At 42.5% G+C, this 72,089-nt stretch overlaps 1 long non-coding RNA gene across 2 annotated transcripts; it reads right to left on the bottom strand.

Annotated features, from left to right (window-relative positions):
- Window positions 1-18,999: 18,999 nt before the first annotated feature.
- LOC134346196 (uncharacterized) lies at window positions 19,000-64,830 on the bottom strand. 2 transcript variants are annotated; one of them, XR_010017857.1, is made up of 5 exons: window positions 64,733-64,830; window positions 63,767-63,834; window positions 42,095-42,146; window positions 37,121-37,266; window positions 19,002-20,211 (listed from the first exon to the last, which is right to left on the bottom strand). It is a non-coding gene; the product is annotated as an uncharacterized LOC134346196 (long non-coding RNA). The 2 variants fall into 2 exon arrangements; XR_010017858.1 differs by lacking the exon at window positions 37,121-37,266 and having other exon boundaries at window positions 19,000-20,211.
- Between the last annotated feature and the right edge of the window lie 7,259 nt (window positions 64,831-72,089).

Raw genomic sequence — 72,089 nt, 5'->3', positions numbered from 1 at the left:
AGATTAGAAATTGACAGCGGAATTGAAGAGCTACAATGTCAGATGGAGTGCCTTAAGACCCGAAGAATGTCAAGGAACTGAACAGCATGCACCACCTGCACCCCTAGGCCGGGATCCTGAAGATGGGTCACCAACCTAGAGGAAGAACCTGGAAACCGAGCATCGTGCCTTCCCAGGGAACCCTGATGGGGTGGGTTCATCCAGGCTTCCCAATCTGGTGTACATGCTGGAGCACATCACCCACCTCCCACATAGCCAGCACCAGGAAATGCCAGACACTACAGCCATGAGAGGATGGGCACCATCAATGCTGCAGGAGAAAGAGGATGACCAATGGTCCCCAGATATTAATGCCACACCGTGCACCCTGAATCTCCTCATATACAATGGTACCAACTGCCTGGAGCCTTACCTGGCAGAAACAAATTTACCACATGGCACAACAGGTCGATTCCCACCGATTCGGCAGTGCACCTTGCTCTGGCACTGGAGGGGATGCCCTGTGGGCCCTCGTTGACTGAACACCAGTTGAGCAGCGTGACTACAGGGCCACGGTAGCGGTGTTGGAGTGGCGTTTCGAGGCCATTGGAGAAAACAATATGGGAAGAACGAAGCAGCAGTTAGTGCCAAGTGGGAGAAAGCCTGGGGGCATTCACAGCAGGTCTCCACCTGTGCTTGGCACTTCATCCACAGTTACCTCTCATGGGCCAGGAAGAGCTTGCCCTGCCCGCATTTGTAAAGCTGCCGACACCAAAGCATCTTCGGTACCATGTCTGTCTGGCATTACCATCATCACTGGCTGAAGCACTGGAACAGGCAGAGAGGGTAGAAGGAATTTTAGGCCCCCAAGGCATTCCAGCATCACCCTGCATGCTGCAAGCTTGATCTTGTGTCACCGAGGCAGAGGAGGAATCTGACAAGGAGGAGTCCGTGAGACAGGTCCAACCATCACCACATTAGCCCCACCGCATGTCACAGAGCAATATCTTCTACCGGTGTGGTGAGGCAGGCCACACGGCCCAGGGCTGCCACGCACCAAAGCCCATTGCAGCCAACCAGAAATGCCGAGACTTCCAGCAGAATCCCTCCGTTGTCGCCTTCCCCGGTGGGCTATTTGGGGGGAAGAGTGAGGTTTATACGTGGACTGTGTGGTGGAAGGCATCACATACCATGTGTTGGTGGCCACGTTGTCAACCATCACTATCATCCATCCGGGTATCCACCCCAACATGGACCAGCCACCCCTGCCTGGGTGGAAAATGGCAGTGGTCATCTGGTTACTGTGTGGCAATGAGAAGGAAGAAGAGGCTACGCATGGCAGTGAAGAAAAACACAGCGGAGCGTGAGCTATGTCTAGCTGACATCTGTGACTCATGCATCATTGGCCTTGACCTGTTGTCCTGCTGGAGGCCCATGTAGATGTGCTGCATACAACACTCTATCTTGGCACTGAAGGCGTGGCTCTCCAACAGGGCATCTCCAGGAAGTAGACCAGATGGGCACAGCAACAACCACCACCGGTCTCGCAGCAGCTGCTGCAGTGCAGCACATCCCGCGGTGGCCCAACACAATGCAGAGCATCACGCCAAAACCTGCAACGGGGAGACGCACACCCCAGCGCAACTTACTGTGCCCCTGTCATCAGCAACAGCATCAGTGCAGCGCGACAACATCAGCGGCAATACTGCGGCACCCTCCAGTGAGACCAGCCAGGCAGTGTGGGAGCTGTGGCAGCAGAGTAGTGAGGGCTTGGATGAGACGCACCCAACACTCCAGGTGGGGTTGTCAATCACCACCGATACTTTCGGACTTTGTTGCGGACCCAGGGGTTGCTGAGGATGGCTGACCCCTCAGGTGGGGGCACTGTGGCGCTCTGAGAGCGTGGTCGACAGTTCATCCCAGCATTCCTAGCAGCCAGTGCTGCATATTTTTCTTGTTTTAAAATGCATTTGTGGTATGAGTGTTTAGTAGAATTACAGTGGGATGTTCATTTATTTAAGCTCGAGTTATGCAGTTGTTCGCTTGTGTGTTTGTGTGCCAACCTGACTGTAACTGGGGTGTGCGATAATCATCTCCCCTCTCTGTATGTGACTAAGTTGGTTCTCATCCAGCCATGTCATTCTCTCTGTTTTTGTGCTTGTCACAATAAAAACGGTAGTTGAGATAAATGAGCTGTTCTTCTCTGTCTTCATGGACCGAATGCTCAAACAATACTATTCTCTATTCTATTATTGTTTTACCTTTCTGTACTATTCTCATGCAGTGATCTGTATGGATGGCATGCAAAGACAAAGACTTTCACTGTACCTGTTTATTGACAACAACAAATCAATTCACCAATTTATCCAACTAACCTTTTATGGGAAATAGAAGGCCTAGGAAGTTATCAATTCCAAAATTCTGAGCACTGAGCACTTAACAGTCTTATAAAAGTTCATAATAAGTATCTGTAGTTGATTTACACTGGTGCGTCATGTGGGTGCAGATGACACTGGTGAAGTATTTCTGGTCTTCATGGAGCTATAATGATGATGGCTGTCGTGTATTGAGAGAATTTTATTTGGAAAATGACTAATCTAGAGGTTAAAGAAACAGGTATTACATCAACAACTAATTATCTGCAAATCAAATTGAGAGATGCCCATATGAGAGGCATAAATTAGCATGTTGGAGCTGAGATACAAGCAAGTAATGGAGCAAAAAACATGATCTTTCTCAACAAACTTAGTCAAAGCTGGTTTTACTTGTATGCGCAAGTGTGATGCTAAACTTACCTGCGGCAGCATCATAAGCACACAGTATCACATACACAGCATTTATAATAAGAAGGAAAACATAAATTAAGCATAAATTATACAACTACTTTTACATTACAGAACACAATTAAAAACAACAAATCCATTGTAGCGCAAAGTGATCAGAGTGGACATTATGCGGCAGTGATCAGTTGATTCAAGAACCAAATGGTTAAAGGGAAGTAGTTGCTCTTGAAACTGGTGGTGTTGGACTTCAGCCTTCTGTAACTCCTGCCCAACAGTAGTGATGCAAAGATGGCATGGCTTGGATGCTTTTGATCTTTGGTGACAGACGTTGGCTTCTCGAAGCAGCACCTACTGATGGTGGAGAGTGGAAGCAAAGTGAACATGACATTGTCCGGATGGAAGCAAAGAAGAAAACAGCATGTCTTTACAACTGATTTGGGATAGATGAAAGGCAGAATGATAGGCTGTCAGTGAATCAGGAATCAACATCTACTCAACAGCTCTTGGCAATAATGACCAAATTGAGCAGGCTACACTGCTTCAAGACAAAAACACAGGCTTATTTGTAACTTGTTGAAGGGGTCAGTCAACAACAACAGGACATTCAGAAAGTTTGTGACAAAAGCTTTCCATGAAAGGCAAAAGATAAAAACAAATCTCAGGAGGTGAGCATCAGTTGCAAAAATAAATGTGTACAAAGAATTAAAGAAGAATCTTGGAGCGAGTTGGAGGCAACACCTACTAAACAAGGGGGTTTTATTAGGTAGAGATACATAAAAGAAGAGTTCCCTTAAGAGTTTCTACTGTCTCTGCATAGATTTACAAGCCTGTGAGACAATGGGAGAGGTGGCCAAGTATGCCAATGTAGAGAGTCATAGAGTCATACAGCAAGGAAAGAGTACGACTATGACCAGTTTGGCCCAAATGGGCTATAGTCTATACCGACCAAAATTTCTCGTTTATGATTGTCCCTTTTGCCAGGGTTTGGCCCATATCCCTCTAAACCTTTCCTGTCCTGTCCAAGTACCTTTTAAGTGGTGTTAATGTACCTGCTCCAACCGCTTCCTCTAGCAGTTCATTCCTTATACTGACAGCTCTGAGTGAAAATGTTGTGCCTGGTTTCTACTAAATCCCTCCCCTCTTACCTTATATGCATGTGCTCTTTAGTTCTTGAGTCTGCAACCCTCTGGTATCAAAGGAACGATTGAGAATTTATTTAAAAATATTCAAATGTCAGTGTAAAGGAGCTGTAATTGAATAACATAGTAGAGTGTTCTACAACAATTGGAAGAAATAGTGGATGACTCATTTATGAGTAAATCCTGTTGAATTCAAGTCATGGCCTGAGGTTTTATCATATCTGATCACGATGGATCAGTGCTCACCATAATGATTTGGTATGGTAACTGTTCTGCCCATGACCACGAGAAACTACAGAGAGATGTCGACAAAGCTGAGCACATTGAGGAATTGAGTTCCAGTTCCTATGTGGACCCTGTCTATAAGTTATGAAGTTATGCTGTCTCAGTAACAAGTTCAAGTTCAAGTTTATAGTCATCTGACTGTGCATATATACAACGTTCCTCCAGACCATGGTGCACCCACACATTTGTCACATACAGCACATAGACCAAAATATTAAACTATAAATAAGTTAATAAAATATAAGCCAAAAATGCTTGTTGTAAAGCACAGGTAAATAGTAAACAGTTAAGCGGCTCACAGTCCTAGTAACGAGATGTCAGTAGTGGCAGGGTATTCATTAGTCTCACAGCCCGAGGGAAGAAGCTGTTTAACACTGTCTGGCAGTCCCAGCCCTGGTGCTTTTGTATGTCTTTCCTGACGGTAGAGATTGTGGGATGAGTGGTGGAGGTCCTCAACAATGCTTTGGGCCCTTCGTCTGCAATTTTCATGGTAAATGCCACAAATAGGGAGGGAGGGAATACCCAATGATCCTTTCAGTGGCTTTACTGTCCTCTGTAAGGTCTTGCATTAAAGCTTTCATACCGCACAAGGATGCAACCAGACAGGACACCCTCGATGGTGCTCCTGTAGAAAGTTCTTACAATGGGGGCAGGGAACCTTGAATGCCTCAATATGTAGATGCTTCTCTGCCTTCTTGACTAGTAAGGATGTGTTGTGGGTCCAAGTTAGATTATCTGTTATGTGCACACCAAGAAACGTTGTGCTCTTCACTCTCTCCGTGGCAGAACCATTGATGTGCAATGGAGAGTGGTCAATCTGGCCTTCCTGAAGTCCATAATCATCAATTTTGTTTTGTCCACATTGAGACTCTGTTGTTCTCACACCATTTGACAAGCCTCCTTACCTCTTCATTGTTGCTGATGAGGCCAATCATCAGTGAACTTGATGATACAGTTTGAGCACAGTCGTGAGTCAGATGACTGAGCACACAACCCTGGGAGGGGGCATCAGTGCTCAGCATGATGCAGCTTGAGATGTTGCTGCCAACATGGACTGATTGGAGACTTCCTGTCAGTCAGCCAGTGTGATCGAAGTGTCCACCCACACTAGTCATTCTTTCTCCTCCCCTCTTCTATTGGACAGAAGATGCAAAAGTCTGAAATCTCGTAATGTCAGTCTCAAAAACATTTTTTACTCTACTGTTTTAGGACAATGAAATAGGTTTCTAGTATGATGAGTTGGACTTTTGAACTCACAATCTACCTCATTATGGTCTTGCACCATATTGTTTACCTGTGCTGCACTCTCTCTGTCATTGCTGCACTTTATCCGACAACCTTGTTCCACCTCAATGAATTGAGCAATGATTTGATCTGTACAGACAATATACAAGACAAGCTTTTCTCTGTATCTTGGTATATATTACAATTCCATTTCCAGATAAGCTATTTAACTATTCTATTCTAATTAAGGTTGTTTACCCTCACTTGCTTATCTTTGCCAGTAAAATTTGGCAACTTGTCTATTGAGAGGCATTTTGATCTCCATACTGGGACAGATGGCGAAGTATCATGAATGGAGGGATTATTATAATTTCCAGCCAAACCCACTCTGAGAAGCAGGATGGCAAAGCAGGCTTTGTTGCTGTCTCACATGTCCAGTAGCCCAGGTTCAATTATGACCTCAGATGTGGGCAGCATAGAGCTTGCATGTTCTCCTTGTGACTGCACAGGTCTCACCTAGAAGCTGTAGTTTCCAGAGGTGATCCACAGTTTGTTATTTGACCGCTATAACTTTCCTTTCACGTAGTTAAGTAGCAAAAGAATTAAATGGGTGCTGATGTGCATGCGGTAGAGAACACGTTGCAGGAGTGCAGGGAAATAGGAGAGGGAATGGACTGCCTTTTGTGGATCCAATAGGCTAAATAATTTCTTTCTTCATCACAATAAGCAAATTAATTCTAATAAAGAGTGGTCTAACAATATTGGGATGATTTTCATAATTTTGCACCCAAATCCAAAATTTGAAAGATGTAGGAAAAGTTAAAGAAAGACAATTAAAATGATTGAACAATTGGCAAAAGTAATGGAGGATTGTCAGCCAAGTAATTAACATTACCGTTATTTCTTTCCTGAATCAGCATATGGAAGTTGTGATATTTCCGAGGAGAGGTTATGGCTGTCTTGTCATAAATAGTGTGCTTTTGTGCCTCTGGGAATAGATTATTACAAAGAATACCATTGTAATTCATAATCAGCCAGTATGCATGGAAATAGCAATGCAAACCAAAATTAATGATAAATTGAGGTTCTGTTTAGTTCTTGACCTTCCCATTTTGAAGAGTTAAGTGGTTGTCCTTCATATTGCTAATGAATCATGATCTTGGCATAGCCACTTTACAATTAATACCATTTGTATTGATTGCTTCTAGCATATAGTCAAAGCAAGCCAAGTATGTCATCATGTAAATCTCCAGGTACAGAATAAGAAAGCTTGATCTATGTTTCTTGCACATTGTGATATTTTGAGCTTTATTTTCAGCCTCTGGCTTCCAGGATATAAATTTACATGCTTTAGTGGGAATTTGAGTCTACAGTGCAGATTTGCTTTTCCATAAATGTCAAGTTAAAACCTCACACTACATAATAACAGGTATCTTGTACCTTAAATTCTGGAACTCATGGTCTAAAGTACAGGTTCAGACAGAAGTCTTCATTATATATAAAATATGCTTGGATGCATGCTAGATATGCTGTAACCAATATGAGTGTAAGTTTGTAACTCATATCCCCCCCCAGTCTTTCATCACATCCATTTAGTTCACACTCTTCATTCACTGGGATTACATTGGATGGTTCAGAGTTAGGGCTAAATTTCTATAAAGAAAACATTTATATCGCTGATGGGATCTTTTGCTATGATGTTTTAGTGGAGATTTACTGTAAGTGCATCTAGCACTCTGAGCGTGGATTGGCAACTTGGAGTAAATTATGTTTAGTGCCAGGGCTCAGTAGTAGTTACCTTTGGGAATTGGTGTCAATGTTGAATTTATTGCGATATGCACAAGATTATGTGTACACAGGAATGAAGAACACACCTGCAGCAGCATTACAAGCATACAGCATTCACAAGAAAAACAAACGTAAATTACACACAATTATTTTTTACAAGAAAGAACCTAAAATGGATTAAAAGAGTATTCGAGCAGTGGGCAAATCAGCCCTCTTGTACTTTTCGATCTCGTCACTTAAGATTCAATGTTATGCAACCCTGCCACTTTGATCTGCCCCTCGCCTTCATTAACCAGGTCCAACACTTGCCTTTCTTGGATCTTTCCCCTCCTGACACAGGTCATTGGGTTTGTGGGAGTGTGGCCAGGGTTAATCGGGGTGTGCCTAGGGTCAGTGGGGGTGTGTGCCCCTTTGGACCTAAGGTTTAGGTTTGAGGGCAGGAATGGCCGATATATATGTGGGGCTGGGAGAGTTGAGGTTGTGGAGTTTTGTGTGGCAAGGTATAAGGTGCTATGATGGATCGGGTATTGTAGTTTAATCTGGCCCATGCCTTTCATTATCGTGGTCCAACACCACTTGGTTTAATGAACCGGGTGTGCACTGGGACACATCATCCTCAGGTCATTGGGTGCTTTGGGTCTTTAATCATTAGACAGCCTCTCTGAGACAACCCAGCCAGGGTTAATCAGGCCCGGCTTGTGTTTATTCCAGGAAGAGCTTCTTCCCCTCTGCCATCCGATTCCTAAATGGATCTTGAAGCTTTGAACACTACCTCACTTTTTTAATATACAGTATTTCTGTTTTTGCACATTTTAAAATAATCTATTTAATATATGTAATTGATTTGCTTGTTTATTTATTATGTTTTATTTTATTTATTATTTTTTTTTTCACTCTCTGCTAGATTATGTATTGCATTGAACTGCTGCTGCTAAGTTAACAAATTTCACGTCAAATGCCAGTGATAATAAACCTGATTCTGATTCTGAAAAAATGTCCATTTCAGTGCAAAGTGATCAAATTGGTCATGGTATTGCTAAACTGTAATGGTGAGGATAACTCTAGTTGGTTCACGGACTGAATGGTTGAAGAGAAGTACCTGTTCTTGAACCAGGTGGTTTAGGACCTCAGGCTTCTATGTGTACTGTGAGAAGATGCATGGCCCAAATGGTAGAGATCTTCGATGATGGCTGTTGCCTTCTTCAGGAATTACCTTCTATAGATACTACTAATGGTAAGGAGGGATGTCCATGTGGGCTAAGACCACTACTCTCTGTAACCTCTTACATTCTTGTGTGTTTGAATTGCTGTACCAGACCATGAGGTGTTGCATGAAGTCACGGGTCGTAAGATTTATTTTAGGGATGTTATGATCCAGCAATGTCAAACTTTGCCAGCTGAGAAATTTAAACCAATTTGGAATTAAAGAAAAAAGAATCTCAATTAGAGAATCATTGAAACTTCCAGACTATCCTACCAAGTTCACTAATATTCTTCAGACTAGTTAGTAATTAACTTGCCTCATCGGCAGGACTCCAGACCTATCAACATTGTTGATATTTTATTGCCTCCTCAGTTCAAGACAATTAAGAACAATCAATAAATGTTGGCGTTGCCAGAGACATCTACATCCCGTGAAGAATAAATTTAAAAAGACTAAACTGCAAGTTTTTTAAAACTTTTATTTACTGATTGCCATCATAAATTTAAGATATTTACAATATATAATGTAAAGCATTGTGATTATATTTTGTATCATATTATTAAATGTACAATATGCCCCATGCAAGATGAATAACAGTATTATGCAAACTGCAATCATCACAATTAATTGCTCGTTTGGTGGAGGTTGCACAAGGTTTAAAAACAGCTTGGAGCGTTTTGAAACTTTTCTGCCAGATTTGATTACAGAGCTTGAAGTAAATTATTCCTTAGGATGCAGTTACTATAATATGATATATTTTACCCAGTAGTTTGAGAGGGAGAATATAAAATCACTATTAGAGTGGAGTAAAGAGAATTACAGAGACATGAGAGAGGATCTAGCCAAAGTTGATTGGAAAGGGATATTAGTAGGGATAATGGCAAAACAGCAATTTCTGGGAAGAATTCAGTGGGCGCGGGATAGATACATTCCAAATATGAAGAAGTATTCTAAAGGAGGATGATGCAACTGTGGCTGACTAGGGAAGTCAAAGACAACATAAAAGGAACAGAGAGGTCATATAATGGAGCAAAAATAGTAGGAAGTTACAGGGATGGAAGCTTTTAAAAAACAGCTGAAGGAAAAATAACTATAAAGAGAGAAAAGATGAATTATGAAGGTAAGCTAGCCAATAATAGATTTTTCAATGATTCCAGAGGACTGTAAAATGTCACTCCACATTTAAAGAAGGGAAGGAGGAAGAAGAAGGAAAATTATAGGCCAGTGAGCCTGACCCAGTGGTTGGGAAAATATTGGAGTTTATTATTAAAGATAAGGTTTTTGGGTTCTTGGGGGCATATGATAAAATAGACTAAAGTCAGCATGGTTGCCTTAAGGAGAAATCTTATCCGTTAAATCTGTTGGAATTCTTTGAGGAAATAAAAAATGGGATAGACAAAGGACTATTGAGGATGTAATTTACTATGGTTTGCAGAAGGCTTTTGACAAGGTGCTGTGCATGAGGTTGCTTAATAAGGAAAGAAACTATGGTATTGCAGGAAAAATACGAGCATGAATAAAAAAATTGGCTGACTGGCGGAAGATAAAGCGTAGAAACAAATGGGACCTTTTCTGGTTGGCTGTTGGTGACTAATGATATTTCGCAAGAGACGATGTTTTCACTGCTTATTTTCATGTTATATGTCAATGATTTGGATGATTGAATTGATGGCTCTGTACTCAAGTTTGTGGACAATATGATGATAGGTGGAGTGGCAGATAGAGTTGAGGAAGCAGAGAGTCTGCAGAAGGACCTAGTCAGATTTGAAGAGTAGGCAATGTAATGGCAAATGAAATATTTTTAGGGAAGTGTTTGGTCATGCACTTTGGTAGAAGGAGTAAAGGTGTAGACTAATTTCTAAACAGGGAGAAAATTCAATAACCAAAGGTCAAAGAGACTTGGGAATTCTCATTAAGGATTCACTAAAGGTTAACTTACAGGTTGAGATGGTGGGAAGGGAGGGAAATGGAATGCTACCATTCATTTTGAGAGAACGAGAGCATAAACACAAGGATGTAAAGCAAAGGGTTTATAAGGTGTTGGTCAGACAACATTTGGAGTATTGTAAGCAGATTTGGGCTTCTTATCTAGGAAAAATTGTTCTGGCATTGGAGAGGGTCCAGATGATGTTCACGAGAATGATTATGGGAATGAAACTGTTAACATGTGAGCTGCATTTGATGGCTTTTGGCCTGTACTCACTGGAGTGTAGAAGAATCAGGGGGAAATCTCTTTGAAATCTATTGAATATTGAAAGGCCTAGGTAGACTGTACATGGAGAGGATGTTTCCTTTAGTGGGGAGTCTATTTCAGAGGGCACAGCCTCAGAATCAAGGGACAGCCATTTAGAACAGAGATGAGGAGAGGGTAGTCAACCTGTAGAATTCACTCCAAATCATTGGATAAATTTAAAGCAGAGGGTCATAGATTCTTGATTAGTCAGGGCATGGAGGGTTATGGGGAGAAGGCAGAGAATGAGGCTGAGAGGGATAATAAATCAGCCATGATGGAATGGCTGAGCAATCACAATAGACCGAATGGACTAATCTTGCTCATATGTCTTATGATCTTGTGGTCTTATGTTATCCTTCAGGAGTTGAGTTACAGGGAAAGATTGAACAGGTTAGGACTTTATTCCTTGGAGCATAGAAGAACGAGGGGGATTTGATAGACGTTTACAAAATTATGAGGGGTATAGACAGAGCAAATGTGAGTAGACTCTTTTCACTTAGATTAGGAGAGATAAATACGAGAGGACATTGCTTTAGGGTGAAAGGGGAAAGGTTTAGGCAGAAACTTAAAATGGGGGTAACTTCTTCACTCAGAGAGTGGTGGGAGTGTGGAATGATCTGCCATCTGATGTGGTAAATGCGGGCTCACTCTTAAGTTTTAAGAATAAATTGAATAGATACATGGATGGGAGAGGTCTGGAAGGTTATGGACTGGGGGCAGGTCAATGGGACTAGCGGAATGAAGTTTCAGCACAGACTGGAAGGGCCAAATGGCCTGTTTTCTGTGCTGTAGTGTTCTGTGGTTCTATTGAGAAGGTACTACAAGTAATTGGGAAGACAAATTGAAGTTTGGTTTTTAATGGAAGAGGGTAAGAATAAAGTATTAATGAAGCTTTGGTACAATTTTACTAGGCTATGATGAAATCACACCTGGATTTTATGTATGGCTTTGGTCTCCTTATTTTAACCTGAGAGACAATAAAATATCTATTTAATGAGGAGTGATATAACAGAATGTTCCTCTCGCCTCTATAGTTCAGATGAATGAAAAGCAGTGTGGGAGTGTGGATGCTGAGAGCATATTTACATTGTTAAGGAATCTAGAAAAAGGGGCAAAACCTCAGGATAAAGAGGTGACCATTTGAAAATGAGAAGAGGAGGACATTCTTCTCTCGTATTCGATCCTTTCAATTTTCCAGAGGCTGAGACATGGAAAATTTTCAAAAATGAAATGAGCAGATTTGGATTATTAGGAAATCAAAGTAGAGGGTGATTAGCCAGGAAATTGAAGTTGGCAGCAAAAATCTGATTGACCATAATGTTATTGAATGGCAGAGTGGCTGTATGCTCCATTCCTGCTGCTCCTTCCCTTCCAATATTCTTGCAATATCATCTTAATCCATTTGAAGACATAAGAGGCCAGTCTAACGAGCAGGCAAATTGAGATTTTCTTCCGTTTTTGCAGCCCTCTGCTTCATATGAAATTTTGAATATTTTACAAAAACAAATCCTGCAGCAAATAGAATTAAACATTTAAATGAAAGGGGGAAAAAAAACCTCTAGAAATCATCTGGTGAGCATCTGAGGGATTAAGTGAAATATCATTCCATTGTCTGATTATCCTGAGTACTTTATTTAAAAGAACAGTTTGGTATGTGTAATATTTCAGTAAAGATCCAGCCAAATTGAACTTCTCTATTCTGAAAAAAGCTAAAGGATGCATTATGAACAACTACGCATTAACAATTGATGAGAAACACCAACAAAATCAGATGATTTGTAACATAACATTTTGATTATACAACTTGGCATCTTTTGCCATGATAACATTAGGTTTTGTGGTGAATTAATCATTGCACTGTAATTTGAGGTAATTTCAGACTAGCCGAATAACTCATGTTTCATGAGCACCTCTGGCTCAAATTGTTCAACATTAGATATATGTGTGGAGTTTGCACATTCTCCATGTGACCAAGGTACTCGGGTTTCTTCTTGTGTATCAAAGCCTGCAGATTAGTAGGTTAATTTCCCATCGTATATTGCCCCCAAGTGTAAGTGGGTAGTGGAATCTAGGGAGAGATGATGGGAATGGATTGCAGGAGAAATTAGTGGGGCAATAGAATTGCTTTGCAAGCTAGCACAGACTCGTGTGTGGAATAGCCTTTTCTCTATTGTAAAGAAATATGCAAAAATGGAAATTTTTCATATCATTATACAAAAAGACCTTGAGATCCACAAAACAGACAGTAGGAATAAAATGAGGCCATTCAGCCTATTAAGTCTGCTCTGCCATTCCATCATGGCTAATTTATTATCCTTTTCAACTCCATTCTCATGCCTTCTTCCTTTAACCTTTGACACTCCTAGTAATCAAGAACCTATCAACCTCTGCTTTAAATATTTTCAATGACTTGGCTTCCACAAGCATTTGTGGCAATGAATTCCACAGACTCACTACTCTCTGGCTAAAGAAGTTCCTCCTAATCTCTTATCTAAATGGGCATTCCTCTATTCAGAAGCTGTGCCCTCTGGTCCTAGACTCTCCAGCGACAGGAAAAAGCATCTCCATCTTAGCCTTTCAATATTTGATGGGTTTCAATAAGATCCACCCTCATTCTTAAAACTTCAAGCTAATACAGGACCAGATCCTTCAAACGCTCCTTATGTGTTAACCCTTTCATTCCCAGGATCATTCTCAAGAATCTCCTCTGGACCGTCTCCAATCCCAGTACATCACTTCTTAGATAAGAGGAACAAAACTGTTCTTAATACTCTGTGTAGTCTGACTAATGCCCTATAAAGCCTCTCTGCATTTTTGCATCTTTATATCCTAGTTTATATCCTAGTCCTCACAAAATGAATCCCAACATTGTATTTTCCTTTCTTATCACTGACTCAAACTGCAAGTTAAACTTTAGGGAATCCTGCACTAGTACTCCTAATTCACTTTGCACCTCTGATTTCTGAATTTACTCCTTGTTTAGAAAATAGTCTATGCCTTTATTCCTTCCATCAAAATGCAAGGCAGTGGGAAGATCAGTGGGAAGGAATGAATGGACAAGGGAGTCGCAGAGGGAGTGATCCCTGTGGAAAGCAGAAAGTGGGGTGGGGGATGGAAAGATGTGCTTGATGGTGGGATCTGGTTGGGGATGGTGGAAGTTGCGGAGAATTATGTGTTGTACGCGGAGTCTGGTGAAGGGTTAAGTGAGGACAAGAGGAGCCAGTGCACTTCCCTGCACTATATTCCATTTGCTACTTCTTTGGCGTTATCCTAATCTGTCAAGGATGATCCTTTAAAACAGAGAGGGAAGGTTATGGGGAGAAAGCAGGAGACTAGGGAAATAGCAACTACACTCAGTTTTGCACCCTGACAATCTTGAATTTATATTATACTACTTGTGTCTTCCACTGAAGGCATAAATGGCTTATTGAGTTCATCTAAAATTTCTTTCTCCCCTACTGCTACCTCTGTAGTGTATTTTGCAGTGGTCCAAAATCCACCCTCACCTCTCTTTTACTCTTTATATATCTGAAAATCTTCTTGTGTTTTATTTCATATTATTAGCTAGCTCACCTTCATACTTCATCTTTTCTTATTGCTTTTCTAAGTTTCCTTCTGTTGGTTTTTAAAGTTTCCCAATCCTCTAGCCACAACAATAATTTGTGAGCATTAATTCAACATTCCAATCAACTCCATTGTTTTTCAATAGATAACTTTAATTTTTTCTTGATTTCTCAAATCTGCATTTCCTGAGTACTGCCCTAACTAGTGGATGAATATTATCAGTGATTTCTTTATTCATATTCTTATTGAATAGATTATCTTTTATACTGTACGGTTCAAATAGAACCACACCCAGCTTCCCAACTTCATTTAGGTGACTATTTATTTTTATAGGTCATGCAATTGCAGAGCCAGATTCCTACAGCGCAGAAGTAGGCCATTTAACCCACCAGTCTCATGCTGATCACTGAACAACTACTTACACTCCCGCACTAATTTCACTTCATTCTCACCACTTTCCCATCACCTAACCCAAAACTCCACTGCTACCTGCAAACACTAAGGAGAGTTTAAAGAGGTCCTAAATAATTTACCATTCTGTGGGATGTGGGATCTGGGAGGACACCGAAATACCCAGAGGAATCTAGGAAAAGAGTACAGTCAACGTTTCGGGCCAAGACCCTTCACCAGGACTGGAGAAAAAAAAGATGAGGTGTAGAGTTAAAAGGTGGGAGGACGGAGGGAGAAACACAAGGTGATAGGTGAATCTGGGAAGGGGGAGGGGTGAAGTAAAGAGGTAGGAAGTTGATTGGTGAAAGAGATAGAGGGCTGGAGAAAAGGGAATCTAGTAGGAGAGGACAGAAGGCCATGGAAGACAGAAAAGGGGGAAGAAACATCAGAGGGAGGCAATGGGCAGGAAAAGGGATAAGGTGAGGGAGGGAAAAGGGGATGGGGAATGGTGAAGGAAAGGGGGGAGCCATTACCAGAAGTTCGAGAAATTAATGTTCATGCTACCAGGTTGGAGGCTACCCAGACGGAATGTAAGGTGTTGTTCCTCCAACCTGAGTGTGGCCTCATCGCAACAGTTGAGGAGGCCATGGATGGACATGTCGGAATGGGAATGGGAAGTAGATTTAAAATGGGTGGCCACTGGGAGAACCTGCTCTTTCTGGCGAATGAAACATAGGTGCTCGGTGAAACAGTCTCCCAATCTACATAGGGTCTCACCGATATACAGGAAGCCACACTGGGAGCACAGATACAATATATGACCCCAATTGACTCACAGGTGAAGTGCCACCTCATCTGGAAGGACTGTTTGGACCATAAATGGTAGTGAAAGAGAAGATGTAGGGCAGGTGTAGCACTTGATCTGCTTGCAAGGATAAGTGCTAGGAAGGAGATCAGTGGGAAGGGATGAATGGACAAGGGAGTCGCAGAGGGAGTGATCCCTGTGGGAAGCAGAAAGTGGGGTGGGGGATGGAAAGATGTGCTTGATGGTGGGATCCCGTTGAGGACGGTGGAAGTTGCAGAGAATTATGTGTTGTACGTGGAGACTGGTGAAGTGTTAAGTGAGGACAAGAGGAGTCATATAGGGTGGTGGGAGGATGGGGTGAGAGCAGACATGTAAAAAATGGAGGGGATGCAGTTGAGGACAGCATTGATGATGAAGGAGAGGAAGCCTCTTTCTTTGAAGAAGGAGTATATCTTCTGCGTTCTGGGAAGTAAAGCCTTATCCCGAGAACAGATGGAGGAATTGAGAGAAGGGAATGGCATTTTTACAAGCAACAGGGTGAGAGGAGGTATAGTCCATGTAGCTGTGAGAGTCCATGTGTTTACAATAGACATCTGTAGATGAGCTGTCTCCGGAGATAGAGACAGAGAGGTTGAGAAAGGGGAGGGAGGTTGATTGGAGTACTGTGCAGATGCAACAGGAGTGTTCCGACAAAGAGCTTGAAAAAGCAGCAAAGTTTTTAATGGGAGTTGTTGATTCGAGTACTGCACAGCTGCAACAGAAGTGTTCCCATGCAGGTCTGACAAGGATTTTCAATTGGAAACCTAGTCTCTATAAAGGAGAGGTACCGCCTAGCAGAGCAGTCAATGTGGGAGCGGTCATCATCAGAGTAGGAAAGCTTTGGCTCAACCCCAAGGCTTTGGTAAGATCAGGCAGAGACTAGGTAAGAACATACAGAGCCAATGTTCTACTCTGGGTATCAGATGTGCTATTTCCAGGAGACTCCCAGCCACCCCGATGGCCACATATGCGCTAGATGCATCAAGATGCAGCTCCTTAGAGCCAACGTTAGGGAACTGGAGCTGCAGCTCATTGACCTTCAGCTTGTTAGGGAAAGTGAGGCAGTGATAGACAGAAGCTACAGGAAGGCAGTCACCCCGAGGCTACAGGGGACAGATAAATAGGTGACTGTTAGGAGAGTGGAGAGCACCCCTGTGGCCAGCTCCCTCAACAATAAGTATTCCATTTAGGGGGATGACCTTCCTGGGGAAACAACAGTGGCCGTTCCTCTGGCACTGAGTCTGACCCTGTGGCTCAGAAGGGTAAGGAACTGAAGACGATGGCAGCAGTTATAGGGGACTCCATAGTCAAGGGGACAGATAGGCGATTCTGTGGATGCAAAACGGAAACATGGATGGTAGTTTGCCTCCCAGGTGCCAGGGTCGGAGATGTTTCTGGACTTGTCCACAATATCCTGAAAAGGGAGAGTGAGCATCTAGAAGTTGTGGTACATATTGGTACCAACGACATAGGAAGAAAAAGGGAGGAGAGCCTGAAAAAAATATTTACAGAGTTAGGAAGGAGGATCTCAAGGGTAGTAATCTCGGGATTGCTGCCTATGCCACGTGTCAGTGGGGATAGCAATAGAATGAGGTGGCAGATAAGTTCATGGCTTGGAGCAGGGCGGCAGAGATTCAGATTTCTGGATAACTGGGACCTCTTCTGGGGCTGGTGTGACCTGTACAAAAGGGATGGGTTGCACTTGAATCCAAGGGGGAAGCAATATTATTGCAGGCAGATTTATAAGAGCTGTTGGGAGTGGTTTAAACTAACACAGCAGGGGGATGGGAACCAGGATGATAGAACTGAGGATGAACCAGCAGGTTTACAAGTAAATGATGGGTATAACATGAATGTAAGGAAGGACAAGCCATTGATTGGGTACAAATGTAGACAGAGCAAAGAGTGAAATCATATCGCAGAGGCAAAATTCAAAAGTGTGAAAAATGCAGGACTTTAGTGCTGTATTTAAATGTGTGTCGCATTCGGAATAAGGTGGACAAACTTGTGGTGCAATTAGTGATTGGTCGGTATGACATTGTGGGCATCTCTGAGTCGAGGCTGAAAGAAGGCCATAGTTTGGAGCTTAACATCAAAGGATATACTTTGTATCGAAAGGACAGGCAGGAAGGCATAGGTGGTGGTGTTGCTCTGTTGGTAAGAGTTCAAATTACATCTTTAGAAAGAGGTGACTTGGAGTAAGAGAATGTTGAATCTTTGTGGGTGAAGTTAAGAAATTGCAAGCGTGAAAAACCATTATGGAATCATATATAGGCCATCAAAGAGTGGCCAAGATGTGGGTTGAGATTGCAAAAGAAGCGGGAAAAAGCATGTTGTAAGAGTAATGACTCAATTGTAATGGGGGTCTTCAATATGCAAGGGGATTGGGAAAATCAGATTGGTGTCAGATCGCAGGAGCGGGAATTTGTTGAATGCCTATGAGATGGCTTTTTAGAGCAGCTTGTGCTTGAGCCTATTTGGGTAAAGATGATCTTAGATTGGGTGTTGTGTAATAATCTAGATCTTATTAGGGAGCATAACATAAAGGACACGTTAGGAGGCAGTGATCACAATATGGTCAACATGCTTCTAGAAGACAGCGGCGCAGCTAATGTAGATGAACTGAACACACTGATGAGGGAGAGTCCGTCATTGTGCCCGACGCCTGCCCCCTAGGCCTGAGTCGATGTAGTAGTAGTAGAACATAATATGATTGAATTCATGCTGCAATTTGAGAGGGAGAAGCATAACTGACATGTATGCGTATCACGATGGAATAAAGGGAATTACAGAGGCATGAGAGAGGAGCCAGGTAGATTGGAGGAGGATACTGGTGGGGATGACGGCAGAACAGAGGTGGCTGAATCTTCTGGGTATAGTTCATAAGGCACAGGATAGACATGTCCCACAGAGGAAGTAGTTCTCAAATGTCAGGGGTAAGCAAACATGGCTGACAAAGGAAGTTAAGGACTGCACAAAGGCCAAGGAAATGGCATATAAGGCAGCAAAAATGAATGGGAAGTTGGATGATTGGGAAGTTTTTAAAATTGAACAAAAGGCAACTAAAAGAGCTATAAGAAGGGAAAAGATAAAATATGAGGGCAGTCTAGCCAACAATATAAAGCAGGATACCAAAAATTTTCTCAGTTATATAAAGAGTGAAAGGGAGGTGACAATTTATATTGGACCACTGGAAAATGATGCTGGTGAGGTAGTAGTGGAGGACAAAGAAATGGCAGAAGAACTTAATAGGTATTTTACATCTGTCTTCACCATTGAAGACACTAGCAATGTGCTAGAGGCTCGTGAGTGTCAGGGAGCAGGAGTGAGTGCCACTACTTTTACAAAGGAAAAAGTGCTGGGCAAACTCAAAGGTCTTAAGATGGCTGAGTCACTTAGGCCAGATGGACCTACATCTCAGAGTCCTGAGTGAAGATGCTGAAGAAATAACGGATTCTGTAAAATCTGTTAGAGTTCTTTGCCTGACAAATCTGTTAGAATTCTTTGAGGAAGAAAACAAGCAGGGCGGACATAGGAAAGGCAATGTATATATTTTACTTGGATTTTCAGAAAGCGTTTGATAAGGTGCCACACATGAGGCTGCTTAACAAAATAAAATCCAATGGTATTACAGGAAAGATACTTCCACAGATAGCGGAATAGCAGACAGGCAGGAGGCAGTGAGTGGGAATAAAAGAGGCCTTTTCTGTTTGGCTGCCATTGACTAGCGTTGCTCCTCAGGGATCAGTATTGGGATCACTGCTTTTCACATGGTTTGTTAATGATTCAGGTAATGAAATTGATGGCATTGTGGCAAAGCTTGCAGAAGATGCAAAGACAGGTGGAGGGGTAGGTAATGCTGAGGAAGCAATGCGATTGCAGCTGGACTTAGACAAATTGGAAGAATGGGCAAAAAAGTGGCAAATGGAACACAGTATTGGAAATGTATGACAATGCATTTTGGTAAAAGGAATAATAGTGCGGATTATTATCGAAATGGGGAGGAGGTTCAAACATCAGAGGTGCAGAGGGACTCAAGGAGTCCTCATGCAAGAGTTCCAGAAGGTTCATTTAGATTAGATTAGATTATGAGGACACTCAGCCCTTGTTTATTGTCATTTAGAAATGCATACTTGCATTAAGAAATGATGCAATGTTCCTCCAGAGTGATATCACAAAAAAACAGGACAAACCAAAGGCTAACACTGACAAGACCACGTAATTATAACGTATAGTTACAGCAGTGCAAAGCAATACCATAATTTGATAAAGAACAGACCATGGGAACGGTAAAAAAGAGTCTCAAAGTTCCGATCGACTCCCGATAGTCCCCGATAGCAGGCGGCAGAAGGGAGAAACTCTCTCTGCCATAAACCTCCAGGCACCGACAACTGTTGATGCATTGGAAGCACCCGACCCCAGCCGACTCTGAGTTCGTCTGAAAACTTCGGGCCTCCAACCAGCCCTTCGACACCGAGCACCGAGCACCATCTCTGCCGAGCGCTTCAACCCCGTCCCAGCCACCGAACAACAAGCAAAGCTAAGGATTCGAGGCCTTCCCCTCTGGAGATCCTGGATCACACAGTAACAGTGGCAGCGAAAAAGGCATTTCAGAAGTTTCTCCAGATGTTCCTCCGTTCTCTCACGTCTGTCTCCATCAAATCAGGATTGTGCACAGCATCCTACTTGACAGATTATAGATATCATTCACCGGAGTGTCTGCACAAGCTGCATCACGCCACCATCTTCTCCTCCTCCTCCACATTTACAGGTTGAGTCTGTGGTAAAGAAGGCAAATGCTATGTTAGCATTTATTTCAAATGGTTGTGTCCTGGTAAACCTCTTCTACAACATCTCCAAGGGCTTGATATCTTTCCTGTATGGGATGATCAGAACTGTATGCAATACATTAGACGTAGCCTAAACAGCAATATAATTGCAGTATAAAACTGCAATGTTGGCATTTATATCAAGGGGAATATGATATAAAAGCAAGGTGATAACGCTGAGGTTTTATAAGACACTAGTCAAGCTGCACTTGGAGTATTGTCAACAGTTTTGGGTCCCATATCTCAGAAAGATGTATTGTCATTGCAGAGAGTCCAGAGGACCTTCACAAGGATGATTCTCGGAATGAAGTGGTTAACATATGAGAAGTGTTTGGCAGCTTTGTGCCTGTACACACTGGAATTTAGAAGAATGCGGGGAATCTCATTGAAACCTACCGAATGTTGAAAGGACTAGATAGAGTGGATGTGGAGAGGATGTTTCCTCTGGTGGGGGTATCCAGAACTAGAGGGCACAGCCTCAAAATTGAGGGGTGACCCTTTGGAACAGTGATAAGGAAAAATATATTTAGCCAGAGAGTAATGAAACTGTGGAATGCTCTTCATAGACTGTGGTGGAGGCCAATCTGTGGGTATATTTAAAGTGGAAGTTGATAGTTTGCTGACTGGTCAGGGCATCAATGGATATGGCGAGAAGGTAGATGTATAGGGTTGAATGGGGTCCAGGAGCAGCCATGAAAGAATGGCAGAGCAGTTTTGATGGGCTGATTAGCCTAATTCTGCTCCTACATCTTATGGTCTTATGCTCTTATGGAAATGGACCAGTAAATTTGAGGGCAGGATGGAATTTGGAGGCAAACTGTTCCGCACGGATGCAGGAAGCTGAAGCAATGCAGTTATTGATGTGGCATAGGAAAAGTGCAGGACAGCCACCAGTGTAGGCCTAGAAAATAGACTGTTCCGTGTAGCTGATAAACAGGCAGGCATAGCTGGGACTATGTGAGAGCCCATGGCTGCACCTTCTGTTTGAATGAAGTGGGTGGAGCCAAATAAGAAATTGTTAAGAGTGAGGACAAGATCTGCTAGATGAAGGGGAACTGGTTGGGTCTGGAGTCCAAAAGAAATGGAGAGCTTTGAGGCCTTTCTGATGGTGGATGGAGCTGTATAGAGATTGGGCATCCAAAGTAAAAATAAGATGATGGGGGCAGAGAACTTGAAATTATTGAAAAGATCCAGAGTACGTGGTGTCATGGATGTAGGTAGGAATCGACTGAACTAGTGGGGGATAAAACAGAGTCAAGGTATGCAGCTATGAGTTCATTGGGGGCAGAAACAAGCTGAAACAATGGGTCTACCTGGACAAATGGGTTTGTGGATCTTGGGTAGGAGGTAGAATGAGGAGGTGCAGGGTGTGGGAACTGTGAGGTTGGTGACAGGTGGATGAGAGTTCCCCAGAGTTAATATGTTTGGTGCTGGTGTGGGAGACAATGGCCTGGTGCTCCTTAGTGGGGTCCTGTTTGAGGGGTAAGTAAGAGGAGATGTCTGAGAGTTGTTGCTGGGCCTCAACAAGGTAGAAGTCAGTCTGCCAGGCTACTATAGCACCTGTCTTATCTGTGGGTTTTATAGTGAGGATAAGATTAGTGTGGAGGGAGTGGAAAGCAGAGTGTTTGGAAGGAGTGAGGTTGGAATTGGAGAGAGAAGTCAAGACAGTAGATGTCCCATCAGCAGTTGGCAATGAAGAATTCCAGAGCAGGCAAAAGACCAGAATAGGGTGTCCAGGAAGAGGAGGAGGGTTGAAGTTGGAAGAAGGGGTCATCGGTGCGGAGTGGGGTGTCCTTGCCAAAGGAATAGGCTTGGAGATGGATGAAGCAAAATGAGACCTCAGTATCATGGAGGGCACAGAATTCACTGAGGGCTGAGCACAGGGGGACAAAGGTGAGGCCCTTACATTCAGACAGAACATTCTGCCTCAGAGAAAGGAAGGTCGGAGGGGATGGTGAAGACCTGGCATGGATTAGAGCTTGGATCTCAGAGGGGAAGGGGTTTAGTAGTGTCTAAGGGGAATGGAGGTTTGGGTTGTTCAGGGATGGTGGGGTGAGAGAAAGATGGAGATTCCAAAGGCCCAGAGCCGGTAGTGGGAATGCAGAGTGTTGGTGGGACAATTGTTAAAAAAACAAAAACTAATTGAGAAATGGCCAGAATTCCCTTTGTTTATTTGAGACACTATGCTGCTTAATTGGGGCCGGAGACTGTTGCTGAACAGATTCTAACTAGCGACAGACACGTGATCTTGTGTGGCCATTAGACACTACCCTGTGCTTAGAGCAAACAATTTTTAAATAGCATCAGTTACATACATTAGTGTTCTAAAAGCAGAGCTTTTTGTCACCGATGATTGGTGAGAAATAAGCAGTAGGACAATTCAGATCTGTTTTGCTTACTGTGGTTTCAAGCATTCAGGCTTAGAGATGCCAGAAATAGCTGGGAGTGAAAATGAAATGATTTCACTACTTTAAACAGTTAGGAACTATGAAGAATTTGAAGGTTATTGACAATCGTCTTGAATGTTGCAATGAAAATGAAGATTTGCAGGATGCAATCGTCGATAGCATTGTATGATGGCAGACCATAATCTACACTAGATGAAGATTTTGCGAATTTACAGTCAATCAAAATAACAAGTATATTCAATGAGTTCATCAATAACTATTAGAAACTAATACACAGTTTTATAGTACTGTAGTGGTACTGATAGTGTTCTAATTTGTTCTGTATTTCATTTAGATACATACAGTAATTCGTTACCCAGTTAAATGGTAGTTTGTCTTTTTTATGTCTTTTTAACCATATAATTGTAATTCATAGTTTTTTTAAAGTATTGCACTGTACTTGTATTGCATCATCACAGATCCCCATCACCCAGGTCATGCTCTCTTCTTGCTGCTGCCATCAGGCAGAAGGTACATGAGCCTCAGGACTCGTACCACCAGGTTCAACAACAATTACTACCCCTCAATCAAGCTCATGAATAAAAGGGGAACTACACTCAACTTCTCTTGCCCCATCGTTGAAATGTTCCCACAACCCTTTCAATGACTCTTTACCTCATTATCTTGTGTTTGCATTATTTATTTGCATTTGCACAGGATGTTGTCTCTACACTCTGGTTGACCTTTCACTGATTCAGTTATTCTTACTCTTCTATATATTTGCCTCGTGTGCCCACAAGTAAATGAATGTCAGGGTTATATATGGTGATATATGTGTACTTTGTACTGTTGCTGCAAAACAACACATTTCATGGCATAAGCCAGTGATATTAAACCTGATTCTGATTCTGAATCTGCAAATTGACATCGTCAACACCTGAGGTCAGGATTTAACTCTGGCCATTGGAGTGGTGAGGCAGCAGGTTTACCAGCTGTAGCACTGTGCTGCCTTTCCTGCTAATGAAATGTGAAATCCTATTGCACAGCTCTATAAATCACAAGTCTTGCAGAAATGTGTTGTATTATTTTCTGACAGTAGAAAAGAATTAAATGCTAACTCTAATACAGCTTAATTACTCAAATGCTTAAAGCAGAAAATAAACATTCTCATTACTGGGCTTATTGAGCATATTCCAACCTAAATTACTGCTTTACTTAGTGATTTTCTACTTGGGTGGCAATGTTTAATGTTTGTAGATAGTTCCCATTGCAAACTGCGTATCAGAAGTAATAGTGGGCAATGTAAGCTTAAAAGCCAGAAAGCAATTTTCCACTGCTTATTCACCATAAGATACTTGTGTGTATAGAACTACTCCCTAAAACAGCCTGTGATTTTAGAAGTGCTGGATGAACTCTGTTGTGGAAGGCAACATCAATCATAGAACCTACAGAGCAGTACAGCACAGGGAAAGGCCCTTTCACCCACAAGGTTGTAACAAAATAGTAAAGCTAATGACAGTTAATCCTATCTGCCTGCACATGATCCATATCCTTCCATTCTCCGCAAATTCATGTGCCTAACTACGAGCTTTTTAAACCCATCTATTGTATGTTCTTCCACCACCATCAGATTCTAGCATCATATTCAAGATACTTACCCTCTCTTGTCAAAAATTCACTCTACTCATGTCTTTTGAAGTTTATTCCTCCCGTTTTACATGCATGCCTTCTATTATTAGACATTTCTGGGGAAAAGATACCAACTAGTTACTCTCAGTCTCATTCTCCTCTCCTCTCAGTCTCTGCTGTTTCAAACAGAATGACTCTAGTATGTTCAAACCCTCCTTCTACCACATGTCTTCTAATCCAGGCTTCATCCTGATAAACCCCCTCTGAACCCTTTGCACATTCTCCTTATAGTGGGGTGATCATAACTGAATGCATTACCCCGCAGTCTAACCGGAATTTTATGAAGCTGCAAAAGACTCTTGAACTCCGAGCCTCAGCTATTAAAGGTAAGCTTCCCATATGCCTTCTTATCTACCATGTGAACTAGTGTGGCCTTCTCTTTCCACAGATGCTACCTGCCCAGCTGAATTCTTCCAGCATTTCTGTGTTGATTTCAGAGTCTGACTTTACAGTTTTATTTGTTTTGTTTTCCAGCCAGCAAATTCTTTTGGTCCTGATAAAAATAAAGTACCTGGATAAAGTACAGCATCAGGGAACTTTTCAGGGAGCGTCTGTTTATTGAATAAGCAATTGCAGAGTTAAAGTGATTCACTAGAAGTAAAATACATAGCCCAGTTGAAAACTTCAGAAAGTCACTAACTTTTATAAAGATCTGATAGTTTGACTTCATTGGTGGCTCATTCTTCCCAATTTCATTTTTCTCTTTCATTCTTTTGAAAGATTAGTTAAAGGAGAATCTCGTAATGGTAAGAATTGGCATCAGAAACTTTTCAACACTTTGCACCCATTCTAGGGCAAGAAGTACTATCCCACGTACTCCCACTTCCCAGGACTTGGTGGATAACCCTGGATGTTAAGATACTTTATGTGGTTATCCAGACTCTTTTTTTTTCACATTTGATAAGGGTTTCTACATTTGTCAGCATTTTAGGCCATGAATTCTAGTTCCCTAATGCTTGCTTGGTGAAATAAATCACCCTTCTTTAATCTTTCCACTTATTGTTCAAAACACATGTTCATTGGTTACAAAACCAGACATTTGGAAACCTAAAAGCAAAGCACATTTACTATAAAAGAATGTATAAATTATACACCTTGAAATTTGTCTGCTTAAAGGCAGTCACAAAGCAAGAAGCTCAAATAGCTCAATTAAAGAAAAGACCAAAAAATCACTATGCAGAGCATGAGAGAAAGAATAAAAACACATTGTGCAAGCCAACTGCATCATGAGCCTGACTGAGTCCCAGATCTGCTCCTGGAGCAGGCGATGCAGGCCCAAGCTAGGCGTCAGTCTCCAGTTTACACACCAGCAGGGAGGAATGCACAGCAGCCGAATCTGTTCACAGTTCCGGAGAAAGGAGTGAACATTTGCGGGAGAGTGAGCGAAATCAGCACAACCCTTGCCTCTGTAACCGACATGCTTTTGTGCTTATGCTTAATAGGAAGTTGATGGTCATCATGAAGTCAGTGGGCTTGAGTCCGTTTCCATGCTATATATCTCTGTAAATCGCTGGGAATCTATGCTGCTGAAATGTAATACTCACAGCATGTTATAATAGTAATTGCGCATTGTGCACTGTGATATCAATAACAAAAATCACCAGATACTACTCCAGCAAAGAGTAATTGAATCCACCATGGTCTTTAATTTAACTTTCAACCAACATCTTTGAAATAATAAATTTCACCATTAATACACACTTTTCCTCTGGAACCTGGCTATTTTGTTTTCATTTGGCACGGCAGCTACAAATTCCAGGTTCCTTAGTGACTGGCAACTATTCTGAGACATTCTGAGTTTATGAAGGCAGCACCTTCTCAGGGGTTATAAGGGCCGAGTCAATTCCAATGTTATGCCTGCTGCACATGTTTACAGGTCTGGCGAAACCAATGAGAACATCAGGTGTGGGCAGACCTGGAAATACAAACAGATCATGACATCATTCTGCAGGGTCTGTTGAGCTGATGACCACAGCAGACCTCGACACCCCAATATTACCCTCTGTTACCCTCTCTAGTTCCTCCTGTATTACCTTAGTCCTTGGTTGACTTGCTTTGACAGTTGCTATTGTTATACAGAGCAGATTCAGCAGATGTTTTGAATTACAAATCCTTCAGGGACTGATATACCAAGTGTGGAAAGAGTTTGCCTTTGCATCAAAGTTTCTGCACTTTTCCTCTATTTCACAGTTCCTAGGCATGAATGTGTTAGTCAGGGTTCAACTTAAAGGACAGAAGCCACAAAGGGCAGAAAAGGAGAAAGGGAGACTGGCTGTAAATCAGAGGCCAGATCTGTCGCACTCCATGGTGCAGTATATTCTGAGGGATGTACTGAAGCATGGTGCAGCCTCTTAAAGTCTTTGTGGGGGTGTTTATGTGAAGGACCATAGTCTGGGTTTGTCATATTGGACATTGAGCTGCTGGGTCCTGTGTAACAGTTGCCTTTCAACCATTGGTGTATCAGGAAAGGAGGAAGATTGAGTGGTGTTGATGCATTGTGAAAAAATATGTTATTGGTTCATTAACTTAGAGGAAGACCGTCATTAATTATATTTCCTGTTTATATTATTATGAATAAAGGATATTTAAAACATTTTTTTAAACTATGCCCACGTAGGGTGATCAGAGCAGTTTCCCTGTTTGAAACTCAGTGAGAATATTCGATGGGATGTTTTCAAGTTCAGGAAAGCTGCATTGAAATCTATCACCTGAGACAATCTTGCAGCCCCACCTTCCTATTGTCTGCAAACTTATTTCAATTGCTGAGGTTTTCTTCCAGTGCAACTAGAAATACTTGCAAACATCTCACAGACAGCAGAAGCACACAGTTTTGCAAGGATTTTATTTATGGTGTAGGTTGTCACCGATGGCAATGCATTTCAAAGATATACCTTAACAAATAGAATGCTATTTGGGCATATTCAAACCCAAATGAATCATGCTGCTTACTGTGTCGTTAATTACATTCCTGGCAGCAATTATGATACCTTTCTTCAGTGGCAATTGGATATGTAATCTGAATCTAGCACATCAAGGTCAGCTAAGAGGTAGCTTCAGGGAAGCAAGGTATATCCATGGGCAATACACCTTGGTCCCACTGTGGCACCAGCAGTTTCACGGACAGCAGAGGTACAAAAATGCCACATCATCACGTCAACTCATCACTTGTGGATCGGGACAAGAAGGGCAGCATGAGAGCTAAATTCTGAAGGAAGGCAGTTTTCTTTAAAAAAAAACTTCTTTGAGTACAAGAAGGACGAGTCTGTGCAGGCGCGTGACATAGACAGGACAGCACAGAGAGCTTAAAAAGAAAGGGGACTTCCAACGAGTGTTCTTTGGATCGGGACAAGAAAGGCGGCATGAGAGCTAACTTCTGAAGGAAGGCAGTTTTTTTAAAAAACTTCTTCGAATACAAGAAGGACGAGACTGCGCAGGCACGTGACATAGAGAGGACAGCACGGAGAGTTTAAAAAGGAGACCATCCTATACAGCGGGCTGCGGTGGGAGCGGGCAGCGGAGTGAGTGATAGCAGAGTGTAGGGCTTTGGTTTAACGGGCTTAGGTGGTAACGGGAAGAGGCGAGAACGAGGCACCAACTCTCTTTTTCCCCTTAGTGAATTGGCCGGCACAGATAGAGGAATAGCAGAGCTCACACAGCTAACGGTACGAGCTAACGTTTTAAAAAGTTTGTGTGTTTGGCGAGGTAAGTGGGTGAGTAGACTTATTTTCCCTTTTTCATTCCTGCAGAATTAGATAGCATGCCTGCAGGGTTAGTGCTTTGTTCAGGGTGTCAGATGTGGGAATCCTGGGAGACCTCCAGCCTCCCTGATGGCCACATCTGCGCCAGGTGCACCGAGATGCAGCTCCTCAGAGACCATGTTAGGGATCTGGAGCTGCAGCTTGATGACCTACTGCTTATTAAGGAAAGTGAAGAGGTGATAGACAGGAGGGAGGTAGTCATCCCGAGGCTACAGGGGTCAGAAAACTGGGTGACTGTCAAAAGAGGGAAATAAAATGCCCGGATAGTGGAGAGCACTCCTGTGGCTGCCCCCCTCAGCAACAAGTATCTCATTTGGATGCCGTTGAGGGGGATGACCTGACAGGGGACAGCCACAGTGACCAGATCTCTGGCACTGAACTTGGTGCTGTTGTGCAGGAGGGAAGGAAGGAGAAGAGGAATATGGTAGTCATAGGGGATTCCATAGTCAGGGAAACATACAGGAGATTCTGTGAGCCTGATAGAGATACCTGCAAGGTGCACTGCATCCCAGGTGCCAGGGTACGGGATGTTTTGGGTCGGGTCCAGAATATTCTGAAGGGAGAGGGCGAGCAGCCAGCTGTCTTGGTACATGTTGGTACCAATGGCATAGATAGGAAAAGGGAGGAGGTCCTGAAGAGAAATTTCCAGGAATTAGGAAGGAAGCTGAGAAGCAGGACCTCCAGGATAGTAATCTCAGGATTGCTACCTGTGCCACGTGCTAGCGAGGGTAAGAATAGTAGGATCAGGCAGATGAATGCATGGCTGAGATACTGGTGCAGGAGGCAGTGCTTCAGGTTCTTGGATCATTGGGAACTCTTCTGGGGGGAGTATGACCTGTTCAAACAGGATGGGTTACACCTGAACTCGAATGGGACCAATATCCTGGCGGGAAGGTTTAATAAAGCTGCTAGGGAGGTTTTAAACTAATTTGGCAGGGGGATGGGGAACTGGAATGATAGAGCGAAGGAGGGGAAAACAGAAATAAATCTAAGATAGTGAGCAGTAAAGATGTCAGGAAGGACAGGCAGCTGATGGGGCAAATTTGCAGCCATTGGGATGAGTTGCAGTGCAATCAAAACAAAAAGTACCAAATACTGGACTTAAGGTGTTATACTTAAATACATGCAGCATAAAGAATAAGGTGGATGATCTTGTCCTACAGCTACAGATTGGCAGGTATGATATTGTGGCCTTCACTGAGGCATGGCTAAAGGATGCATGTTTCTGGGAGCTGAACATCCAAGGATACACGATGTATTGGAAGGATAGGAAGGTAGGCAGAGGGGGAGGCGTGGCTTTATTGGTAAGAAATGATATTAAATCATTAGAAAGAGTTGACATAGGATCAGAAGGTGCAGAATCTTTATGGGTTGAGCTAAGAAATCGCAGGGGTAAAAGGACCCTGGTGGCAGTTATATACAGGCCTCCTAACAGCTGCGGGGATGTGGACTACAAATTAAAACAGGAAATAGAAAAGGCTTGTCAGAAGGGCAGTGTTATGATAATGGTGGGGGATTTTAACATGAGAATGGACTGGGAAAATCAGGTCGGCACTGGATCTCAAGAGGGAGAATTTGTAGAATGTCTATGAGATGGCATTTTAGAACAGGTTGTTGTTGAGCCCACTAGGGGATCGGCTGTACTGGATTGGGTATTGTGTAATGAACCAGAGGTGATAGAAACATAGAAACATAGAAAATAGGTGCAGCAGTAGGCCATTTGGCCCTTCGAGCCTGCACCACCATTCAGTATGATCATGGCTGATCAACCAACTCAGAACCCAGTACCAGCCTTGCCTCCATACCCCCGATCCCTTTAGCCACAAGGGCCATATCTAACTCCCTCTTAAATATAGCCAATGAACTGGCCTCAACTGTTTCCTGTGGCAGAGAATTCCACAGATTCACCACTCTCTGTGTGAAGAAGTTTTTCCTCATCTTGGTCCTAAAAGAATCCCCTTAATCCTCAAACTGTGACCCCTCGTTCTGGACTTCCCCAACATCGGGAACAATCTTCCTGCATCTAGCCTGTCCGATCCCTTTCGGATTTTATACGTTTCAATAAGATCCCCCCTCAATCTTCTAAATTCCAATGAATATAAGCCTAGTCGATCCAGTCTTTCATCATATGAAAGTTCTGCCATCCCAGGAATCAATCTGGTGAACCTTCTTTGTACTCCCTTTATGGCAAGGATGTCTTTCCTCAGATTAGGGGACCAAAACTGCACACAATACTCCAGATGTGGTCTCACCAAGGCCTTGTACAACTGCAGTAGTACCTCCCTGCTCCAGTACTCGAATCCTCTTGCTATGAATGCCAGCATACCATTCACCTTTTTCACCGCCTGCTGTACCTGCATGCCCACTTTCAATGACTGGTGTATAATGACACCCAGGTCTCGCTGCACCTCCCCTTTTCCTAATTGGCCACCATTCAAATAATAATCTGTTTTCCTGTTTTTGCCACCAAAGTAGATAACCTCACATTTATCCACATTAAATTGCATCTGCCAAGAATTTATCCACTCACCTAACCTATCCAAGTCACCCTGCATCCTCTTAGCATCCTCCTCACAGCTAACACCGCCGCCCAACTTCGTGTCATCTGCAAACTTGGAGATGCTGCATTTAATTCCTTCATCTAAGTCATTAATTTATATTGTAAACAACTGGGGTCCCAGCACTGAGCCTTGCAGTACCCCACTAGTCACTGCTTGCCATTCTGAAAAGGTCCTCTGTATCTCTGCTGCTACCAGGGGGCCTATAGAATACCCCCAGTAGAGTAACTGCTCCCTTCCTGTTCCTGACTTCCACCCATATTGACTGAAAAAAGGATCCTGCTACATTACCCACCCTTTCTGTAGCTGTAATAGTATCCCTGACCAGTAATGCCACCCCTCCTCCCCTTTTTCCGCCCTCTCTATCTCTTTTAAAGCACTGAAATCCAGGAATATTGAGAATCCATTCCTGCCCTGGTGCCAGCCAAGTCTCTGTAATGGCCACTACATCATAATTCCATGTATGTATCCAAGCTCTCAGTTCATCATCTTTGTTCCTGATGCTTCTTGCATTGAGGTACACACATTTCAGCCCTTCTACCTTACTGTCTTAACACCGTTTATTTTGCTTCTCTTTCCTCAAAGCCTCTCTGTATGTTAGATCTGGCTTTACTCCTTGCACTTTTTTCACTGCTCTATCGCTCTGGATCCCATGCCCCTCGCAAATTAGTTTAAACCCTCCCGAACCATGCTAGCAAACCTACCTGCAAGGATATTGCTCCCCCTCGAGTTCAGGTGCAATCCATCCAATCTGTACAGGTCCCACCTTCCCCAGAAGAGATCCCAATGATCTAAAAATCTAAAACCCTGCTCCCTGCACCAACTCCTCAGCCACGCATTCAACTGCCATCTCCTCCAATTCTTACCATCTCTGTCACGTAGCACTGGCAGCAATCCTGAGAACGTCACCCTTGAGGTCCTGGTCTTCAGCCTTCTGCCTAATTCCCGAAACTCACACTTCAGGACCTCATCCCTCTTCCTGCCTATGTCGTTGGTCCCAACACGTATCACGACTTCTGGTTGCTTTCCCTCTCGTACCAGGATGTTGTGCACCCGGTCAGAGACATCCCGGACCCTGGCACCCGGAAGGCAACAAACCATGCGGGTATACTTCTCACTTCCACAAAACCTCCTGCCTGCTCCCCTGACTATAGAGTCTCCAATGACGACAGCTCTCCTCTTCTCCGTCCCACCCTTCTGCACCACAGGGTCAGACTCAGCGCCGGAGGCCCTGCCACCATGGCTCACACCTGGTCGGTCGTCCCCGCCAACAGTATCCAGGACGATAAACCTATTATTCAGGGGAATGGCTACAGGGGTGCTCTGCACTACCTGTCTGCTCACCTTCGCTTTCCCCCCTCTGACTGTCACCCAACGACCTGCTTCCGACAGCCTAGGTGTGACTACCTCCCTGTAGCTCTCATCTATGACTGCCTCATTCTCCCTTATGAGTCGAAGGTCATCCAGCTGCTGCTCCAGATTCCTTACACGGTCTTCCAGATCGCCCAGCCGTATGCACTTCTGGCAGATGTGGCTCTGCAGGAGAGGGGCGCTCCCCCAAGACTGCCACATCTCACATGAGAGGCACATCACCGTCTCAGGGGACATTGTAAAAACTAACTGCGAGCTAGCTTGTCCTCCGTCTCGTCGAAGCCTCTCGAGTCAAAGCCTCAAAGCTCCACTCCTTCACTGGCCCACTCAAGCATAATTTGTATGCTTCTTCTTTGGAATTGATACTATCCCTAATTTCCCTTGCCAGCACTACCTTCCCTGATTTATTCTTTTGCCAAACTGGGATGAACAATTGTTGTAGTTCATCCATGCGATCTTTAAATGCTTGCCATTGCATATCCACCGTCAACCCTCTAAGTGTCATTTGCCAGTCTATCTTAGCTAATTCATGTCTCATACCTTCAAAGTTACCCTTCTTTAAGTTCAGAACTTTGTTTCTGAATTAACTATGTCACTCTCCATCTTAATGAAGAATTCCACCATATTATCAAGGGGCCTCTCACGACAAGATTGCTAATTAACCCTTCCTCATTGCTCAATACTCAGTCTAGAATAGCTTGCTCTCTAGTTGGTTCCTCAACATGATTAGAGAGATTGAGGTGAAGTAACCCTTAGGAGGCAGTGATCATAACATGATTGAGTTCACTGTGAAATTTGAGAAAGAGAAGCCGAAATCCGATGTGTTGGTATTTTAGTGGAGTAAAGGGAATTACAGTGGCATGAGAGAGGAACTGGTCAAAGTTGACTGAAAAGGGAGACTAGCGGAAAGGACAGCAGAGCAGCAGTGGCTGGCATTTATTTGAGAAGTGAGGAAAGTGCAAGATAGATATATTCCACAAAAGAAGAAATTTTCAAATGGAAAAAGGATGCAACCGTGGCTGACAAGAGAAGTCAATGCCAAAGTTAAAGCAAAGGAGAGGGCATACAAGCAAGCAAAAATTAGTGGGAAGACGGAGGATTGGGAAGTTTTTAAAAGCTTACAAAAGGAAACTAAAAAGGTCATTAAGAGGGAAAAGATGAACTATGAAAGGAAGCTAGCAAATAATATCAAAGAGGACACTAAAAGCTTTTTCAAGTATATAAAGAGTAAAAGACACATGACAGTAGATATAGGACCGATAGAAAATGATGCTGGAGAAATTGTAATGGGAGATAAGGAGATGGCGGAGGAACTGAACGAGTATTTTGCATCAGTCTTCACTGAGGAAGACATCAGCAGTATACCGGACACTCAAGGGTGTCAGGGAAGGGAAGTGTGCTCAGTCACAATTGCGACAGAGAAAGTACTCAGGAAGCTGTATAGTCTAAAGGTAGATAAATCTCCTGGGTCAGATGGAATGCGCCCTTGTGTTCAAAAGGAGGTAGCTGTGGAGATTGTGGAGGCATTAGCAATGATCTTTCAAAAGTCTATAGATTCTGGCATGGTTCCGGAGGAGTGGAAGATTGCAAATGTTACCCGCTATTTAAGAAGGGGACAAGGAAGCAAAAAGGAAATTATAGACCTGTTAGCTTGACATCGGTGGTTGGGAAGTTGTTGGAGTCGATTGTCAAGGATGAGGTTACAGACTACCTGGAGGCATATGACAAGATAGGCAGAACTCAGCATGGTTTCCTTAAAGGAAAATCCTGCCTGACAAATCTATTGCAATTTTCTGAGGAAATTACAAATAGGCTAGACAAGGGAGATGCAGTGGATGTTGTGTATTTGGATTTTCAGAAGGCCTTTGACAAGGTGCCACACATGAGGCTGCTAAACAAGATAAGAGCCCATGGAATTACGGGAATGTGACATATGTGGATAGAGAATTGGTTGATTGGCGGGAAACAGAGAGTGGAAATAAAGGGATCCCATTCTGGTTGGCTGCCGGTTACCAGTGGTGTACCACAGGGGTCCGTGTTGGGGCCGATTCTTTTTACGTTGTACATCAATGTTTTGGATTATGGAATAGATAGCTTTGTGACTAAGTTTGCTGATGATACAAAGATAGGTGGAGGGGCTGGTAGTGCTGAGGAATCAGAGAGTCTACAGAGAGTCTTGGCTAGATTGATAGATAGGTAGATAGATAGATAGATAGATATACTTTATTAATCCCGAGGGAAATTTGGTTTCATTACATCCGCACCAACCAAGAATAGAGCGTAAATATAGCCGTACAAAAACCCCCAACAATCAAGCAACAAAATGCAAACTATGCCAGATGGAAAATAAGTCCAGGACCAGTCTATTGGCTCACGGTGTCTGACCCTCTACGGGAGGAGCTGCACGTTCGATGGCCACAAGCAGGAACGACCTCCCATGCCGCCAAGTTTTGTATCACGGTGGAATGTGGCCGAAGTCCAAAGTAAAAAATTCAATATCCAGTCTGCAAACACGTTCCTCGATCGTAATATGCCCCGGATTGCACCATCTGTTGTTAACCAGATCAGTAAGCAACCAACTCCTTTACGCTTACTGCTCTCAGTGCACTTCCGGTCAGCCGGAACGGTATTATCCACCGACCTCCTCTTCTCCAAAAGTCTCTGTTGTCTCGACCCGGTCCTCTTTCCTTGGCTTTGTGATCCCCCTCTGCTTCCTCTGTGTGTTTTCCTCCAGATTTCAGCACGGGTGTCCACCACTCTGCTCGCTAAACCAGTCGGCATTTGCTGGTCATGGAATGCACAATGCGACCTTGCTTCTGTCCCATGTGTTGGGATGTAACCATTTCCAGCGCTAAAAAAAACCAAGTAAAACTCTCTCTACCAGCATGTTAGAGAGGGTGCAGCTTCGACGTGTTACCGTGAGAAAAAAATACAAAAAAATAACGTAATTTAAAAAGTAAGAAGAAGAATGTAAGAATAGATCTGAACGGCTGTACCAGGCTGCATGCACGACCGGTGCATGCGCACATATTGGGAGAATGGGCAAAGAAGTGGCAAATGAAATACAATGTTGGAAAGTATATGGTTATGCACTTTGGTAGAAGAAATAAACAAGCAGACTATTATTTAAATAGGGAGAGAGTTTAAAGTTCTGAGATGCAATGGGGCTTGGGAGTCTTCGTGCAGGATACTCTTAAGGTTAACCTTCAGGTTGAGTCGGTGGTGAAGAAGGCGAATGCAACGTTGGCATTCATTTCTAGAGGAATAAAGTATAGGAGCAGGGATGTGATGTTGAGGCTCTATAAGGCACTGGTGAGACCTCACTTGGAGTACTGTGTGCAGTTTTGGGCTTCTTATTTAAGATTTGATGTGTTGACGTTGGAGAGGGTTCAGAGAAGATTTGCTAGAGTAATTCTGGAATGAGAGGGTTAACATATGAGGAATATTTGACTGCATTTGGACTGTACTCCTTGGAGTTTAGAAGAATGAAGGGGGACCTCATAGAGACATTTCAAATGTTGCAAGGCATGGACAGAGTGGTTGTTTCCCATGGTGGTGGAATCTAGTATGAGAGGACATGACCTAAGGATTGAAGGGCACCCATTCAGAACAGAGATGTGAAGAAATTATTTAGCCAGAGGGTGGTGAACCTGTGGAATTTGTTGCCACGGGCGGCAGTGGAGGTCAAGTCATTAGGTGTATTTAAGGCAGAGATTGATAGGTTTCTGAGTAGCCAGGGCATCAAAGGTTATGGTGAGAAGGTGGGGGAGTGGGACTAAATGGGAGAATGGATCAGCTCATGATAAAATGGTGGAGCAGACTCGATGGGCTGAATGGCTGACTTCTGCTCCTCTGTCTTACGGTCTTATGGACTGAAGCAAATTCCAGAGATTCATCACTCTCTGCGAGGAGAACTTCTTACACACTTCAGTTTTAAGCAGCATTTAAGAATTTTACATAGTTTAAACTGATTTCATCCCAAGGCTTTAAACTGTGTGTACTCTCCAAAATGCAGGCAATCCCTCAGTCACAACAGGGTTTCATTCCTGAGAGCAGCTTGTGACAGATCAGGACAGTGATAACAGGAGAGCAAGCGGGCACGGGGACAGTGACCACCAGACTCAGTGAGTGATCAAGTGAGTCTGTTTAATGCATCCAGATCCGTTGGGATACATCCAACCCTTAATTGCGTGGAGAGTTAGGGTGAGAAGGCACATGGAAGTGCTCCCTTCCCAGTTGGAAGAAGATCCCTGTATCTCCATAACAACCAGCAAATGCATCCCTATCAAACGCTCAGATTATCCCTAACGCTTGTTTTTATATATGGATCATCCATAAATAGGCTATTTTTAACCTGGTGAGGACATATACTCAGTTCTTGAAGCTGTGCATTGAGTATTAACTGTAAATATTAATCCCCTTAACTGAGAGATGTAAAACAAGACATATTCTATTATATCTTTATCCACAGTGCTTTAAATATTTGAATATTTTTTGGTTGACAGGTAAAGGTTAAAAGCATTCTACTGTAATCTGCAATCTTTAAAAGACCATTGTTCTTGCTACTGTTTGTAATGTGAGTGGATGTATTTGAAAATTATTTTCCTTTGATTTCCAAGGGAACTCAAAGAGCAGTATTGCTGATATTCAGAAACTATTTATAATTCACAAAGGGAAAGTAATTCACTTGAAACCAGTCCAGATGTGACCCAGTACTGTAAATAATTTGGAATCTCTTTTGATTTATCAAGAATACATTTTGTCCACCGACAGAACCTATTTGTTCAAAGATCTTTGGTCTAAAAGCAAGAGTGCTGCAGATGTACTCTTGCAAATTGCAAGAAAAAAAGAAGACAAATTATGGAAAAATACAACCACAAGATCAAATGCCAGAGGGGTGCTTGCATATAACTCCAACAGGGGATGCAGATGTTCGTTATTAGTAATCAAAGCCACGCTTTCAATACAAAAATTAACTCTGACAGTTAACATGACACTGATCACAAGATGCAAGTTTTAACATGACTTCTAAAATATTAAGGCAAGTAAATTAAAAAAAATGCTGGAAATGGATGTGATTACAAGAGCTTGATACCTTATTTATTTTGTATTAGCTTGGTTTTTAAATTCAAATGGATGGTTCCTATTACTCTTCCAGTAATGTCATGGTCATTGCAAAGGAATCACCAGGTATATCTTTGAACATGCTTGCACACCTGTACTGCATAAGTCGATTCCGGCCTGTAAGGAATAGAAATATATGCTAGACAACTAAACGAAAGGTGAAAATGTGAAAAATACACATTAGACGGAGCAAAATATTGGAACAAATAGTAGGTTACCATCTTTTTCTCTGAAGTCCATCATTTACCTTGTTTCCAATTGTGAGCTCAGATATATAACCATTAGTTGTAGAATACAGCTTCTGGTGCTACTTGGACACGTCTTCAGTGATGAACCCGGGGTCATAGGGTGTTTCGGGTCTTTAGTCATCAGACAACCTCGACTGGGCAACCCAACCATAGTTTGCTTCTGTTTCTAATTTGTTTTTGAGTATGGGAATCTCTCTGTTGGCTTCACTGTTCATTAATATTTCTTATTTCTTAAAAACATAAGATCTGAAGGATTACAGAAACTGACCTGGTTTTCTTTGCCTTTTACAGAAATGTGGAGAAGAGAGACCATGGAGTCATACAGCACAGGAGCAGGCCTGCCGAGTCCATGCTGACTATTTAGCATCCATTTACACTAATCCTACGTCATCCATTTTGTTCTTCCTTCATTCGCACCAACTCCTTCCTGTCCATTAGGGTTAATCAGCCTAAATAGACCTTCCTGCCTTCGGGATATGGGAGGAAATCAATGTGGCCTCAGGGAAAGCATGCAAACCCCACACGTGCTGCATCAGAGACCAGAACTGCACCTGGTTTGCTGTTGCTATGAGGCAGTTTATCTACTCACTGACCCAGCGTACTATCTGAAATGTTTGGGGATGAGCTGACAAAAATAAATGATTCTGTGACAGGTTTCAGGTTACATTTATGCCCTGTTTAACTAGTAAAATTTGGAGCAGTTTGTGGCAACCAGGGCACTTACACCCAATCATAGTCTGAGGTAATGAGGTGTTTGTTTGACAACATAAACAAGGCAATTTGTTCTTGTGTCAGGGAGTGAGGAGAGATGAATATGCCTCTAAGTGTAACTTTGACTGAAACACTTTTCTTTGTGTTCTTTTCCCGTCAGTCGTCAGGAAGCTGGTTAAATAATATGTCTCTGAAAATATATTCTGAAATATTGTCAATGAAAAATTAGCTACCTATGTTAAAAGCATCTCACCAAACTGCGAGGACAAACTCGAAAGGTCAGAGAAAATACCATAAAGTAGTATAGTAAAATTATGTTAATCCAGCATCTCCTGCCTCTTGGTTTGCACTTGGAGGTTCTCCAGACTATTCTTTGTGGCATGGTGTCAAGGTAATAACCTTTCCTTCACAATTAGATACACAAATGAGCTAGTCATTGACTTCAGAGAGTGGGGCAAAGACACAAAAGCTTGTAAACACCCAGCATCAGGCTCAATGACAGCTTCTATCACGCTGTTATAAGTCTATTGATATTTTGTATTGTTACGTCAACGTTTTATTTTACCCCATAAGTGTCATTTTAGGCGCCTGTATGAGGCGGGTGGATGATGTCATTAACAAAACGTGGAGAGGTTGCTGGAACATTGGGACAGTGGACTGCGAGCTACCAGCAGGACAGCGAGCTGAGTGGAGTTAGTTGAAGAGTTCGCTACACAGTGGGTGAGTCTAATACTTCTCTGTGTCCAGAATAATGTGATAATTAGTGGCACACAGTGCATATTGGATGCGTGACTGTCACTTTGTAGGGTCCGTACTTAGATTTCTGGAGTATCCTGTGGCGATCACTTTTTGTTAATTTTTACATGGATTCGAGTGTGTTAAGTGGCGACCACTTGACTGTCACCTTGTGATATCCCTACGGGGATTTTGGAACTTAGGCGTCACTTTGTTATCCCTGCGTGGACTCTAGTATTTCAGTGACGACAACTCGACTTCTGGAATTTTCTGTGACTGTCACCTTATGTCATCTTAAGGTGGATTTATGAGCTCTCCCTCACAGACACCTGTACCTGTTCCCGTGGATTTCTGGAACCTTCTGGATTGCTATCCGAGGACTTTGTTTGAGTAAGACCTAGGAAGAACTGTTCCTAGACCTCCGCAGTTTGTGAGCACTGTTAATTTTTGTTCAGGGGAGTAACTTGTTTAATCGTCTGTATTTGAGCAGATACTGAAAATATAGTTGTTTAACATTAAAAACTGAGTCTGTGGTCTATTGCTGCTGGCACATAACATAAAGTGAGGGCTCGTCCAGGATCTGAACCCGGGACCTCTCGCGCCCCAAGAGAGAATCATACCCCTGGACCAACTCTTTGTCTCACAGTCTACTTCATCATGGCTCTTCCACTTTATTGCCTACCTGTACTGCCCTTGCTCTGTAACTATAATGCAAAATTCTGCATTCTGTATTGCTTTTTCCTTGGGCTACCTCAATGTTGTTATCTTTCGAAACAATCAGTATGGAGGGCGCACAGAACTAATTTTATCTCTGGATGTAACAACTCTAAATCAACTACTGATCCTCTATTCCCCACTCTGACCTTTTGCTTTTTCTGCCCTGCCTATTACTTCTCCTATTGTCCACTCTCCTCTTCTATCAAATTCTTTCTTCTCCAGCCCTTGAACTTTCCCATACATCTGGCTTCACCTATCACCTTCCAGCTGGCTTCCTTTCCCTCCCCTCACCTCTTAATTCGGACAAGAGCCCACAAACCCCTCCCCCCACCTTCCATGTCAGTCCTGAAGAAGGGTCTCAGCCCAGAGTGTCAGCTGTTTACTTTTTTTCCATTGATGCTACCTGAACTGCTGAGTTCCCCCAGCACTTGTGTGCATACAGTTTAAGGTCACTTTTAATATATATATATAAAAAGGCTATTACAGTATCATTCAGTACTCCCAGCAAATTTGCAGGAAACAGATCCAGGTAACTTTTTATGGGATAGCAACCAAAAGAACCTGAAGCTTAAAGGGAGCATGCGAACAGAAGCACTGGTGAGGAATGGGGAGCACAGCAACAGGATGTAAGTGAGTAGATAGGAAACGTGGGAAGTGGAGCTGGGGCAAGTAGAAAGCAGAAACATCAGCTGGTGAGTCAGACGCTGATCCATTTGGATTTTTGAATGGTCTATTGAAAATTTACTGTACTGTTATATTATTTTCATTGTTATGAGAATTGTATCCTATTTAAGAACATTGCAAGTCCTTCCCTGGATACAGCAGGGCTCTGTTCCGACGAAACAATCTGCAGATTGGAAATACGGCCTTGAACTGAGTTCCCACATTGCAGAAAATACAAGCAGCCCAAAATAGCTGGTAATCCACTCCACTGATCTCCCAATCATATGTACGGGTTATATATATACAGTAAGTCAGGAGTTCATAAGCTGCTGAGGACTGTATGCAGTGCTGTGATGGTGTGCAGTTGCGGTGGTGTAGTGTGAAAACTGGTGCCACAATATCTCCATTTTACTGAGCAACAATGTGGGTATATGCGAATTCAGTTTCTAATACAGGATCCGAATCACTGGTGTTCACAGAAAGAATATTACAGCACTACATGGTGTGGGACTGAATGATTTGTTTCTACCCTATATGACTATATAAGTCTATAGTTTTGCATATGAGACCACATGTACATTGACAGCTTCAGAATAAAGGATCATTTGGTGCAAAAGGTGTAGCAAAATCAAAATCCCATTTAGAAATAAGGTAACAGCACATAGAGGAACTGTGCATCATCCCAATATGGTGTTTGAAAACTTAGATCTATTATCTGGTTTCTTCACATATTTTCTTCTTCCAACTCTATTTATTTATTTCGGCCCTTGTGCTGCCCAGCAATTCCCCAATTTCATCTGAGCCTAATCACGGGACAACTTACAATGACCAGTTAACCTACCAACCAGTACATCCTTGGACTGTGGGAGGAATCAGGAGTACCCGGAGGAGACCCATGTGGTCAGGAGGAGAGTGCACAAACCCTTTACAGGCAGCCGTAGGAATTGATCTTGGCTCGACTACACTGTAATGCATTGTGCCAGACCTATTCAAATTACAGAACTCCAACTCCATGATTTCAGCATATTTTTCTTTTTATTATTTTGGAAGTTACGTATTTTTAAGTTACAGGTAGGAGGGATGGGTTGAAATCTGTCTTTTGATTTATGCACAAAGTGATCCTTTTAAATGAGTGGTGGATTAAGTTTTTCTCACAACTAAATCATTGTTCAGTCTCTGCAAGGAAAATTGGAAGGCGGATGAAGCCTCTGAAGTTGTTAGCACCTCCTGCTTATTCTGTTCCCTCTGGCAGAAATAAACTACAATCCCTAATGCCCTGAATAATGTGGTGGGATTCTCCCTACAAGTGTGTATGTCACTGTGTGTCACTATAAAATCAGAGTAATTGCAGACTTAAATATCATAAGTCAGTGTATGTAATCAGGACACATGCTGGAGCCTCTAAAGTTATCATCTTGCCAAGTTCTCCTTATGTATCAAATTCCTTGTGTTACTTTTTCTGATGAATTCAAGCGCGCAACTCAAATTTAAAATTCAGGCATTAAATGTTACATGAACGCAAAGTTCTGGAATGCCGAACAGGCTGATCAATATCGGTAAAACAAATAATGTCAGTTAGATTTGGCTTTGAACAAAAGCTACCATGCATTTTTAATCTTTACTGATTAAATACAAGATTTCCAACTTTTACGTGCCTGTGTTACAATGCAGAATACGTTATTCAGGGAGTATTAGAAAGGGTATGTTTAGTGACCACATTCATCCTGTGTCTGAGATGAGGTTTCCACTTCTTATAATCTTTAAAATGCACTAGTGCGTTTCAAATGTTCCAGCGGAAACATGATAATCAAAAGTTTGTGAGATCAGCAGTAAAATATGTTTTTAAAATTGTTTTGAACTGGCTTACTTACATACAATACATCTGTTATAGAGTGCGCGGCTTGCATTGCATCATCTACATTCCTGAAATAGAAGATAGCAGAACACAAGATGGTAACAATTTCAAAAGATTACATCAATGCTTCCACAGTACAAGTATACTTTTGCCACTGTAATTATATTGTTTGCACAATTAGTCATGGCCTTAATACACACATTGCGATATTAATCAGAAAATATTTAACAGGTAACCGTAGTCCTTTGCCACTGTTCTCTCCAAGTAAGGTAAATCATCTGGTTTTTTTAGGCTCTAGATGGGTATAATGCTGAATGGGTGTTGGTCAACACAGATTTGGTCTGTTGTCTTATTTCCGTGTAGATAGATGAAGCACTTAACTGCAAATCTTAACCTCAAATAGTCTAACTATTTGAGATGTTGCCTGTAAACAACTAGTTTTGAGATGCAATACAAATATAATCACTTAATTTCTCCTCTGGAATCCTGAATTCATTTAGGATTTTGTTGTAGAAGAAATGATAACCCATGTATAAGTGATGCTCAGTTCTATTGATTTAAAAGAAACTACTTAAGCTGATTGGGATGATTTCCAGTATAGTTACGATCTTTGTAATTATCAGCTGTGACTTAGTATATTGTTAACTTGCTTTTATATACTCAAATGCTTGAGCATAAAAATCTAAGCTGAGACTGTAGACCAGTAGTAAGGAGATGCTGCACAGCTGGAGATGTTGAGACTTTAAATCAAGCTCTTTTCTGCTCTAAGAATAGTTCCACCAACTCTTCAGAACATTGGTGGCATCCAGAATATCACAATCCACCTGATTAATATCCCACTTAGCAGTCTAAGCCATAGACAGAGTGGTTACAATATGTTTTATTTATAAAATGCACTGGAGTTACTTGTCTAATGTTACCCTGAAAGCATTTCACAAAGCTCGTAACCTCTACTATCAAGTGGGGCAAGGAAGGCTAGTGCAGGCAGGGCCTTCAGGATGCATACCATCCTGCCTTAGAAATCTATCACCATACCTTCATCATCTTCGGGTCTAAATCTTGGTACTCAGCCTCAACAGAACCATGAGCCTACATTCAGAGAAGTACTGCAATATACAAGAAGGTCTTTCACCAAGACCTTTTCAAGGACAGTTAGAGGTGGGAATTAAACACTGACCTAGCCATAACTTCCATATCCTGAAGCACTGAGATCTGTTACTTTGTTCATCATGGACATCATGGACAGCAGTATATTCATGAGTAACTCATCACCTGCAGTTAATTAATACACAGTGTAATGACTAATTCTTCAAAAATATTTTAGTCACACCTAAGTAGTTACTCTCAGGGATCATAAACTTTACCATGAAATTGCCTTTCAAAACTAAGATGTATATTTCCTCTGTTCCTTAAATAAAAGTGGATTTTTTAAAAAATCAAATAAAGTAACATAGATCTGAATACAGCAAACATTATTTCTAAAACAAAATCAGGTGAAAATACTTGCCCAAGATTAAGGCATTAATTTCTAAAAGGTTTTTGAAAATGTGAATTGGTTCTTAAATTTTCCAAACATTATGGTCCAGCATGACGAGGGGAGTGGTAAGACCCCAAAAATTTTATAATTTTTCCCTCAATGTCAGCAAAACAAAAGAGATGATCATTTCAGTACATGTGACAGTAATAATGTGACTTAGCTGCAACATTGAATCCTGTCATCTGCAGAAATTCTCTAATGAATCAGCAATTGTTGGGTGTATAAAGGGAGGACGGGGGGGGATGAATACAGGGCCCTGGTGAAGGTCTTTGTCAGACAGTGCAAGCTGAATTATAGTAACAAACTAAGACAACTACTCTGCTCCAAGGAGCGCTATATGCGAACATTCTTATCTTCAGCCATTAGGCTCTATAATAATTCAACCTATGGCCGGGGAGGTGATGACCCCCTACTGTTAGACTGTTTGAGGTACTTATTTTCTATTCTTCCTTACTTTTTTATGTATATTTGTGTATCTGTGCACTTATAATGCTACTGTGACATTGTAATTTACTTTGGGATCAATAGAGTATCGACCTGTCTATCTATCTATCTAATCAACCAATTACCAATTACTCATTGCCAATTCTGTCTATTACTCTGCTTCATTACAGTACTCCGCAATTTTACTATATAAAGCAATCTTTTTTGCAGGAGAACTTTCTGGATGTTTTATTGTTTTTTATGGACTTTCAGTAACAAATGTGTTTTATTTTTTATGAAACTTCTGATCTCACAGCAAATGTATACTAATTCTACATAATCTCGTTAACTCTCATTCACTAATATCACCAAATATTTCAGCATTAAGCAATTTTCACAAAGATTTAACTTGGGGCAACGCTCAGTGGATAAAAACAATAAGTTCCTTAAAGGGGAACTGTTGTTACGATATCAAACAAGAGAAAATCTGCATATTCTAGAAATCCAAGCAACACACACAAAATGCTGGAAGAACTCAGCAAGCCAGACAGCACTGATGGAAAAGAATGCTGTCAACGTTTTGGGCCGGGACCTTTAATCAGTTATCATGAAGGGTCTCAACCCAAAATACTGACTGTACTCTTTTCCATAGATACTGCCTGGCCTTCTGAGTTCCTCCAACATTTTGTGTCTGTTGTTACAATATTATCATTCTTGGGTCAGTACAGAGAGAATTATTAAGTACAGTTTCAATTCCAGTAAATGACTTTATACAGAATGACTGTTGAAAGAGCAGATAGCAACTTCAGTATAAACGGTTGCGATTCGAGGGGAAGTAAACTGGTTCAGGAAATATTTGTAAATGTTGATAGTAAAACAGGATCTAACTACTTCATACATGTAGTAATGGCAAAGAGGGGGGAATATGATTTGATAAATGACAATTTTGACAAAGCTCTTCCTAACTGTAAAACAATTTCACAAGGTACCCCAAACCACACTGTTATCACCTTCAAACAATGACAGAATCCCGCTTAATTCTCTGCCTTCTCTGAATTTTAGTGTATGGCACGATAGGAAAGTGTAACCACGTGCCTATCAGTTCTTGCAAATATGTCGTGGTTTGTGGTTTAATTTTCAACATACTTCTTATAGTCAGGCTAAGGAAGTTAGTCCCAAAGTTCTGTTACAACTGCAGTTATGTTTATGTTGGTGATTCAGTAATTCATTCACACAAATTGTACCCAACATAAGCATCAAATGTCATCTATCAAAGTGTTTTTTTAAACGTATTTGTTTTTCCAGAGCCTGGGCATCATTGATAAGGCCAACATGCATTGCCCATGAGATGCTGTGATAAGTCTTTTACTTGAACCATTGCGGTTCCTCTGCTGAAGTTGCTACCTGGCAAGGAATTCCAGGATTTAAGCCCAGCAACAATGAAGAATTAATGATATATTTCCAAGTCAGGACAGTTGGCAACTTTTAAGAGAACTAACAGGTTTTGGTGCTCCCCTACAGCTCTAGCCCTGTACTTCTTGACAGTAGAGTCATAGGTACAGGAAATGCTGATAGGGTAGACTAAGTGAGGAACTACTTTGGCAACTATTACGTACTGGAGGTGGAGGGAGTGAATATTTACCAATGGTGGATGGGTATAAATCGAACTGTTTTGTCCTGGATAACATTACGCTTCTTGACAGTAATTGGTCTGCACTCATCCAGACAAGTGGGAAGTGTTCCATCACACTTTTGACTTGTGTTGGCAATATATAAAGTGTGTGTTGTTCTGAGTCATTCACTGCAGGATACCTAGCTTATGTCCTACTCTTGACCCCCAATATTTATCTGGAAGGGCCAGCTGAGTGCTTGGTCAGTGATGTTGACGGCAGTGGTTAAAAGGCAAGTGGTTAGATTCTCTTTTGTTGGAAATAGCCAATGCTTGTCATTTTCACGACCCAAATTCTACTTGCCAATCATCAGACCATCCTTACTTGTTGCCTAAGCTCTTGCTGCACACAGGGATGGACTGCTTCTTTTGTCAAGGAGTTACAAATAAAATTGAAAATTGTGCAACCATCATCAATCTTCCCCGTTTGTGACTCATGATGGATGGATGGTCATTTGTGAAGTAGCTGAAGATGGCTTGGTCTAAGGCACAGCCCTAAGGATCTTCTCCAATGAGTGAGGCTGACATCTGACAACCACAATCATCTCCTTCTATAATTCCACCCATCATATTTACCCTTAATGCCCATTTTACCAGGTCACCTTAACTGCACACACGTGGCAGGCTGTATTTGTGTGGTAGTTGTTCATAATACACCTACCTTGAACTAAAACTGTAGATTTTGAAGCCCTGATTTCTGGTTACACTTGCTTATTCACTGAAATTGCATTAGAAAATACACAGAATTTGGAAGTCAATTGACTTAATATCTAGGAAAATGTTCCAAACTTTTGCTCACCATATTCGTCCTACCAAGAGTGGTGAATCTCTGAAATTCTCTATCTCAGAGTTTTGGAGGCAGGATAATTGGGGCCACTTAAGAAAGAAGTAGATGCATTTTTAAAAGGTCAGGGAATTGAAGACATTTGAGAACTGGCAGAGAAGTGGAGATAATGCATAGGGCAGATTGTTGTTGATCAAATTGAATGGTGGACAGGTTTGAGGGGTGAAGTGATCCCTATTTTCTCATGATCTTATTTACTTAAGTCAAGTCAAGTCACCTTTTATTGTCATTTCAACCATAACTGCTGGTACAGTACACAGTGAAAACGAGACAACATTTTTCGGGAGAATGGTGCTACAAGAACAATAGAAAAACTACACTGAACTACATAAAACAACATAAAACTACACTAGACTTCAGATCTATGGAGGACTGCATAAAATGCACAAAACAGTGCAGGCATTACAATAAATAATAAACAAGACAATAGGCACAGTAGAGGGCAGTAGGTTGGCGTTCAGTCCAGGCTCTGGGTATTGAGGAGTCTGATGGCTTGGGGGAAGAAACAGTTACATAGTCTGGTCATGAGAGCCCGAATACTTCGGTGCCTTTTGCCAGATGGCAGGAGGGAAAAGAGTTTATATGAGGGGTGTGTGGGGTCCTTTATAATGCTGTTGGCTTTACGGGTGCAGCGTGTGGTGTAAATGTCTGTAATGTTGGGAAGAGACACCCCGATGATCTTCTCCGCTGACCTCACAATCAGCTGCAGGGTCTTGTGATCCGAGATGGTGCAATTTCGGAACCAGGCAGCGATGCAGCTGCTCAGGATGCTCTCAATACAACCTCCGTAGAATGTGGTGAGGATGGGGGTTGGGAGATGGACTTTTCTCAGCCTGCTGGGTTTCTTTGCTATGGAGCTGGTGTTGAGGGACCAGGTGAGATTCTCCACCAGGTAAACACCAAGAAATTTGGTGCTCTTAACGATCTCTAGGGAGGAGTCGTCGATGGTCAGCGGAGAGTGGTTGTTCTGTGTCCTCCTGAAGTCAACAACCATCTCTTTTGTTTTGTTCACATTCAGAGACAGGTTGTTGGCTCTGCACCAGTCCGTTAGCCGCTGCACCTCCTCTCTGTATGCTGACTCATCGTTCTTGCTGATGAGACCCACCACGGTCGTGTCATCGGCGAACTTGGTGATGTGGTTCAAGCTGTGTGTTGCAGCACAGTCGTGGGTCAGCAGATTGAACAGCAGTGGACTGAGCACACAGCCCTGGGGGGCCCCCATGCTCAGTGTGATGGTGTTGGAGATGCTGCGTCCAATCCAAACTAACTTTATGTATTTATATGACACATTCTTAACTTGAATTGTGTTTTAGCAACTTTCCTGCACCTTAACATTCTTTCTACTATCATACTATCAACAGACCTGTATAGCAGCATAGTGTTGGAGTTACAAGATGACAGGCAGAAATTTGTACCACTAAGTGGAAATATGAGTTCAAAACAACGTACACAAAATGCTGAGGAGCTCAGCAGGTCAGGCAGCTTCTATGGAATTGAATAGACAGTCAATGCTTTGGGCCCAAACCCTTCTGCAGGAGTGAAAAGGAAGGGGGAAGGCATCAGAATAAAAAGGTGGGGGACGGGAAGGAGGCTGGTTGGAAGGTGATAGGTGGAGCCAGGCAGGTGGGAAAGGCAAAGGACTGGAGAAGAAGGAATCTGATAGGAAAGGAGAGTGGACCAGAGGAGAAAGGGAATTAGGAGCTGACCCAGAGTGGAAATAATAGGCAGTTGAGATGAAGTAAAAGGCCAGAGTGGGAAATAGAAGATGAGGGGAGGGGGAGGCAATTTATTTTACCGAATGGAGAAATCGATATTCATACCATCAGGTTGAAGGCTAGCCAGACGGAATACAACGTGTTGTCCCTTCAACCTGAGGGTGGCCTCCTCCTGTGCCGACATGTCAGAATGGCATTGGGAATCAGAATTAAAATGTTTGACCATCGAGAACTACCGCTTTTGGCAGAGGGAGCAGAGGTGCTCGATGAATTGTTCCCCCAAATTACAGCCGGTCTCACCAATGTAAAGGAGGTCACATCGGGGGCACCAGACACAATAGACGACCCCAGCAGATTTGCAGGTGAGTTCATATCTCTCCCAGGCTGTTGAAGTAAGTGAATTTCAATTACATCTGTTATTAAAAACTAATATCAGGAATGGTAATTACTGCGTTTCAGTATCATCGGGACCGGATTATTGAAATATTTCAGGGGAGGAAATCTGATATTCTTATCAGAGTATGATTTCTGACCAGTCCCATCAATGCAATTGACTCTGAGCTGCTTTCTCAATGTGGTAAGTAGTATGATTGCTTATACAGGTTGTATATCAATGTGGACCAAGCATTAATCCTTCTGGTAAACAATCAGTCACAGCCACAACTGACCTGCTTAATTGTATTGGTGATCTTCTCTATTGCTATTTCCTCAATCCATACTGATATCTCAGCCCAAAGAACACAGCCTCTTATGTGCTCTCTACTGAAATGCTTATGCTCAGTCCAAATATACTACACTTGTAGCTATTTTTATATAGAAAACTGTTTGTTAGACATTGTGCTGGTATTTAAAAAATACAAAAGCACATCTAGGTTCTTGCATCATTTTGCAACATGTTTATGTCATTTTGTTCATATTAATTTATTCTATCTGCCAAAAATGATGTTTTATATTTTGAAGAAGCAAGAGATGGTAAAGGCAGTCCAAGTGAAAGGTACCAAACTGAAATACTTACTGTTCATTTCCCTCCCCGATTTGCAGCTTTTATTATCTATTCTCATCACACTTTGTGTTAAATCTGAGTGCATGCCTTTCCATTTCAGTATTCATCAATGTTTCTGAAGACTTGCCTCTTTCCTTATTATTTACAAATTCCATGCTATCTGCAGACATTGATCTTGTGATTAGTTTCTTGGTAACCTGGACAGCTCACAAGTCAGAAGTGTGTCCACAAACTGAGTTCCCACACAGGAAAAGCTGCCTGCTGACCCAGAGTAGCTGGAATATCTATCCCAATGGTTTCACAAACACTTACACTTACGTATAGTATAGACTGTTTATAAACCTGGCATTCTGAAGCTGGGGAGGACCTGTACTGGCTGCTTCTCAGATTGACATACCGGTAATTCAGAAGATAATTTATAAGATTAGCACTCAGAAGAGGCTTGATCCAACAAACAAGTTGAAATCCCTTTGGACCGCTGTGAAATTTCAATCCATTTATTAATCTGAATTTTGAAAAGTACTTGTCATCAGCAATGGTGATCCTTGCAGGACTGATCCCTCAAGGCTGGCAGTACAGCGCGGGCAAGTGTCCCTGGGAGTTCTCAGCTTTGACTCCGGACTTCATCAAGTCCTGCTACATCTATATATTGACTTTCAGTGACATACGGTATGTATGAAGGAACTTTAAAGATTCCAGATTCATATACAGTAGTTGATTTTTGAATGCCTGTCTTGCAGCATGGTAACAGCCCTTTCAGCATACGGAATCTGCATGGTTTTTCAAACAACACACACAAACCGCTGGAAGAACTCAGAAGGCCAGGCAGCATCGATGGAAAAGAGGAAGGGAAGATTTAAACTTCTTTCATGGTAAGCATCCCTGGAAGAGACTTCACAGTGTATTCTTCAAGCACCCATTTGTCATAAGTGCAAACACTGCTGCAGAGTCTGAGTGCTCTCGCAGGCAGGCAGCTGAAAGAAGCTGGCAATCACGCATGTGAAAATGCACACATTCCAGCCAATTAAAGTTTCTTTGAAATTGTATTTAGCTTTTTTCCTTTTGTTTCAATCTTGTCAAGTCTTGATCAGAGCCAGCAATAACAACACTCCCTGCTTACCGTAGTCTACTTTCCGGAAAGAAGATTACTGATTTAGACAGACACTATTAAAAGAACAGTACTAATTGAGTTCTAGGTTACTGCTTTTGAACCACAGTGATAGCATTAGGTTTAAGCTAATTTGAAAGATTTGCTTAGCGCTCTTTTTTGGCCAAGAATCTATCATTTTCCTTAGTTTTATACAGTTCTTATTTAAACTTAGTGAACAGTTCATTCCATGTCTTTGTCTCTCTCTCTGCATTTGGGTCGTCACTGAACTCCTGTCAGCAAGACTTGACCATTAAAACTCCCCCTGGAGAGAGAACAGCTGAAATCAGCCCTGATTTTTGTTGGTCAAGTGAAGTAGAGGTTAAAGTCAGTGGAGGCTGGTTTGGTGAAAAAGCCTTTTGCAGTGTGACAACTTCTCTGTTAGTGGCAACCCAAGTTCAAGCTGGAAGAATAGGTGTCAGTACTCACAGCGATGGCTCAGCAACTCCCAACAGACAGCCAGAATCATGTGGCAGTCATTATTGCTCTCACTGCCACTATTCAGTAGCTGCTTTCCAGGACAGCTGCACTTCCAGCAATGGCATCTTCTGCATCCTCCTCTACTGCAGTCTCATCAACCTCAGCCACCAATTCCCTAATTCTCTTGGCTGCTTCTGGAACTGAACTGAGCGTTCCTCCACCAGGCAGGTATTCCGGTGTCCCAGATGGCTGTAGGATATTTATTACCCATTGTGAGCCCAGCCAAGTCGGTTCAGTGCTGGTGCATGGAAACTGGCTTACATGGTGAATCTTTAGACAAACCCCGACTCAGCCTGAGAACAAGGTTCTGCTGCAGCCTAGTCTTTCTAGCAATTTGTAGTCAAGTTCAATAGAGTGTTTGTCTTTCCAGTACAAGATCAGGAGGCTGCCCACTGAATCCCTCCCCTGTGCCATAGGGGAGAGTTAGTGAGGGGCTATGCAGTAAAATTCCACACTTTTATGTTTCAGATGGGGTGGAACAACTGATCTCTCATCACTGCTTTCCATTGTGGCTGAGCATAGAGATCCAGCATGAGACTGCAGTGCAGGATTAACAGGACAGCCTAGATAACTTGATAAATCTGGGCATTCGGATCCATCTTCCTCACCAGCAGGGGTGGGCTTCTTTTGTGAGCAAGAAGGATGGCAAGATCTATCCCTGCATTGATTATCAACAACATCATGGTGAAGAACTGCTACCCTCTTCCCCTGCTTGCCTCTGCATTTGAACATCTCCAGGGAGCAACCATACTTTCTAATAGATAACTGTGCAATCCTTACCACCTGGTTCTCATCCAAGATGAGAACAAGAGGAGGACAGTATCATCACCTCCACTGGCCTCTATGAGTACCTTGTGATGCCATTTGGTCTGGCTTGCTTTTGTGTATTTTGATTACATTCTTAACTATTCCTGTTCTTGTCAGGAACACGTTCAGTGTGTTTGGAAGGTTCTCCAAAGCCAACTCAAGAATCACCTATATACCAAGCCGGAGAATTGTGAGTTCCACAAAAAACAGGTGCCATTCTTGGGCTACATCCTCACTGCTTCCAGTGTGGAAATGGACCTGTATAAAGTTTAGGCAGTCACGGTATGGCAGAAACCGTCGACGATCAAACAGATGAGGTGCTTCATGGGGTTTGCAAACTTTGATCGCTGCTTCAGAAGAAACTTCAGTTCCATCGTGGCTCCCATAAATGCACTCATCAAGGAGATCTCTGCAGGACTCCTGTGGACAAGTGAAGCAGACCAAGCATTCTCGCAGCTGAAGCGGAGCTTCACCACTGCCCCAGTGCTGCAATATTGAGACCCATCCTATCCATTTATCATCAAGGTTCACGCAGCAGATTTTGGTATTGGAGCTGTACTGTACCAGTGCTCTACTGTAGATAATTGCCTCCACCCTGTGCTTTTCTTTCCCATCGCTTGACTCCTGCTGTGTGTAAATATGACTTTGGGAACTGAAACTTCAAGCTGTTAAGGAAGCCCCAGAGGCATAGTGGCGCTGGCTTGTGGGCGCAGAGCACCCATTTCTGGTATGGATAAACCACAAAAATCTTCCCTACATTTGTGACTTAACTCCCATCAAGCGCTTTGGGCCCTCCTCTTCACCCAGTTTAATTTCACTCTCACCTCCCATCCTGTCGGCAAAAATACCAAGGCCAATGTTCTCTCCCACCAGATGGACATCTCTGAGGACGACACCAATCCAGAGCCCAACCTCCTCTGCAGGTGATTTGGGAGATAGAAACAGAAGGGAAGGCAGCCCAACAGTTGGATACAGGTTCGAGAGGGAGATCTGCCAACAGGCTGTTTGTCGTTGCCACTGTGCACCCTAGCGTCAGAAAGTGGTTATTCTTCCTATATGGTCGGCCACCCAGGGATTCAATGGACCCTGGAATTTATGGAGATGATTTTGGAGGCCGTTTCATCCTCAAGATGTCCACGACTTTGTCTCACCCTATGCCACTTGTCCGAGAACAAGATGTCACGTCATCCCCCTGCTGGTCTGCCCTGCCACTCCCTGGTCTCACCTCTCTGTGGTTTTCATCACTGGTGCGCCTCCATCAGATGAGAACACTACCATTCTGCAAGCTGTGGGTCAGTTCTCTGAAGCAGCCCATTTCACTGCTCTCCCCAAGCTCCCTTCGGGATGTGTTCAGGGCAAGTTCACATCCCATTTCTGGAAGGCTTTCTGTTGCCTTTTGGGAGCCACAGCCAGACTCTCATCAGGTTTCCACCCCTAGCCAAACTGAGAGACTGAATCAGTAGCTGAAGACAATTCTGCACTACCTTTTTGCTTCCAAAATTTCAAAGGTTCATTTATTATGAAATTATGCATCCATATAAAACACTGAGATTTTACTTCCCCAGATAGCCATGAATCAAAGAAAAAGGATGGCATTAGTTCAAAGAGAATCAAACACACTGCCCCATACAAAAAAACAAGAAAGAACAGGAGGAAACACCGAATATAATAACTATAAGTCTGAGAAACTCCACAGTCCATAAATGTGATTTTGCCCGATCCATAACGCAGAACCACGGTAACATCATTCTTCATCATCAAAAGAGAGGAGCAGCACACGAGAGTCCTACTCACCTGCCACAGTAATTCACTCAGTGATAGGCTGCTCACAGATTCATTCCTCTGGCAGCGATCAAAAGGAACGCAGTTGGCTGTGAACTCTCACTTGCCTTCTGCATTTGTCTTGACGACTCAATCTTCCTTGACACTTTAATCAGTGATTAATAGATGTTTCAATCAGTGAAATGGAGTCGAGCATTGACTTGCACCTTGTCTCTTCGCATCGAGGCCGTCCAAGTGCGTGCTCGCTTCCTGGGATCTTCTCAGAGACAATGAAGTGCTGCATCACTCAATCGATCTCCAGACTGAAAATCACAGGCTCTGACAGCTCCAGAAACATATTTAAGATGAAATACAGATATAAACGAAGTAAAATAGATATTTTCATTGATTGCCTGAAAGATGTCAACTGAGACAGTGTTGGACCTTGGTGCCATCTTAACCAGAAGAGCCTTACAACCTGGTGCTCCTGATTGGTTTGGGAAGAGATTGCCCACAATAACCTCCAGTTGTACTCCTCTGGCAAGCCCCCCACCTTTGAATGACAAAAGGGATTCCAGCCCCCAAACTTCCCTGACCAAGAGAATGACATGGAAGTTCCTGCTGCTGAACAGTTGGCCCAACGCTACAGGTGCACGTGTAGATGGGTCAGGGCTTCTCTGCTGTGCACCAGGAAACAATCTGCTCGGCAGGCTGATTGGCTCTGCTGGCAGGGTGGGGCTCTCAACCCATGGGAAGAGGTCTACCTGGTGTCTAGAGATCATTCACTGAGTGTAGAGAGCTGCAGGTTGTCCCTATGGAAACTGGGCTGGTGTCTAGAGATCATTCACTGAGTGTAGAGAGCTGCAGGTTGTCCCTGTGGAAACTGGGCTGGTGTCTAGAGATCATTCACTGAGTGTAGAGAGCTGCAGGTTGTCCCTATGCTAACTGGACTGGTGTCTGGAGATCATTCACTAGGTGTAGAGAGCTGCAGGTTGTCCTTGTGGTAACTGGCAGAAGGTCATCAACAGAGCCTCCTAGAGACTGAACCTACCATCATCCATGAAGATTCACCCAATGTTCCATGTTTCCCATCTCAAGTTAAAGACTTCCCTCAAAGTTCATGAAAGTGAGTCCACAGCCACTTAGCCAATCACAGCCAATCCAGGAGCCCATTAGTTGCAGGCCACAGCCTCAATTTAGAGCAGAGAATAGTAAACCTCACTGAGCAGTGAGCTGAACACCAGCCCATCCCTGGCCTACGGATCCTGACAAATTGACCTTTTCAATATGGCCCAGCGCATTAATCAGCCAAACCTCGGGTCGTTTCTTGCTCTCACCCCTGGACCCTTCTGCTTCGATGTGCTCTCACCCCTGGGCCCACCACCTCAATTCAGCCCGTACACACCGTGCTGCATCTTTGAAACTCCAGTTCAGACCAGAAAAATGACAGGTCATGCAGGCGGTTCAAAAGCTCAACTCCAGAAGGTAAGTTACAATCTATTGATCGCAGTGGCCTTCTTGAAATGGTGAGTAATAAACTAATTAATGGTTGTGTTTGCTGTCAGCAAGTCATCAATTTGCTTTACCAGAGCCATCTTAAACCAGAAGCATTCTCCCCACGTCCTTATCAGCTCTCCTCAGATTCTAGCTCTCACCTACATTCTTGGGGAAATTCAGAATAAACAAGTAATCAACAAACCTGCAAATATTTGGGATGTGAGAGGACATGGGAGTACCCTAGGAACCCTGCCATTGCAGATGAAAATATGAATGGGTTGCTGGAACTGTGCAGCAGTAGGTCAAACAGTTGCACCACAGTACCACTGTAAAATGTCACGGAAAGCAGATCAGCTTGCCCTGCAATTTGATATGATCCTGGCTGCTCTATGCTGGCCTCATCTCCTCTTCTGTGGCAGATTTCCATAACCCTCAGTTTTTTGATCTTTCAAATATCTGCCATATATCAAATTCTCTGGTTCACATCATCTTGAGAAAGCAAATTTGCTGAATTTGCCTGCTGGAAAATGAATCCCGGGGTTGTATATGGTGACATATATGTACTTTGATAATAAAAAAATATATTTTGGACTTTGTACTTTAAACAGAAGGGCAATTTGGGATATACAGTAAACACTGTCTTTGCAGATGATGCACACAACTGAAAAAGGAATGAAATGACAGCCAGAGGTTGTGGTACATATTGATACCAATGACATAGGTAGGAAAAGGGAGGAGATCCTGAAGGCAGACTCTAGGGCATTAGGAAGGAAGTTGAGAAGCAGGACCTCAAAGATAGTCATCTCGGGATTACGCCTGTGCCACGTGACAGTGAGTATAGGAATAGAATGAGGTGGAGGATATATGCGTGGCTGAGGGATTGGAGCTAGGGGCAGGGATTCAGATTTCTGGATCATTGGGATCTCTTTTGGGGCAGGAGTGACCTGTACAAAAATAACAGGTTGCACTTGAATCCGAGAGGGACGAATATCCTGGTGGGGAGGTTTGCAAAGGTTACTGGGGAGAGTTTAAACTAGAATTGCTGGGGGGTGGGAACCGAACTGAAGAGACGAAGGAAGGAGCAGTTGGCTCAGAAATAGAGAAAGCTTGTAGACAGTATGAGAGGGAGGATAGGCAGGTGATAGAGAAGGGTCATGCTCAGATCGATGGTTTGAGATGTGTCTATTTTAATGCAAAGATTATTATGAACAAAGCAGATGAGTTTAGAGCGTGGATCAGTACATGGAACTATGATGTTGTGGCAATTACAGGGACTTGGATGGCTCAGGGGGCAGGAATGGTTACTTAGAGTGCCAGGCTTTAGGTGTTTTAGAGGGAGGTAAAAAAGGTGGGGGCATGGCACTGCTGAGCAGAGATAGTGTCACAGCTGCAGAAAAGGAGGAAGTAATGGAGGGATTGTCTACAGAGTATCTGTGGGTGGAAGTTAAGAACAGGAAGGGGTCAATAACTCTACTGGGCATTTTTTATAGACCACCCAATAGTAACAGGGACATCAAGGAGCAGATAAGTAAGGAGACAGATTCTGGATAGGTGTAATAACAACAGGGTTGTTGTGGTGGGAGATTTTAATTTCCCAAATATTGATTGGCATCTCCATAGAACAAGGGGTTTAGATGGCGTGGTGTTTGTTACGTGTGTTCAGGAAGGTTTCTTGACACAATATGTAGATAAGCCTACAAGAGGAGAAGCTGTACTTGATCTGGTATGGGGAAATGAAACTGGTCAGGTGTCAGATCTCTCAGTGAGAGAGCATTTTGGAGATAGTGATCACAATTCTATCCTCATTGAAGAGGGAGAGGAACAGACAAGTTAGGAAAACATTTTATTGGAGTAAGGGGAAATATGAGGCTATCAGGCAGGAACTTGGAAGCATAAATTGGGAACAGATGTTCTCAGGGAAATGTATGGCAGAAATGTGGCAAATGTTCAAGGGATATTTGTGTAGAGCTCTACATAGGTACGTTCCAATGAGGCAGGGAAAGGATGGTAGGGTACAGGAACTGTGGTGTACAAAGGCTGTTGTAAATCTAGTCAAGAAGAAAAGAAAGGCTTACGAAAGGTTCAAAAAACTAGATAATGATAGAGATCTAGAAGATTATAAGGGTAGCAGGAAGGAGCTTAAGAATGAAATTAGGAGAGCCAGAAAGGTCCATGAGAAGGCCTTGGTGAACAGGATTAAGAAAACCCTAAGGCATTCAACAAGTCTGTGAACAGCAAGAGGATAAGATGTGAGAGAATAGGACAATCAAGTGTGACAGTGGAAAAGTGTGTATGGAACCAGAGGAAATAGCAGAGACACTTAGTGAATACTTTGCTTCAGTATTCAATATGGAAAAGGGTCTTGGCAATTGTAAGGATGACTTACAGTGGACTGAAAAGCTTGAGCATGTAGATATTAAGAAAGAGGATGTGCTGGAGCTTTTGGAAAGCATCAAGTTGGATAAGTCACTGGAACTGAAGGAGGTGTACCTCGGGCTACTGTGGGAGGTGAGGGAGGAGATTGCTGAGCCTCTAGCAATGATCTTTGCATCATCAATGGGGATGGGAGAGGTTCGGGAGGATTGGAGGGTTGCAGATGTTGTTCTCTTCTTCAAAAAGGGAGTAGAGATAGCTCAGGAAATTATTGACCAGTGAGTCTTACTTCAGTGGTTGGTAAGTTGATGGAGAAGATGCTGAGAGGCGGGATTAATGAACATTTGGAGAGGCATAATGTGATTAGTAATAGTCAGTATGGCTTTGTCAAAGGCAGGTCATGCCTTACGAGCCTGATTGAATTTTTTGAGGATGTGACTAAACACATTGATGAAAGTACAGCAGTAGATGTAGTGTATATGAATTTCAGCAAGGCATTTGATAAGGTACCCTATGCAAGGCTTACTGAGAAAGTAAGGAGGCATGGGATCCAAGGGGGCTTTGCTTTGTGGATCCAGAATTAGCTTTCTCACAGAATGCAAAGAGTGGTTGTAGATGGGTCATATTCTGCATGGAGGTTGGTAGCCAGTGGTGTGTCTCAGGAATCTGTTCTGAGACCCCTACTCTTTGTGAGTTTTATAAATGACCTAGATGAGAAAGTGGAGAGATGGTTAGTAAATTGCTGATAACACAAAGGTTGGGGGTGTTATGAATAGTATGGAGGGCTGTCAGAATTTACAGTGGGACATTGATAGGATGCAAAACTGGGCTGAAAAGTGGCAGATGGAGTTCAACCCAAATAAGTGTGAGGTGGTTCATTTTGGTAGGTCAAATATGATGGCAGAATATAGTATTAATGGTAAGACGATTGGCAGTGTGGAGGATCAGAGGGATATTGGGGTCCAAGTCCATAAGACACTCAAAGCTTCTATGCAGGTTGACTCTGTGGTTAAGAAGGCATACAGTGCATTGGCCTTCGTGAACCATGGGATTGATTTTGGGAGCCGAGAGGTAATGTTGTAGCTATATAGGAACCTGATCAGACCCCACTTGGAGTACTGTGCTCAGATCTGGTCACCTCACAACAGGAAGGATGTGGAAACCATAGAAAGTGTGCAGAGGAGATTTACAAGGATAGTGCCTGGATTGGGGAGCATGTCTTATGAGATTAGGTTGAGTGAACTCGGCCTTTTCTCCTCGGAGTGACAGAGGATGAGAAGTGTATAAGATGATGAGAGGCATTGATCGTGTGGATAGTCAGAGGCTTTTTCCCAGGGCTAAAATGGCTAACACAAGAGGCCATAGTTTTAAGGTGCTTGGAAGTAGGTACAGAGAAGATGGCAGGTGTAAGTTTTTTATGCAGTGGTGAGTGCATGGAATGGGCTGCCGGCGACGGTGGTGAAGGCAAATGACTCCTGGATAGGTACATAGAACTTAGAAAAATAGAGGGCTATGGGTAAGCCTAGGTAATTTCTAAAGTAAGTACGTGTTTGGCACAACATTGTGGGCCGAAGGGCCTGTATTGTGCTGTAGGTTTTTATGTTTCTCTGTTTCCGTAAATGTTTTGCTTTCAAATGTGTCCAGAAGACAGAACTAATCACAGAGAAGTATTTAGTTGGAAATAACCCACTCTGACACACTCCAGTATTTAGGATTAAGAATTAATCTTATATAGAACCAGCTTAATGGTGTTGATTCTTAGAGAACCTCTGACAATTTTAGTTAGCATTGAATTCTGATACTCCATAGAGCATCTGTAATATTAATACTGATGATTAAGCGCTAATTTGGATTAGTCCAGTATATACTACAAATCCCCTGTAATGTACAAAAATCATCAGAAAATAAAAGCAGGAAAAGGCCACTCGGCCCCTCAACCTTGTTCTGCAAGTCAATATGATCGTGGCTGGTCTATGCTGGACTCATGTCTCCTTCTGTGGCATTTCTCCAAAACCTTCAATTTTTTGTTCTTTCATATCTGTCATATATCATTGTCTTCATAGGCAGAAAATTCTGGAGAGCAACTAGATGTTCAAAGAAGAAATTTCAGTGTTTTCAATAACCAGGCTTTTATTTTATGGTCATGTCTTCTGTTCATGACACTGCCACTGGTGGAAAGGTTTGGCATGAAACACAAAAGGCTGTGTACAGTATAAGTACTGAGGAAGGCATTTAGTATGCAAACAAGAGGAATTCTGCAGATGCTGGAAATTCAAACAACACACATAAAAGTTGCTGGTGAACGCAGCAGGCCAGGCAGCATCTCTAGGAAGAGGTGCAGTCGATGTTTCAGGCCGAGACCCTTCGTCAGGACTAACTGAAGGAAGAGTGAGTAAGAGATTTGAAAGTGGGAGGGGGAGGGGGAGATCCAAAATGATAGGAGAAGACAGGAGGGGGAGGGATGGAGCCAAGAGCCGGACAGGTGATTGGCAAAAGGGATACGAGAGGATCATGGGACAGGAGGTCCGGGAAGGAAGACAAGGGGGGGGGACCCAGAGGATGGGCAAGGGGTATATTCAGAGGGACAGAGGGAGAAAAAGGAGAGTGAGAGAAAGAATGTGTGTATAAAAATAAGTAACAGATGGGGTACAAGGGGGAGGTGGGGCATTAACGGAAGTTAGAGAAGTCGATGTTCATGCCATCAGGTTGGAGGCTACCCAGACGGAATATAAGGTGTTGTTCCTCCAACCTGAGAGTGGCTGAGAGTCTCAGGTTGGAGGAACAACACCTTATATTCCGTCTAAGTAGCCTCCAACCTGATGGCATGAACATCGACTTCTCTAACTTCCGCTAATGCCCCACCTCCCCCTCGTACCCCATCTGTTACTTATTTTTATACACACATTCTTTCTCTCACTCTCCTTTTTCTCCCTCTGTCCCTCTGAATATACCCCTTGCCCATCCTCTGGGTGCCCCCCCGCCCTCCCCCCCACCGCCTTGTCTTTCTTCCCGGACCTTCTGTCACATGATCCTCTCGTATCCCTTTTGCCTATCACCTGTCCAGATCTTGGCTCCATCCCTCCCCCTCCTGTCTTCTCCTATCATTTTGGATCACCCCCTCCCCCTCCAACTTTCAAATCCCTTACTCACTCTTCCTTCAGTTAGTCCTGACGAAGGGTCTCGGCCTGAAACGTCGACTGCACCTCTTCCTAGAGATGCTGCCTGGCCTGCTGCGTTCACCAGCAACTTTTATGTAAGGCATTTAGTATGCTGGCTTTATTTTTGTAGTGGGCACGTGACCAAGTGGTTAAGGCATTGGACTAGCGATCTGAAGGTCGTGAGTTTGAGCCCCAGCCAAGGCAGCGTGTTGTGTTAACCTTTAAACACAGTAACTTGAATCATAGCATCACACACAACATTCTGGAGGAACTCAGCAGGTCAGGGAGGATCTATGGAAAAGAGTAAACAGTTGGTGTTTTGGGCAAAGTCCCTTCATCAGGACTGGGAAAAAATATGAGAAGCCAGAGTAAGATGTTGGGTGGAGGGGAGGAAGAAGTACAAGGTAGGTAATAGGTGAAACCAGGAGAGGGAGTGAGGTGAAGTAAAGAGCTGGGAAGTTGATTGGTGAAAGAGATAAAGGGCTAGAGAAGAGGGAATCTGATAGAAGAGGGTAGAAAAAAGGGAAGGGGAAGGAACTTGACAGGGATTTGTTGGGCAGGTATAGAGATAATGTGAGCAAGGTAAATGGGAACAGAGAAAGGTGAAGGTGGGGAGCAATTACCTGAAGTTCAAGAAATCATTATTCATGTGATCAGGTTGGAAGCCACCCAGATGGAATATAAGGTGTTCTAAGGCGAACATCGATTTCTCAAACTACTGGTAACTATGCTCCCCTCCTTCCCCATTCCCCATTCCCATTTCCCTCCCTCATCTTATCTCTTTCCCTGCCCACCACCTTCCTCTGGTGCTCCTCCCACTTCTCTTTCTTCCAAGGTCTTCTACACTTTCCTATCAGATTCCTCCTTCTCCAGCACTTTATCTCTTTCATCAATCAACTTCTCAGTACTTTTTTCTCAGTCCTGCTGAATAGTCTTGGCCTGAAACATTGACTCTTTACACTTCCATAGGTGTTGCTGACTGGCTGAGTTCCTCTAGCACTTTGGTGTGTTGCTTTGATTTCCAGCTTCTGTAGATTTTCTCTAGTTTGTGAACATGGATCATAGACTGCTTTAGTGGCCTCTCGTGTCACCAGAGTCTGCCATTCTCTAGATTTCCATGGATTTCTCAGCCCACCAAGAATTCTTTAGTGCCCTTATCCTGCACTAGACATTTGTTTTGGCTCTGGAGTCAGCTTCTCTTTTGGCCTTGCCGCTGATGTTATTCTGACAGGCACTGAAGTTTTTTCCTTTCTTGGAGATAAATTGTTCTGTCTCCATGTCATTATCATCAAACCAAACCTGATTCTTGCTGGACTTGAACCGAAGGATGTTTTTTTCAGGTATCCAGGATGGTGGATTTAAGCAGCTTTAAAGTTTCTCAATATCCTCCAGACATTCTTGTTGGAGGTTTTCCCAAACAAGGCCTAAAGATGCAGTGTCAAGCAGGTTCTCAAGTTTCAGACTTAGCCCGGTCTGCTTTCTATGAACCTTTCTCTTTTTCATGTGTCTGATGGACATGGTGGACCAGATCAGGTGGTGATCTGTCTAACAGTCATTTGTGCCAATCATAGCCCTTGTGATATTCACATCAGAGCAGTCCTTAGCTCAGTCAATGAGATGCCACTGTTAAGATCAAGTGTACTGCCAAGATACCTTGAATTTGTTTTTTTCTGGTGGAAGCGAGAGTTCATAATGACAAGATTGTGTTCAGTACATAATGTGAGAGGCACTCCAATTGAGTTGATGTTGCCAATACCTTCCTTTCCAATGGTACCCTTCCAAAGGTTGAAGTTCAAACTGACCCCGGCATTGAAGTCCCCTAAGAGAATGATCTTAGCCTCCTTGGGGATGCCTTACAGTGTCATGTCTAGGCAAGCATTAGAGGGCTTCTTTTTCATACTCATGAGTCCAGAGCTGGAGAAGAAGCACTCTTGGTTGCCATCTGGTTGTTGGCAAGCACCTAAGGGATCATCACTGATCCCCACAGGAAGTTCAAAGAGTTGACTGACAAGCTGGTTCTTTATTGCAAACCCAAAACCACTGGATCTTGGGTTCTAAAGCTGCCTTCCCTTTCCAAACGGTGAAACAACCCTTCACCTCCTTCAATTGCCCTTTGTCTGCCAGATTGGTTTGAGAAAGAGCAGCTAGGTCGATTTGGCATCTCCTCGGGTCTCTAACGATGATCATAGTTTTCCTCTCTGGTCAATCACTATCTATCGGAGTGTGCATATTCCAGGTTCCAAAGGTCATGTTTCTTTGTTTCTAAACAGATGGTGTTCCCCGTGGACACAGTAATCCAGTCAGTAGGTTGAGGTAGGCTATTCTTAGGGCACCTTTTCCAGCTCCTTCCCCGAGTGGGTGAGCAGAGTGGATCCTTAATAGGCCTGACCTGTCATGGGTGGAGCTGCTGAAGGGCTCTTTCTGCCTCAATCCAGTGACTGAATCAACCACAAGGTCATTGACAGATCCGGATACAGTGGCATGGAATGCAAGTTGACTGGGGCCCTTCACTGTTTCAGTGTTCCTTTGCCTCCAATATCATTGCGATGCCATCTTTCACCAGCCCCACCATTGAGATCTTGATTGGATTGCCCTTTGTCTGGAACCTGCCCCTTGACATTACTGCTGTCAGTGACCCTACCAGGAGCTGAACTCCAGACGGCATCTCTCTCAGGAACTCACAAGCATCATATCATTGTCAACTGACTCCTCTCACTAACTAGAGAAGTACTCCCTGGAATCACAGAATGGTTTCTACCCATCTAGAGGTACCGTAGACATGATCTTCACAGCATACCAGTTACAGAATAAATGCTCTGAACAAAGGCAACCCTTCTACTTATCTCTCAAAAATTTGCAAAAGCATTTGATATAAACAGGGCTGTATGATTGTGCACAGGCTATTTGCCATTTTTATTGCTAGCATCCTTTGCCACATAGGCAATGACCTGCTACAGAGAATTCATCCATCTACCTCACTATTCACGCATAGATTGGACAACTAGCTTTTCAACCTCAACTTATTCAAGGACGAGAACAAGGTCAACCCCACCACCATCATGGAGTTTCAGTATGCGGATGACAACACCATCACAGCACACTCTGAAGAAGAGCTCCAATGTGTCCTGAATGCCTTTGTCAAGGCATGTTGCATCTTGTTTTGTGTGTAAAAAAGACACAGGTCCTATTTCAACCGCTGCCCAACCAGCCATTTATCCAGCCCTCCATAAAAGCTGGCAATATCGCCTTTGAAAATGTAGACCACATTACATACCTTGGCAGCGTTCTGTCCTCAAAAGCAGACATCGCCTCAGAGAGCTTCCTGAGTAGAGCTAGTGGAGCCTATGCAAGATTAAGGAAAGATGTTTTGACATGCTAGATGCACATAGGATGCAAAAATCTAGAATTATATAGAGAATAGTTTCAGAATAAGGGGTCACCCACATAAGCTGCAGATGAAGAGGGAATCATTTCGACTGAGAAGGTTTGTGATTCTGTAGCATGTCTGAAAATATTCATTGTTCTTCTAATAGGGGAGTCAAGAGCTATGGGAAACAGTTGGGAAAACGGACGTGAGGCCAAAATCAAATCAGTGCTGAGCCAGATCTGCGGGGCTGCATTATCAACTTCTGGACTGCATTAATTCCAATCATGTTGCTCAGTGTCATTGTACATAGATGGAAGTGGGACACAACTGGAAGAAAATATAACCTATACAAAATAGTCCATAACGATATCTAGACCACAGAGGTTTCAATGTTGGTGGTGTAAAAGAGAAACACATGTGATTGAACATTCCAGAAACTGCTATTTACAGCCAGAAAGGTGAGAAATAATAAAATAATAAGCTGAGATCAAATCTCACCTTGGCCCAGCTGGTGAACTTAAATTCAGTTAATTCAATGATGTGGAATTAAAAAGCTAGTACAAGTTGAAATGTTCTAATCTAATAGCCTAGGAACCTGATCTGCACTGAACAACAAATAATCTATACCACAGAGAACACTCTCCATCATCCTCCTCTGAGTTGGAGAACTGTTCTCTTTAATACAGATTTATATAGAGTCTTATAAATGTCCCGAGAGCTGTCTGTAACCTGACATTTCCCTAGGCTGGATATGCTGTCGGCTGAGAAAGCAAAAGTGCCCTGGTGGGTTAATTAGATATAGATGAGTGCAGATCTTAGATCACTTTAGATCTTAGTAAGAATTAGTTAATTATTAGAGAAAACATGCCATACCATGAGAGTTGCTGGAGCACAGAATGCTGAAGCAGAGAGTTTCAAGCTGTAGAAGTACTTTGACCATGATATGGCTGTTGTATAATGCTGTAGAGTTCACTACAGTCATGAAAGGAATGTGCTATCCTTATCAAGTCTGCTCCATATGTGGGTGCAGAACACCATCAATGTGGTCTACATGTGACTGCTTTCTGAAATAACTCTGTTAACCACTCTACCAATACAGAATAAGAACAAATTTAGATGTACTACCTGTGACTGATTGCCAACATGATGAAGATGATTCCGGGAAAGAACTCTGGGTCAAAATTCTCAAACTCTTTATTTAACATAATTTTGAAAACAAATATTACTTAAAGGATTAAACAATTACTTTCAGTACATGGGCACCACTAGCTAGGACAACATTTCATGCCCCTTCCTGGCCTCTTTGTCCTGAGTGATTTGCCAGCACACCTTATATGTCAGATGAAGACTAATCACATTACATTGTGTTTCTGGAGATGCAGCACTGGTTGGATCAGCTAAAAACAGCAGATTGCATTCCTTGTTGTCACTGTTATTGCAAAATGTAAGTTTCTATTGCCACCATTACTAAAGATATCTAGTTATACTACTAGTTTCTTTAGATTAGCTAGTGTGGTGGGACATAAATCTATATTCCTGAATCACTTCCCAAGCATTTGTATTGTTAAGTTGTTTAACAATGGTGTCATCATTATTAGAAGTAACAGAATAGGAATATCTGTCCTACAAGGATTGCGGTTCTTTCGCCCCTTTTCAAAGGAAAGTAATTAATGGGCAATAAGTGAAAAGCAAAAAAGCACTGATGCTGGAAACCTGAAATAAAAACAGGCTTTGCTGGAAATGTTCAGCAGTCCAGAAAGCATCTATGGAATGATAATTACTTTTGGTTTTCTCAGATGATACTATGCTTGAATTTGGAGAAAATTAGAAACAATCTTTATGATTCCTCACTTAAATTTGAACAGACCTGGAGATCTTTTATTCAATATTTTCATTTAATATAATTTTTTTTTCTTCTCTTTTTTGCTCCATATTTATATACCCTTCTTGTTTTTTTTACTGTTTTTAATGGAGGTCGGGTTTGAGGACGTGATTTTAAGTTCTTTAACTCTATTTGGTTCGAGGACGTGATTTTAAGTTCTTTAACTCTATTTGGTTCCAAGTTAGCCCATTGCTTTGCTTTGCTTTTAGTTTAGTTGCACGGTGGATTTTTTGGGTTTTTTTTTTCCTTTTCTCTATTGATATATATATATATAAATTAGTATACTATTATGTTACCTTAGTATGTTGTGTTTAAATTACATTGTTTGTATCACTTTTTTTCTGTATTAATATTTCCTGTAATTTTATTATATTCTAACGGTATATTAGTGCCTATATGGCTTATCCTTTTGTATACTTATTCAATAAAAAGATTTAAAAAGAAAAGAAAAGATAATTACCATCTTACATTCATCAAAACTAGGTAAAATTAAAATAATAATATGTTTTAAGGGGCAAGGGTGGAGAAATCTACGAGAGAGTGTTGAAGCTTAAAGATAATAGATGAGACACACTGTGATAAGCTAAGGGAGTGTGGTTAAGAATGATATGGTCTCCTCAGCAATGGAGAAACCAAGTATGGGTTGGCTCACTGTTTTGCTGAACATATCCACTCAGTCACAGCAATGACCTACAGCTTTCAGTTGTATGTGAATTTAATTTTTACTTCCACTCTGACCGCTCTGTCTTTGCTCTCTTACACTACACCAACGAAAATCAATGTCAATTCAAGGAGCAAAGTCATGTCTATGTCCAGACACACCACGACCTCTCGGAGCTTGACAATGAATTTAATGAGTTCAGATAACTGGTTTTTCAAGTTTGTGTCAGACCTGGTTAATTCTGATATAAGATCATCAACTGATAATATTAATTTAGTTTTTTTCCCTCTTTCGACACTTGCTACCTGAGCAGCTAAAACTTTTCCAGCATTGTCTATCTCACAGTGACAGATTAGCTGTCATTATTAAGCCTCAACATCCTCTTTTAAACCAACAAATCTACTATTTATGCCACTCAGTCTCTCATCTTGACCGTTCTCACAATTCCACTCCTTTTTTCCAAAACATACTAACTTCCATTTTTCTTTCTAGTTCTGATGGAAGACAATGAAAAAGGAACATTAATTTCCCCCAGCTGTCATTGCTGGGGGGAGAAGGTCCGTTCAATGCAGTTTGGCACTTCCATTGTATTCTGGATAATGGACTACCTGACTGACAGACCACAGTTTGTGCAGCTTCAGAGCTGTGTGTCTGACAGGGCTAAAAGCGAGCAGCAGCGGGCCCCGACAGGGGTCTGTATTGGCTCCCTTCCTGTTTACCCTGTATACATAAGACTTTAGATGCAACACTGAGTGATGTCGTCTGCAGAAATTCTCTGATGACTCAGCAATGGTTGGGTATATAAAGGGAGGACAAAAGGATGAATACAGAGCCTCGGTGGAGGAGTTTGTCAAATGATGCAAGCTGAGTCATCTGTAGCTCAACATAAGTAAAACAAAGGAGATGATATTGCACTTTAGGAAGACGCAGCCTGCACTGCTCCCTGTTACTATTGATGGTGAGGATGTGGTTGTGGTGAGGACCTACAAATACCTGGGGGTGCACCTGGATAACAGACTTGAGTGGAGCACCAACACAGAGGCTGTGTACAAGAAACCTGGTGTCATTTCTACTTCCTGAAGAGACTGAGGTCCTTTGGAGTATACAGGCCTCTACTTCATATTTTCTACCAGTCTTTTGTCACCAGTACAATCTTTTATGTGGTGGTGTGCTTGGGCAATGGCATCAACATGGGTGATGCCAACAGGCTCAATAAACTGATAAGAAAGGCTGGCTCTGTTATTGGAGTCACACTGGACACACGGGATGCAGTGGTAGAACAAAGGACCCTAAGCAAAATCTTAGCATTTCTGGGCAATGTTTCTCATCCTCTGCATGCCATCTTGGCTGAACAGAGGAGCACTTTCACTAATAGAGAAAGACAACTATGCTCCTCCAAAAAGCGTTAGATGAGGTCATTCTCACCCTCGGCCATTAGGCCCTATAATAAGTCAATTTATAGCCGGGGAAGTGAATAATCCCCTCCTGTTAGACTCTCTTCTCCTATCATTTTGCATCTCCCCCTCCCCCTCCAGCTTTCAAATCCCTTACTCACTCTTCCTTCAGTTAGTCCTGACGAAGGGTCTCGGCCTGAAACGTCGACTGCGCCTCTTCCTATAGATGCTGCTTGGCCTGCTGCGTTCACCAGCAACTTTGATGTGTGTTTCTTTAAAGCAGCTTATTTTTTATTCTTTTTAACTTCTCTTCTAATATTTGTACATCTGTGCACTTGTAATGCCACTGTGACACTGTAATTTCCTTTTGGATCAATAAAGTATCTGCCAATCTACATGTCTATCTAACCCAATTCTATTTCACTCTACAGCCGCTACCTGACTTGTTGAGTTTTTCCAGCATTTTCCAATTACAGTATTTAGTGTTGATCCTGCTGGTGGGAAAATAAAGAGCAATTGATTTGGGATGTAAAAAAAAACAAATGAGAAGATGATAAGCACTGAATTGAGATAAACATATGTACATATTTTTGGCTATTGAAAACCTGTAATTATGTGTTAGAAACTTAGGATTAATATATGTTCCTCCATTACATTGTAAGATATAGATTTTTTTTGTGGTTAACACAAGGACATTTCTTCAAATTGTCTTTAACAATGTCAAGCACTATGCACGATTTATCTGGGAAGTCCCAAATATAAAACGACTTTGTCACATCAATGTTTTTGGTAGATATGCAAAATCATAGCTCAACCCATGAAATAGAAATGGAGCTCCCATAACTCAGCAGAGTCACTTCTGAATCCTATTTTTTCATGTGATGACATTGGATAAGTTATAAAAGCTCTGTTTATGGTATGAGAACAGATTTAAGAAAGTTACAAGTTTCAAGTGTTTATGGAGTTGTCTCTATAGCATGTAGAATACAGAATAAAGAACACTACAGCACAGTACAGGCCCTCCGGCCCACAATGTGGAGCTGAATTGTAACCTGCTTTAAGATTAATCTAAACCTTCCCTCCTAGGTAGCCCTCCATTTATTTATCATGTATGTGTCTATCTAAGAATTTATTATATGCCTCAAATGTATCTGCCTCTACCACCTCCTGGTATACTCTCCAATCTCTGTGTAAAGAACTTATCTATAACATAAGAGCATAAGGCCATAAGATATAGGAGCAGAATTAGACCATTTGGCCCATCAAGTCTGCTCTGCCATTCAATCATGGATGATCCTTTTCCCCCTCCTCAACCCCATTCCCTGACCCTCTTCCCATAACCTTTGATGCCATGTCCAATCAAGAACTTATCAATCTCTGCCTTAAATCCACCCAATAACCTGGCCTCCACAGCTCCCCCGGTAATAAATTCCACAAATCACCACCCTCTGGCTAAAGAAATTTCTCTGTATCTCTGTTTTAAATGGTTACCCCTGAATCCTGAGGCCCTCATGTCCTAGACTCCCCATGATGTGAAACATCCTTTCCACATCTACTCTCTCCAGGCCTTTTAACATTCTAAAGATTTCAATGAGATCCCCCTCATCCTTCTAAATTCCAGCATATACAGGCCCAGAGCCATCAAAAGTTCCTCATATGATAACCCTTTCATTCCCAGAATCACATTATGAACCTCCTCTGAAGCCTTTCCAATGCTAGCATATCTTTTCTTAGATAAGGAGCCCAAAACTGTTCACAATACTCAAGGTAGGCGTCTTCAGTTCCTAAGAAACCCTCAGCATCACATCCCTGCTCTTATATTCTAGATCTCTTGAAATTAATGCTAACAATTCATTTGCCTTCCTCATCATCGTCGCAAGCTGCAAGTTAACCTTCTGGGTATTCTGCACAAGCACTCTCAAGTCCCTTTGCATCTCAGATTTTTGGATCTTCTCCCATTTAGAAAATAGTCTGCACATTTATTTCTTCTACCAAACTGCATGACCATGCATTTTCCAACATCGTATTTCATTTGCCACTTTCTCCCCCATTCTCCTAATCTGTCTAAGTCATTCTGCAGACTTCCTGTTTCCTTATTACTACCTGCCCCTACACCAATCTTTGTATCATCTGCAAACTTGGCAACAAAACCTTCTATTTCATCATCTAAATCATTGATATACAGCATAAAAAGAAGTGGTCCCAACACCAACCCTTGCAGGACACCACTAGTCACTGGCAGCCACCCAGAAAGGGATCCTTTTATTCCCATTTCCTGCCTCCTACCAATCAGCCAATGCTCTATTAACGCTAGTAACTTTCCTGTAATACCATGGGCTCTTAACTTGGTAAACGGCCTCATGTGTGGCATCTTGTCAAAAGCCTTCTGAATCTCCAAATATATGACATCCAGTAAATCCCCTTTATCTATCCTTCTTGTAAACTCTCCAAGGAATTCCAACAGGTTCACGAGGCAGAATTTTCCTTTAAGGAAACCATGCTGACTTTTTCCTATCTTGTCCTGTGTCACCAAGTTCTCCATAACCTCATCCTTAATAAATGACTCCAACATCTTCCCAACCCTAAGGTCAGGCTAACCAGTCCATAATTTCCTTTCTGCTACCTCCCTCCTTTTTTAAAGAGTGGAGTGATATTTATAATTTTGCAGTCCTCCGGAACCATGTCAGAGTCCGATGATTTTTGAAAGATCAGTACTAATGCCTCCACAATCTCTATTGCTACTTCTTTCAGAACCATAGGATGCAGTTAATCTAAGTCCAGGTGATTTATGCTCCTTTAGGTCTTTCAGTTTTTTGAGTATCTTTTCCTTTGTAATAGTAACTGCACTCACTTCTCTTCTTTCACACCCTTCAAAACCTAACACACTGCTAGTATCTTCCACAGTAAAGACTGATGCAAAATACTCATTTAGTTCATCTGCCATCTCCTTGTCCCACCTTATTATTTCTCTGGCTTCATTTTCTAGTGGTCCTATATCCACTCTCATCTCTCTTTTATTTTTTATATACTTGAAAAAGCTTTTTCTATCCACCTGGATATTGATTGATAGCTTGCTTTCTTATTTCATCTCTTCCCTACTAATAATTCTTTTAGTTGCTTTCTGTAGGTTTTTAGAAGCTTCCCAATCCTCTAATTTCCCATTAATTTTTGCTTTGCTGCATGCCCTCTCTTTTGTTTTTATATTAGCTTGGATATCCCTTCAACACACACAAAATGCTGAAGGAACTCAGCAGTTATGCCGAAGGGTCTTGGCCTGAGACATTGACTGTACTCTTTTCCATTGATGCTGCCTGGCCTGCTGAGTTCCTTCAGCATTTTGCATGTGTTGCTTGGATTTCCATCATCTGCACATTTTCTTTTGTTTGTGATTTGACAGCCCTAGTCAGCCACAGTTGTACTATTTACCATTTGAGTATTTCTTTGTTTTTGAAATACACCTATCCTGCTCCTTCGTCATTTTTCCCAAAAGCTCAAGCCATTGCTGCTCTGCTGTCATCCCCACCAGCATCTCCTTCCAATTTACTTTGGCCAGCTCCTTTCTCATAACACTGTAATTACCTTTACTCCATTGAAATACTGCTACATCAGACTTTACTTTTTTCCCTACCAAATTTCAAGTTGAACTCAATTATTTTGTGATCACTCTCTCCTAAGGGTTCCTTTAACTTAAACTCACTAATTACCTCTGGTTCATTACATAACACCCAATCCTGTATATCTGATCCCTTAGTAGGCTTAATAGCAAGCTGCTCTAAAAAGCTATTTCAAAGGCATTCAACAAATTTACTCTTTTGAGATTCTTTACCAACCTGATCTTACCAATCGACCTGCATGTTAAAATCTTCCATGACTATTATAACATTGCCCTTTTGACTTGCCTTTTCTATTTCCCATTGTATTATGTAGTACACATCCCAGCTACTGTTTGGAGGCCTGTATTTAACTGCCATCAGGGTCCTTGTACCCTTGAAGTTTCTTAATTCAACCCACAAGGATTCAACACCTTCCAATCCTATGTCATATCATCCTAATGATTTGATGCTTTTCTTTGCCAGCAGAGCCACACCACAGCCTCTACTCACCTAGCTATCCCTCTGATACAATGTGTAACCTTGGACATTCAGCTCCCAACTACAACCATCCTACACCCACGATTCAGTGATGGCCACAACGTCATACCCGAGAATCTGTAAAAGTGCAATATGATCATCTACCTTATTTCTTATACTCCATGCATTGAGATACAACACACTTGGTACTGTATTTGCTACC

This window comes from Mobula hypostoma, chromosome 5 (assembly GCF_963921235.1).
Source record: "Mobula hypostoma chromosome 5, sMobHyp1.1, whole genome shotgun sequence".
Classification (NCBI taxonomy): Eukaryota; Metazoa; Chordata; class Chondrichthyes; order Myliobatiformes; family Myliobatidae; genus Mobula; species Mobula hypostoma.
The sequence above is the reverse complement of the archived record's forward strand: the minus strand, read 5'-3'. Positions and strand labels throughout refer to the sequence as shown.